The sequence below is a fragment of the Atheta coriaria genome, unplaced genomic scaffold, assembly GCF_025399875.1.
Source record: "Atheta coriaria isolate IRGN ID8LTWV9N9 unplaced genomic scaffold, Caltech_Dcor_3.1 hic_scaffold_8_pilon, whole genome shotgun sequence".
Taxonomy (NCBI): Eukaryota; Metazoa; Arthropoda; class Insecta; order Coleoptera; family Staphylinidae; genus Dalotia; species Dalotia coriaria.
This window is the reverse complement of record NW_027045450.1, coordinates 5,057,941-5,130,029: the sequence shown is the minus strand read 5'-3', so window position 1 is coordinate 5,130,029 and position 72,089 is coordinate 5,057,941. Positions and strand designations below refer to the sequence as shown.

Below are 72,089 nucleotides of genomic sequence, written 5' to 3'. Positions count from 1 at the left end.
ACGTTTTTACACATAAATTTGCCAATAACCATGCCTGGCAAACATAATTGTTAATAGAAATGAATTATTTACTCATTTTAGCAAGTAATTACACTTTGTTATGAATAATTTTTATTGAAATTTGTGTAAAAACGTCCGTTTTTACAACTTAATGAAATATTTTACATTTTTATCAATTATTATTAAAAGAAACAAAGATTTACGAACAATTATTGTTCAAGTTCATACAGAATTCATTATTAAAGTAGTTTTTAACAGAATTTTTAATAAAAGTTGTGTAATTTTGAAGATATTAACGAATTTCTTCATTATAGGTGAAGTCAGCCCACTTGGACTGTGCAGCAATCAGCTGTTTCCACATCGCCGCAGGCCTGCACAAAAAAATAATCAACGCTGCAGACCTGGTGACCATCTCGCAGGTGAAGTGCACCGTCAGCGACCTGGAGCGCATGAGTGACATCGTGCGCAACAAGCTAGGCCTCACCGATGGTGAAAAGCCCGTCACCGCCGTCCATTACGTCGAACATTTCGTGAAGATCCTCGAATGTGAAGCGAGGCAGCAGAGTTTCAAGGCCAACATTCTACAGGTAAATATCAAACAAACACAATAAACTTAAAAAAAGGGGAAAGTGACAATGCCTCACAAAAAAAGGGTGGATCCTTTTAATCGAGTCAGTATTTTAAGCCGTACCCCAAGTTTTTAAACGCTGTGGGAATAAAAACAGGTAGAATCACATAATGGGGTCAATAGGGTGAGATTAACTTGTAAAAAAGTATACCTCGACTGGTTCAGATTATATTATGTATGTTTATACGGTTTGTTTGTTTCACATTGGGATAGAAACCGTTGCGATTTCTTATCAAACAAAGTGCGCACTTTTAAAACGTCCAAGCCATCGAACAAACAATGATAACATATTATATTTGTGTACACATATTGATATGGCGATACTTAATTACAGTATGTAATCATTTCTCTTTGTTTGTGTTTACAGAGAAAGAGTTTGCTTACTCGTCTAGAGGTGGTCATGTTAGATTCGCGCTGTGTTGCGATTCGACCAAGTGCAGTGGCGTTGGCCCTTGTTCAAGCCGAAATGGGGCGACTTCTGCAACCTGACGGACCTAAATCACCGTACTATTCTGTTGAATTCGTCAAACAACTATGGCTGTATACCTGCAAACTTCAAAACATATGCATGGTATGTATTTAAACATAAACTATGTTTAATAACAGAATATTATGCTGAGTGTTCGATTATTTTGCTTATTTTGCGCGATACTGGGAATGAAATCTAATTGTTGTTTTATCTTGTGTTACAGATAACACCAAATCAAATGCTGACATGCCACGCGACGTTGAAGAGCATTCTGCAGAATTACGACAATAATGCACGTAACATGCAACGTAAACGTATGAAGATGCGCTGCTCGATCCGGTGGAACAGCCTCAAGCCTTCGGAGAACTTCAGTACGCACCTGTGCGTCATCCGCGAGTGAAAACACTCCCTTCGAGTTGAGTATATCTCAGAAAAAACGTGATAAAAATACAAAAAAAATTCAAAACACGCTAGTGAAGCAGAGACAAAAGAAAATATCTCAAAAAAAGTATTTTATTTTTTGATGTTTATTATTTATTGAAAACGAAAAAAAAAATGAAGCCGTGTGTGATACGCACGGACGTATAAATGCGAGAGTTTAGATTTAGTGAGAGTAAGAGTATAAATTATGCGAATGTCCTACGAATACATTTCTGTAGTAAATATATTGATTAACGTCGTGTCGGGCCAGCGAACGAACACGGGCGACGCTCTAACGAAAAAAAATAATTAATGCGCTTCATATTGTATAGCATAAACTGTCATTTTTATTTAGAGATTTATATATATTTATATTATTGTAAAACCAGAGCGCGTCCCCAAACGAGGTGTTCGTCGCTCGCGCCAGTTGATTTAATGTTAAGTACAAAAACGACAACAAATGAAGAACGGAATAAAAACACTTACGACTTACGACTGTTTAACGGTCCATTAGTATATATTTTTGATGATGATGAACGGATGGTGAGAACAAATGAAGGAAAACACCAAACAATATCAATTAGTATGTAGTTTTGACGAGAATAGAATGAGAGGGACGAGGATTGACTTCACAAATGGCATTTTTTGTTTTTTGATCTTCTTGTTTCTACTAGTCAGGCAGTTACCATGTACCATGTTTGCGAATGAACCGCTGGTTGCAACCGGTGGTATTGTAACTTAAACATTAGTGTCACACTCTCATTTCCAAGGCGTTTTCTTTGATGAAACCATTTCCATTCAGAGTTGGTGAAAGATGATGAAATGAAATGATAATAAACACATTTTTCACAAATTTCGCCTTTGATTCTTCTTTTTGTTTGTTTATGAAGTGTGGAACTTAAAATTTGCTAAATTTGCGCTTAAATAATGTTAAGATCGATATTTTACTCTATTCTGTATGTAAAACGCAAATTTTCATAGTTTTGGACAATGTATGAGCAACAGAACTATTTGACAGTATTTTATGTACATTGTGCGCATTCGTCTTGCGCTGATATTACCGCGTGCAGTCGCTGCGCAGACTGCGCACGGCGCAAGTACCTTCGGCGCACTCTGCTTGATTCGAGTCGAGTAGGTAGTAAGTTCGTAGTCATCGGGGGCTACGCACGCGTTCTTCGCGGCCGGCCCGTCGCCATTATTGTTGTACATAATCGCGTTACTGTATACCTTGATTATTTTATTATTTATATTCGTCATCAATGGAAATATTTATTAAGTAATTTCGTTGTGCTTTCGCATGTTTATTTTCCGGGTTTACGAAAGAAATTTAACTTTTTTAATCCGCGTTTAATGTTTAGTATATGTTTTCCAACTAGAATTATTTTAACGGGTTTATTGATGTTTGTACCATAAACGCGCGACGCGCTACATCTCCGGGAGTCTATCCAGCATGGAGGGCTTATTGTTGGTAAGTTTATATTTGAATTAATGTTCTTTTGTCATTTTTGCACTATTAAATTTAATAATTATAACGCTCTCGCTATTGTATCGGGAAGAAAATAAAAAGTATGTTTCTTAATATGGTGATTTTAAGCCGGTTCACATTGGAATTGCCATCGATATCTTCTCTCCGCGCTTATCAGTGTCAGTTTGTAAACAACTTTTTTCATGTCATACAACTCTTACACTATTTACGGCACGCGTCCGAACACGAGTTTAATTTTAAATTTTGTTTTTAACTTTAAAGTCAATCTTCACTTTTGCATTGTGTCCAGCAATGTGTTTAAATTAAATTAAGTTTTTAATAATTTTTCTTCACATTTCAACAGCCAGTTATTTTTTAAATAGCGCGGGGGTCTATTTTAACACGCGAACGCGGTGTCACAGTAAATTCGAAATCATTTTCCCTAATGCGGAATTTGATTCTGTATCTCCCTGTAATGAAATTTATTTCCAGAATACTCCGTAACGCGAGTTATATTGAAAGTTGTGTGGGTGCGCCGTAGTACTCATTGCGCTAGGAATTGTAATTTTTTTATAATAACACGCGAACGCGGTGTCACAGTAAAGTCAAAATTAAGTTCCGCGATGCAGAATTTATTTCTGCATCTCCCTGTATAAAACTTTTTTGCCAGAAAATTCCGTAACGCGAGTTATATTGAAAGCTGCGTGGGTGCGCCGTAGTACTCATTGCGCTAGGAATTGTAGTTTTTTTGTTATAGCCCGCGAACGCGGTACCACAATAAGTTCGGATTAATTTTTCCAGATGCAGAAATTAATTCTGCATCTCTCTGTATATAAATTTTTTGCCAAAAAATTCCGTAACGCGAGTTATATTGAAAGTTGTGTGTGTGCGCCGTGATTCTCGTTGCGCTAGGAATTGTAGTTTTTTTGTTATAACACGCGAACGCGGTGTCACAATTAGTTCGGATTAATTTTCCCAGATGCAGAATTTAATTCTGCATCTTCCTGTATATATATTTTTTGCCAGAAAATTCCGTTACGCGGGTTTTAATGAAAGTTGTATTTGCTCCGTAGTACTCCTTGCGCTAGGAATTGTAGTTTTTTTGTTATAACACGCGAACGCGGTGTCACAATTAGTTCGGATTAATTTTTCCAGATGCAGAATTTAATTCTGCATCTTCCTGTATATATATTTTTTGCCACAAAATTCCGTATCGCGAATTATATTGAAAGTTGTGTGTGCGCCGTGATTCTCGTTGCGCTAGGAATTGTAGTTTTTGTTATAACACGCGTTATAATGCGAACGCGCTGTCACAATAAGTTCGGATTAATTTTTCCAGATGCAGAATTTAATTCTACATCTCCTTGTATATAAATTTTTTGCCAGAAAATTCCGTAACGCGAGTTATATTGAAAGTTGTGTTTGCTCCGTAGTACTTGTTGCGCTAGGAATTGTAGTTTTTTTGTTATAACACGCGAACGCGGTGTCACAATTAGTTTGGATTCATTTTCCCAGATGCAGAATTTAATTCTACATCTCCCTGTATATAAACTTTTTGCCAGAAAATTCCGTAACGCGAGTTATATTAAAAGTTGTCTGTTTGCGCCGTAGTACTCGTTGCGCTAGGAATTGTAGTTTTTTAGTTATAACACGCGAACGCGGTGTCACAATTAGTTTGGATTCATTTTCCCAGATGCAGAATTTAATTCTACATCTCACTGTATATAATTTTTTTGCCCGAAAATTCCGTAACGCGGGTTATAGTGAAAGTTGTGTTTGCGCCGTAGTACTCGTTGCGCTAGGAATTGTAGTTTTTTAGTTATAACACGCGAACGCGGTGTCACAATTAGTTTGGATTCATTTTCCCAGATGCAGAATTTAATTCTACATCTCCCTGTATATAAATTTTTTGCCAGAAAATTCCGTAACGCGGCTTATAGTGAAAGTTGTGTTTGCGCCGTAGTACTCGTTGCGCTAGGAATAGTAGTTTTTTTGTTATAACACGCGAACGCGGTACCACAATAAGTTCGGATTAATTTTCCCAGATGCAGAAATTAGTTCTGCATCTGCGTGTGTAAAAATTTTTGCCAGAAAATTCCGTAACGCGAGTTATAATGAAAGTTGTGTTGAATTGTAGTTTTTTTGTTATAACACGCGAACGCGGTGTCACAATTAGTTCGGATTAAGTTTTCCAGATGCAGAATTTATTTCTGCATCTTCCTGTATATAATTTTTTTGCCAGAAAATTCCGTAACGCGAGTTATATTAAAAGTTGTGTGTGTGTGCGCCGTGGTACTCGTTGCGCAAGGAATTGTAGCTTTTTTGTTATAACACGCGAACGCGGTGTCACAAAGAGTTTGGATTGATTTTCCCAGATGCAGAATTTAATTCTACATCTTCCTGTATATAAATTTTTTGCCAGAAAATTCCGTAACGCGGGTTATAGTGAAAGTTGTGTTTGCGCCGTAGTACTCGTTGCGCTAGGAATTGTAGTTTTTTTGTTATAACACGCGAACGCGGTACCACAATTAGTTCGGATTGATGCACCTGAGTCTGACACTGTAGAACCATTCTGGTATCAGATTGTAAGTAATTAATTTCTTTATCATTTTCCTATATAACTTTTGTGATTATCGTACAAATTGACCCCCAAAATTGCATTTTTCTGTTCGAAGGACTAATTTTTGCTTGTTTTAGGGATTTTGCACCTGAGTCTGTCATCGTAGAAGGACCATTTTTGCATCAGATTGTAAGTAATTAATTTCTTTATCATTTTCCTATATAACTTTTGTGATTATCGTACAAATTGACCCCCAAAATTGCATTTTTCTGTTCGAAGGACTAATTTTTGCTTGTTTTAGGGATTTTGCACCTGAGTCTGACATCGTAGAAGGACCATTCTTGCATCAGATTGTAAGTAATTAATTTCTTTATCATTTTCATAAATAACTTTTGTGATAATCTCACAAATTGACCCTTAAAATTGCCTTTTTCTGACCGAAAGACTAATTTTTGATGGTTTTAGGGATTTTGCACCTGAGTCTGACATCGTAGAAGGACCATTCTTGCATCAGATTGTAAGTAATTAATTTCTTTATCATTTTCCTAAATAATTTTTGTGATGAGCTCACAAATTGACCCATAAAATTGTGTTTTTCTGACCGAAAGACTAATTTTTGATGGTTTTAGGGATTTTGCAGCTGAGTCTGACATCGTAGAAGGACCATTCTTGCATCAGATTGTAAGTAATTAATTTCTTTATCATTTTCCTGTATAACTTTTGTGATTATCTTACAAATTGACCCCCAAAATTGCATTTTTCTGTTCGAAGGACTAATTTTTGCTTGTTTTAGGGATTTTGCAGCTGAGTCTAACATCGTAGAAGGACCATTCTTGCATCAGATTGTAAGTAATTAATTTCTTTATCATTTTCCTATATAACTTTTGTGATTATCGTACAAATTGACCCCCAAAATTGCATTTTTCTGTTCGAAGGACTAATTTTTGCTTGTTTTAGGGATTTTGCAGGTGAGTCTAACATCGTAGAAGGACCATTCTTGCATCAGATTGTAAGTAATTAATTTCTTTATCATTTTCCTGTATAACTTTTGTGATTATCTTACAAATTGACCCCCAAAATTGTATTTTTCTGTTCGAAGGACTAATTTTTGATGGTTTTAGGGATTCTGCACCTGAGCCTGACATCGTAGGAGGACCATTCTTGCATCAGATTGTAAGTAATTAATTTCTTTATCATTTTCCTGTATAACTTTTGTGATTATCTTACAAATTGACCCCCAAAATTGCATTTTTCTGTTCGAAGGACTAATTTTTGCTTGTTTTAGGGATTTTGCAGGTGAGTCTAACATCGTAGAAGGACCATTCTTGCATCAGATTGTAAGTAATTAATTTCTTTATCATTTTCCTGTATAACTTTTGTGATTATCTTACAAATTGACCCCCAAAATTGCATTTTTCTGTTCGAAGGACTAATTTTTGCTTGTTTTAGGGATTTTGCAGCTGAGTCTAACATCGTAGAAGGACCATTCTTGCATCAGATTGTAAGTAATTAATTTCTTTATCATTTTCCTAAATAATTTTTGTGAATATCTTACAAATTGACCCTTAAAATTGCATTTTTATGCTTCGAAGGACTAATTTTTACTTGTTTTAGGGATTTCGCACCTGAGTCCGACATCGTAGAAGGACCATTCTTGCATCAGATTGTAAGTAATTAATTTCTTTATCATTTTCCTAAATAATTTTTATGAATATCTTACAAATTGACCCCTAAAATTACATTTTTACGCTTCGAAGGACTAATTTTTACTTGTTTTAGGGATTTTGCACCTGAGTCCGACATTGTAGAAGGACCATTTTTGTATCAGATTGTAAGTATTAAATTTCTTTATCATTTTCCTTAATAACATTTATGAATATCTTACAAATTCACCCCTAAAATTACATTTTTATGTTTCGAATGACTAATTTTTGCTTGTTTTAGGGATTTTGCACCTGAGTCCGACATCGTAGAAGGACCATTTTTGCATCAGATTGTAAGTATTAAATTTCTTTATCATTTTCCTAAATAACATTTATGAATATCTTACAAATTGACCCTTAAAATTGCATTTTTATGCTTCGAAGGACTAATTTTTCCTTGTTTTAGGGATTTTGCACCTGAGTCCGACATCGTAGAAGGACCATTTTTGCATCAGATTGTAAGTATTAAATTTCTTTATCATTTTCCTAAATAACATTTATGAATATCTTACAAATTGACCCTTAAAATTGCATTTTTATGCTTCGAAGGACTAATTTTTCCTTGTTTTAGGGATTTTGCACCTGAGTCCGACATCGTAGAAGGACCATTTTTGCATCAGATTGTAAGTATTAAATTTCTTTATCATTTTCCTAAATAACATTTATGAATATCTTACAAATTGACCCTTAAAATTGCATTTTTATGCTTCGAAGGACTAATTTTTACTTGTTTTAGGGATTTTGCACCTGAGTCCGACATCGTAGAAGGACCATTTTTGCATCAGATTGTAAGTATTAAATTTCTTTATCATTTTCCTAAATAACATTTATGAATATCTTACAAATTGACCCTTAAAATTGCATTTTTATGCTTCGAAGGACTAATTTTTCCTTGTTTTAGGGATTTTGCACCTGAGTCCGACATCGTAGAAGGACCATTTTTGCATCAGATTGTAAGTATTAAATTTCTTTATCATTTTCCTAAATAACATTTATGAATATCTTACAAATTGACCCTTAAAATTGCATTTTTATGCTTCGAAGGACTAATTTTTACTTGTTTTAGGGATTTTGCACCTGAGTCCGACATCGTAGAAGGACCATTTTTGCATCAGATTGTAAGTATTAAATTTCTTTATCATTTTCCTAAATAACATTTATGAATATCTTACAAATTGACCCTTAAAATTGCATTTTTATGCTTCGAAGGACTAATTTTTACTTGTTTTAGGGATTTTGCACCTGAGTCCGACATCGTAGAAGGACCATTTTTGCATCAGATTGTAAGTATTAAATTTCTTTATCATTTTCCTAAATAACATTTATGAATATCTTACAAATTGACCCTTAAAATTGCATTTTTATGCTTCGAAGGACTAATTTTTACTTGTTTTAGGGATTTTGCACCTGAGTCCGACATCGTAGAAGGACCATTTTTGCATCAGATTGTAAGTATTAAATTTCTTTATCATTTTCCTAAATAACATTTATGAATATCTTACAAATTGACCCTTAAAATTGCATTTTTATGCTTCGAAGGACTAATTTTTACTTGTTTTAGGGATTTTGCACCTGAGTCCGACATCGTAGAAGGACCATTTTTGCATCAGATTGTAAGTATTAAATTTCTTTATCATTTTCCTAAATAACATTTATGAATATCTTACAAATTGACCCTTAAAATTGCATTTTTATGCTTCGAAGGACTAATTTTTACTTGTTTTAGGGATTTTGCACCTGAGTCCGACATCGTAGAAGGACCATTTTGCATCAGATTGTAAGTATTAAATTTCTTTATCATTTTCCTAAATAACATTTATGAATATCTTACAAATTGACCCTTAAAATTGCATTTTTATGCTTCGAAGGACTAATTTTTACTTGTTTTAGGGATTTTGCACCTGAGTCCGACATCGTAGAAGGACCATTTTTGCATCAGATTGTAAGTATTAAATTTCTTTATCATTTTCCTAAATAACATTTATGAATATCTTACAAATTGACCCTTAAAATTGCATTTTTATGCTTCGAAGGACTAATTTTTACTTGTTTTAGGGATTTTGCACCTGAGTCCGACATCGTAGAAGGACCATTTTGCATCAGATTGTAAGTATTAAATTTCTTTATCATTTTCCTAAATAACATTTATGAATATCTTACAAATTGACCCTTAAAATTGCATTTTATGCTTCGAAGGACTAATTTTTACTTGTTTTAGGATTTTGCACCTGAGTCCGACATCGTAGAAGGACCATTTTTACGTCAGATTGTAAGTATTAAATTTCTTTATCATTTTCCTAAATAACATTTATGAATATCTTACAAATTGACCCTTAAAATTGCATTTTTATGCTTCGAAGGACTAATTTTTACTTGTTTTAGGGATTTTGCACCTGAGTCCGACATCGTAGAAGGACCATTTTCGCATCAGATTGTAAGTATTAAATTTCTTTATCATTTTCCTAAATAACATTTATGAATATCTTACAAATTGACCCTTAAAATTGCATTTTTATGCTTCGAAGGACTAATTTTTCCTTGTTTTAGGGATTTTGCACCTGAGTCCGACATCGTAGAAGGACCATTTTTACATCAGATTGTAAGTATTAAATTTCTTTATCATTTTCCTAAATAACATTTATGAATATCTTACAAATTCACCCCTAAAATTACATTTTTATGCTTCGAAGGACTAATTTTTACTTGTTTTAGGGATTTTGCACCTGAGTCCGACATCGTAGAAGGACCATTTTGACGTCAGATTGTAAGTATTAAATTTCTTTATCATTTTCCTAAATAACATTTATGAATATCTTACAAATTGACCCTTAAAATTGCATTTTTATGCTTCGAAGGACTAATTTTTCCTTGTTTTAGGGATTTTGCACCTGAGTCCGACATCGTAGAAGGACCATTTTGCATCAGATTGTAAGTATTAAATTTCTTTATCATTTTCCTAAATAACATTTATGAATATCTTACAAATTGACCCTTAAAATTGCATTTTTATGCTTCGAAGGACTAATTTTTACTTGTTTTAGGATTTTGCACCTGAGTCCGACATCGTAGAAGGACCATTTTGCATCAGATTGTAAGTATTAAATTTCTTTATCATTTTCCTAAATAACTTTTGTGAATATCTTACAAATTGACCCTTAAAATTTTAGGGATTTTGCACCTTAGTCTGGCATTGCAGAAGGACCATTCTTACATCAGATTGTAAGTATTAAATTTCTTTATCATTTTCCTAATTAACTCTTGTGATTATGTCACAACTTGACCCTCAAAATTACATTTTTTGGTTCGAAGGACTAATTTTTGCTTGTTTTAGGGATTTTGCACCTGAGTCTGACATTGTTGAAGGACCATTCTTGCATCAGATTGTAAGTATTTAATTTCTTTATCATTTTCCTAGATAACTTTTGTGATTATCTCACAAATAGAGAAAATTTCCTATAATTTATGTAAGTACCTTTTTCTTGTAAAATTAATAGTTTTAGCGTACGGGCGCCGCAAAATCTACTTCAAGATTAATTTTTCCAAAAACTCATTTCCACACCACCATGAGGTAGAGTACGTGGCGCGTTTGTTTTTTTATCGTGGTATCCCAAGTAGGCCTAATCCACACGCACTATTCCAAAATTTATTGGATTGTCTTCGCGATAGACCAAGTGTTCTGCGTTAATTGTCTTCAAGACCGATCGAAATATCACAAGTAAAAATTTCTTCCATACTATCCGTGATGGGATTATCGTTTTCAATGCAATCTTGGTTCCTGAGTTCATCGTACGTGTGCTCAAAAACGGTAATCGTTTCTTCCTCTTCATCGCTATCTTGTGATGGAACTTGCGAATTATCACAGGTACCACTGCAATTTGTTCAGATAACGGAACACTTCATTCCAGTCTTTCTGCAGCCGCAGGCTTTCTGACATCTCTTCTTGCATTTGCAAGATATTAGTTTTAACAATGTTTCGGGAGCTGGGGGCTCAAGTGTGGTGACAGGAATTAGCCCATTCTTGTTTCTTTTCCATCCCCATTGTTCTGCATTTAGTTCATTCCCATACTACTACTTAACCTGGTGATAAGTTCTGAACGAATGTTGTCGGACTGCGGCTTCAGTTGATGGTAGCGATGCAATATTAAATTTATTTTTGTATGCTGATTTTGTGAAGCTGGCATATCTATAGATATTTGAAGACATATTTTGCATAGTTTTCACATCACTGTAACTGTATAATTTAAGAAGGAAGAATTCGGCAGCTGTAGCAATGATCTCTGTATCAGCCTTTGGGTTTTTGAATACCTTGATAACTTCGTTTAAATCTGGATTTTTGCGGAGTACATTAATACATTTTAATTTTCCTTGATGAAAGGATGCAGATGTTGTATCACAGCCACAAAAAGCATGTAAGAATAATATGTGATCTGCCGCTGTTTGATCGCTCATGCTTTTGGTTGAATAGATTTGTTGCAAAATTTTTCCTTTTTCTGGTTTTAGCAAATATATGTTTCAACACATTGATAGTGAATAAGAAGATCTACATCTTCGCCGATAACATGCGCGAATTGTGATACTGTGCATTGGCTGCGACCAAATCATAAACATGCTCGAGGCATTCAACAATCGCTTTACCCCAATCATCATTACGTGTGTACGCTATACACAATATTTCGATCACTCAAATGCGTCCGTTTTTATTTCGCTATAAATTCTGCTGTTATTTCAGCAGCGTACAAAAAACAATGATCTTTAAATGAGAATGTTGGGCACGTGGATCGCAGTTGTGATTGAAAAGTCGTGACAACACTTCCTTTTTTAAACGCAATGATTAGTTTCTCATTATTATATCGTTTCCGACATATCTCGTGAACAACTACCGATCTCAATCCCTCTAAAAGTTTACCCTTATTATCCTTTCTTTTAATGCTTGACTTACTATTGACTCCCAAAATGTATGCTTGTGTGTTTTCTTTAATAAAGAATATTTTTAAGTTTTTTAAATTATAATTATTTCTGTTATTTCTACCTGATCACGTATTTAACGATCCCTTAAACCATTTATTTTGAAAAGTGCATGCTAGTGCCATCTATCAATTAGAAACTACAACAACCGAAAGTTTTGAGCTTCGGTCCGTCGCCACTAGAGGCAGCACCTTACTAGTTACCGCGAAAACTTTATCAGCCTTCTCAACTTTCTGCGATCCTAATATTCAATCTTTATTTTGTCGACTCTGGGAGGCAAAATGACACAAAATTTGGACTCGAAACAGTCGAAACTCAGGTTTTGATATTCGGATCGCAGAAAGGGTGAGGAGGTAATAAATGAAAGAGGCGGTAACTAGTAATGGCGGGTAAAATGAATGTTTAAAAATTTTTATTCAGCAAATTCGGTTTACGAATTCTGAAGGATCTCGACAACTAAGAAGGCTAGAAAATTAAGAACTACATAATCTTGATCCTTGAAAAATTCTCTACAAGGTGGCATCATTATTGAAAAATCATCAAAATGGCACAAAAATTTTTAAAAGAAAAGATTTTATTAAAAAATGGCAAAAGATTTCTCTTTTTATGGTCGAAATTAAAAGCTGGAATTTTTAAATTCTGTTTTCGAATTCTGATAGACAATTTAAATCTATATCAATTATTTTGGTATTTTTTTTGCTAGCATTAAATGCTTAGGCCCTATTTGCAATTTTATAGAAAAAATTGAAAATGTACCGAAACAATATATATAATAATCTAGCGGGAACTATCTATGTCTACTTTCTGCGTTCCTAATACTACAGACTGATGAGCAGCAACATTTCAGCAATTTCCTCGACAAATTTTGTCGAGAAATCCATTGAAATCGGTCACAAAATTCTTTTGAATATTAGGATCGCAGAAAGTGCAGTAGGCTAAATCTCTTGAATAGCGGCGTAGTTTTGTTACTCGTGGATAGATGACACTAGTGATACCGTTTTTAAATTAATATTGATACAATATAAAATTGATTTTGAACTATTTCTCATATCTAGCAGTGGCATTTCCATTAATGTTTAAGGGATTTATGGATTAATTAAAGGAGTAACGATGTTGTGAGCTATGTTCTCCGCTTGGAACAAATAAAACAATAAAAATTTATAGTTAAAAATATAAAACAACAATTTTATTCAAACATGTAGAATCACAAATTCAATTTCTTAATATTTACAGCATTTTTAACAATACAAGCAAGAAAACAGGATAATAATATGCAATTAGATAATGCTCTTTTCATACTTTTTAACAAAATACATAAAAATGATATCAATATCATCTTCAAAATGTTGTAAATTCATTCAAACGTATTTGGAATCATCATCAACACCGGCAATCCAATCTTCAATTTCTTGGACACTATAAACTAGAATGAATAACAGAATAGTAAAACATAAAATATTATAAATTGCCAAAATATAACATACGTTCTTGGCATTTTATTCCAGTTGACACATCCATCTTCAGTAATCAGGACGCCATCCTCAATACGCAGTCCACCAGTACCACGGAACCTCTCCACTTGCTCCTTATTGATAAACTTGGGCACCTCAGGAATGCTTCATCCAACTGGAAAATATTTATGTAAATGAAATATGAATATACACCAAGACTCCCATTTAGAGCACCGTGCGAAGGTAGCGGTAGGAGTGACTCTCATTCAAGGCACCGTAGTGCAAGTACGGCGGCCCCACGACATTGCGTTCGCCGGCTAAAACAAAAAAACCACAAAATTAGCCGACCAACAAACACAAAAAAACATTTTTATAGGTTTCCCGAGGGATAAACCCACTAATTATATATGAAAATCATAAAGAATTTAAATATCTATAATTTGGTGAAAGAACGGTTGTCCTACGACATGGCGTTCGCCCGCTAAACACTAAAAACTACAAAATTCGACGACCAAAAAACATAAAAAAGGCATTTTTGTAGGTTTCCCGAGGGATAAACCCACAAATTATACATGAAAATTAAAAAGAATTTAAATATCTATAATTTGGTGAAAGAACGGTTATCCTACGACAAGGCGTTCGCCCGCTAAACACTAAAAACCACAAAATTAGCCGACCAAAAAAACATAAAAAGGGCATTTTTGTAGGTTTCCCGAGGGATAAACCCACAAATTATATATGAAAATTAAAAAGAATTTAAATATCTATAATTTGGTGAAAGAACGGTTATCCTACGACATGGCGTTCGCCCGCTAAACACTAAAAACCACAAAATTAGCCGACCAAAAACATAAAATGGCATTTTTGTAGGTTTCCCGAGGGATAAACCCACAAATTATACATGAAAATTAAAAAGAATTTAAATATCTATAATTTGGTGAAAAAACGGTTATCCTACGACAAGGCGTTCGCCCGCTAAACACTAAAAACCACAAAATTAGCCTACAAAAAACATAAAAATGGCATTTTTGTAGGTTTCCCGAGGGATAAACCAACTAATTATATATGAAAATTATAAAGAATTTAAATATCTATAATTTGGTGAAAGAACGGTTATCCTACGACATGGCGTTCGCCCGCTAAACACAAAAAACCAAAAAATTCGACGACCAAAAAACACAAAAAGGCATTTTTGTAGGTTTCCCGAGGGATAAACCCACAAATTATACATGAAAATTAAAAAGAATTTAAATATCTATAATTTGGTGAAAGAACGGTTATCCTACGACAAGGCGTTCGCCCGCTAAACACTAAAAACCAAAAAATTCGACGACCAAAAACACAAAAGGGCATTTTGTAGGTTTCCCGAGGGATAAACCCACAAATTATACATGAAAATTAAAAAGAATTAAAATATCTATACTTTGGTGAAAGAACGGTTATCCTACGACAAGGCGTTCGCCCGCTAAACACTAAAAACCACAAAATTAGCCTACAAAAAACATAAAAGTGGCATTTTTGTAGGTTTCCCGGGGATAAACCCACAAATTATACATGAAAATTAAAAAGAATTTAAATATCTATAATTTGGTGAAAGAACGGTTATCCTACGACAAGGCGTTCGCCCGCTAAACACTAAAAACCACAAAATTAGCCGACCAAAAAAACATAAAAGGGCATTTTTGTAGGTTTCCCGAGGGATAAACCCACAAATTATACATGAAAATTAAAAAGAATTTAAATATCTATAATTTGGTGAAAGAACGGTTATCCTACGACAAGGCGTTCGCCCGCTAAACACTAAAAACCACAAAATTCGACGACCAAAAAACACAAAACGGGCATTTTTGTAGGTTTCCCGGGGGATAAACCCACAAATTATACATGTAAATTATAAAGAATTTAAATATCTATAATTTGGTGAAAGAACGGTTATCCTACGACAAGGCGTTCGCCCGCTAAACACTAAAAACCAAAAAATTCGACGACCAAAAAACACAAAAAGGGCATTTTTGTAGGTTTCCCGGGGGATAAACCCACAAATTATACATGAAAATTAAAAAGAATTTAAATATCTATAATTTGGTGAAAGAACGGTTATCCTACGACAAGGCGTTCGCCCGCTAAACACTAAAAACCACAAAATTAGCCGACCAAAAACATAAAAGGGCATTTTTGTAGGTTTCCCGGGGGATAAACCCACAAATTATACATGAAAATTAAAAAGAATTTAAATATCTATAATTTGGTGAAAGAACGGTTATCCTACGACAAGGCGTTCGCCCGCTAAACACTAAAAACCACAAAATTCGACGACCAAAAAACACAAAAAGGGCATTTTTGTAGGTTTCCCGAGGATAAACCCACAAATTATACATGAAAATTAAAAAGAATTTAAATATCTATAATTTGGTGAAAGAACGGTTATCCTACGACAAGGCGTTCGCCCGCTAAACACTAAAACCAAAAATTCGACGACCAAAAACACAAAAAGGCATTTTTGTAGGTTTCCCGAGGATAAACCCACAAATTATACATGAAAATTAAAAAGAATTTAAATATCTATAATTTGGTGAAAGAACGGTTATCCTACGACAAGGCGTTCGCCCGCTAAACACTAAAAACCACAAAATTAGCCGACCAAAAACATAAAAAGGGCATTTTTGTAGGTTTCCCGGGGATAAACCCACAAATTATACATGAAAATTAAAAAGAATTTAAATATCTATAATTTGGTGAAAGAACGGTTATCCTACGACAAGGCGTTCGCCCGCTAAACACTAAAACCAAAAATTCGACGACCAAAAACACAAAAGGGCATTTTTGTAGGTTTCCCGAGGGATAAACCCACAAAGTATACATGAAAATTAAAAAGAATTTAAATATCTATAATTTGGTGAAAGAACGGTTGTCCTGCGACATAACGTTCGCCCGCTAAACACTAAAATCCACAAAATTCGACGACCAAAAAACACAAAAAGGGCATTTTTGTAGGTTTCCCGGGGGATAAACCCACAAATTATACATGAAAATTAAAAAGAATTTAAATATCTATAATTTGGTGAAAGAACGGTTATCCTACGACAAGGCGTTCGCCCGCTAAACACTAAAAACCAAAAAATTCGACGACCAAAAAACACAAAAAGGGCATTTTTGTAGGTTTCCCGAGGGATAAACCCACAAATTATACATGAAAATTAAAAAGAATTTAAATATCTATAATTTGGTGAAAGAACGGTTATCCTACGACAAGGCGTTCGCCCGCTAAACACTAAAAACCACAAAATTAGCCGACCAAAAAACATAAAAAGGGCATTTTTGTAGGTTTCCCGAGGGATAAACCCACAAATTATACATGAAAATTAAAAAGAATTTAAATATCTATAATTTGGTGAAAGAACGGTTATCCTACGACAAGGCGTTCGCCCGCTAAACACTAAAACCAAAAATTCGACGACCAAAAACACAAAAGGGCATTTTTGTAGGTTTCCCGGGGGATAAACCCACAAATTATACATGTAAATTAAAAAGAATTTAAATATCTATAATTTGGTGAAAGAACGGTTATCCTACGACAAGGCGTTCGCCCGCTAAACACTAAAAACCACAAAATTAGCCGACCAAAAAACATAAAAAGGGCATTTTTGTAGGTTTCCCGGGGGATAAACCCACAAATTATACATGTAAATTATAAAGAATTTAAATATCTATAATTTGGTGAAAGAACGGTTATCCTACGACAAGGCGTTCGCCCGCTAAACACTAAAAACCACAAAATTAGCCGACCAAAAAACATAAAAGGGCATTTTTGTAGGTTTCCCGAGGGATAAACCCACAAATTATACATCAAAATTAAAAAGAATTTAAATATCTATAATTTGGTGAAAGAACGGTTATCCTACGACATGGCGTTCGCCCGCTAAACAATAAAAACCAAAAAATTCGACGACCAAAAAACACAAAAAGGGCATTTTTTGTAGGTTTCCCGGGGGATAAACCCACAAATTATACATGAAAATTAAAAAGAATTTAAATATCTATAATTTGGTGAAAGAACGGTTATCCTACGACAAGGCGTTCGCCCGCTAAACACAAAAAAAAAATTCGACGACCAAAAAACCCAAAAGACATTTTTTGTAGGTTTCCCGAGGGATAAACCCACAAATTATACATGAGAATTAAAAAGAATTTAAATATCTATAATGTGGTGAAAGAACGGTTATCCTACGACAAGGCGTGCGCCCGTTAAACACTAAAAACCACAATATTAGCCGACCGAAAAACATAAAAAGGGCATTTTTGTAGGTTTCCCGGGGGATAAACCCACAAATTATGTATGAGAATTATAAATAATTTAAAAATCTATTATTTGATGAAACAACGGTTGTCCTACGACATGGCGTTCGCCCGCTAAACACTAAAAACCAAAAAATTCAACAACCAAAAAACACAAAAAGGGCATTTTTGAAGGTTTCCCAAGGGATAAACCCACAAATTATACATGAGGATTAAAAAGAATTTAAATATCTATAATTTGGTGAAAGAACGGTTATCCTACGACATGGCGTTCGCCCGCTAAACACTAAAACCACACAAAAACATAAAAGGGCAATTTTGTAGGTTTCCCAAGGGATAAACCCACAAATTATACATGAGGATTAAAAAGAATTTAAATATCTATAATTTGGTGAAAGAACGGTTATCCTACGACATGGCGTTCGTCTGCTAAAGAAAACGCGGACGAATGAGTCAGCTATAGATGCATCCACGTAAGGTGACCGAACACGAGTCACTTCTACCACTGACCTCGTACGGTGCCCTGAATGTGAGTCGTTTTCACCGGCACCCTTATACTGTGCCCTAAACACGAGTCACATATATCGCCACCCTTCTACGGTACACCGAATGTAACTCAACTAAATCAACAAAAAAAGTTTAAAAAATACCTTTAGTGTTATCCTATGAAAAATTTGAACATTTCCCGCAATATGATCAGTGTTCTATATTACCATTAAGTTAAATATATACGGCCCCCCGCGGGCTATTGCAACACGCAGGTGAAATGTAATAAAAATTAAACCGAATAATATAACTTAATTATAAACTTACCAATGCAGCGCTCATCGGATTGCAAGGGTACGGCAAGTACTGCAATGAAAAGAAAACATAAACGTTAAATTCTTTTATTTTACGATAATTATAGAGTTTCATCCGGTAAGTGCCTCAACAATGCCACACATAATTTAAAACAAAACCATTTTATACAACGGAAAACAAACTTTCTGTGCTGAGTATCGCAATGGTCAGATAAAATTTACTTACCCAAGCACGAATATGTTTCCGGTTGATCTAGCGATCGACCACGTCACACAATAACCGACAATAAAACCGTAGCGTTGTAATTTAAAATATGAACATTAAACGCACAATTAATCAAAATACAATACACTGCAGAAGCATATTACAAGTAAGTCCATTGAGGACCGAATATAATGCAAACTAATAAAATAGAAATCCGATAAAACGATACGCGTTGCACGGAATACGTCTGGATACGCCAGGGACCGGCACGAAACTGGCTGCAATCTATCGATAGCGCTTACCGAAACTGCACAAGCAATGATGCGACAATTGAATGCACTGCACCTGCTGCATGAACCCGGCAGGTAAAAGCAATAGATGCGCAAAGCCGGCGCGTCGAAACCACGCGATCTTCTGCACGAATTGCAATGGGCACGATACTTGCGGTCTAAACAAAACAAGAATATGCTGCATGCGGTATGCAAAGATTGCAAAAACGACACTCGGAAATTTCATTCCGCGCGGCGAATGCGATAAGAAAGTGTAAGTTGTGTTCAAAACAAACACAATTCTCGTGCCGAATCCACACATTTGTTGATAAATATAGAAATAAACAATACAACGCATTTTTATGACTTCATGCAAGTGTCATCTCTAAATGAAACAGGTACCAGTCCTAGAATTTATATTACTAAAAGTAATAAAACAATAAAATCTACGAAAACCAATCTCTATCAGATTTTCTTCAATCGCGAATATCTCGTAAACTAAAAGAGAAAAATAAGATCTGATCGCAGCGTCTTAATCTACGAACCAATCTCCATCAGATAGGATAGTTAAAAGGGAAATCTGAGAGATAAAATTTTAAGTCTTAAGAAAAAAATCGCCAAGGGGGGTGCTTGATACTTTTTTTCGACGATTTTCAAAAATTCATATCTCTTAAATTAAAAGAGATTGCTACCAACGAATTGTTGATTATGAAAGATGGGAAAATTCTCTATCAGATAAAAATATAAAATAATTATATTTCCTACAGTAAAAGGTCGAAAAACGCGACTAAAAGTGCTAAAAAGTGACATTTTGCAATTTTTGCCCATTTTATTCAATCGCGAATATCTCGTAAACTAAAAGAGATAAATAAGATCTGATCGCAGCGTCTTAATCTACGAACCAATCTCTATCAGATAGGATAGTTAAAAGGGAAATCTGAGAGATAAAATTTTAAGTCTTAAGAAAAAAATCGCCAAGGGGGGGTGCTTGATACTTTTTTTCGACGATTTTCAAAAATTCATATCTCTTAAATTAAAAGAGATTGCTACCAACGAATTGTTGATTATGAAAGATGGGAAAATTCTCTATCAGATAAAAATATAAAATAATTATATTTCCTACAGTAAAAGGTCGAAAAACGCGACTAAAAGTGCTAAAAAGTGACATTTTGCAATTTTTGCCCATTTTATTCAATCGCGAATATCTCGTAAACTAAAAGAGATAAATAAGATCTGATCGCAGCGTCTTAATCTACGAACCAATCTCTATCAGATAGGATAGTTAAAAGGAAATCTGAGAGATAAAATTTTAAGTCTTAAGAAAAAATCTGAGAGATAAAATTTTAAGTCTTAAGAAAAAATCGCCAAGGGGGGGTGCTTGATACGAATTGTTGATTATGAAAGATGGGAAAATTCTCTATCAGATAAAAATATAAAATTTTTCGACGATTTTCTAAAAGAGATAAATAAAATTCATATCTCTTAAAGTCTTAAGAAAAAATCGCCAAGGGGGTGCTTGAAACGATTTTCAAAAATTCATATCTCTTAAATTAAAAGATAAAATTTTAAGATAGCTACCAACGAATTGTTGATTATGAAAGATGGGAAAATTCTCTAACAGATTAAAATATAAAATACTTATATTTCCTACAGTAAAAGGTCGAAAAACGCGACTAAAAGTGCTAAAAGTGACATTTTGCAATTTTTGCCCATTTTATTCAATCGCGAATATCTCGTAAACTAAAAGAGATAAATAAGATCTGATCGCAGCGTCTTAATCTACGAACCAATCTCCATCAGATAGGATAGTTAAAAGGGAAATCTGAGAGATAAAATTTTAAGTCTTAAGAAAAAAATCGCCAAGGGGGGGTGCTTGATACTTTTTTTCGACGATTTTCAAAAATTAATAGCTCTTAAACTAAAAGAGATAGCTACCAACGAATTGTTGATTATGAAAGATGGGAAAATTCTCTATCAGATAAAAATATAAAATAATTATATTTCCTACAGTAAAAGGTCGAAAAACGCGACTAAAAGTGCTAAAAGTGACATTTTGCAATTTTTTTTGCCCATTTTATTCAATCGCGAATATCTCGTAAACTAAAAGAGATAATAAAGATCTGATCGCAGCGTCTTAATCTACGAACCAATCTCTATCAGATAGGATAGTTAAAAGGGAAATCTGAGAGATAAAATTTTAAGTCTTAAGAAAAAAATCGCCAAGGGGGGGTGCTTGATACTTTTTTTCGACGATTTTCAAAAATTCATATCTCTTAAATTAAAAGAGATAGCTACCAACGAATTGTTGATTATGAAAGATGGGAAAATTCTCTAACAGATTAAAATATAAAATACTTATATTTCCTACAGTAAAAGGTCGAAAAACGCGACTAAAAGTGCTAAAAAGTGACATTTTGCAATTTTTGCCCATTTTATTCAATCGCGAATATCTCGTAAACTAAAAGAGATAAATAAGATCTGATCGCAGCGTCTTAATCTACGAACCAATCTCTATCAGATAGGATAGTAAAAGGGAAATCTGAGAGATAAAATTTTAAGTCTTAAGAAAAAAATCGCCAAGGGGGGGTGCTTGATACTTTTTTTCGACGATTTTCAAAAATTCATATCTCTTAAATTAAAAGAGATTGCTACCAACGAATTGTTGATTATGAAAGATGGGAAAATTCTCTATCAGATAAAAATATAAAATAATTATATTTCCTACAGTAAAAGGTCGAAAAACGCGACTAAAAGTGCTAAAAGTGACATTTTGCAATTTTTGCCCATTTTATTCAATACTTTGTGAGACGCTTATCAGTGTCACCCGTATAGAAGAATACAATATCATTTCCAGCGTGCAAAATATACGCAAATAGATTTATAATAACTACAATACAATATATAATTGGAAACTCACCATAATATTGCATTTCACATCAATGAATAGAAGGAATCCGGTGAAAAGTCACAATTTCTTCAATTGCGATGTACTCCAATCAGTTGATAACAGGTAGTCACCGGCACTAATATCAAAAAAATGTTAATTTTCGTGTAACGATCATTCAACGAGCGCGTTATATGCAAAACAAAATATTCAACTTATAGCAAAACACAAGTGAAACATGTGAAACATGATCCGATTATCCGGCGTAAAAATGTGAGAAACACGCGAGCCGCGAGAAACGCGGTTGAGCACGCTGGCGGACCGAATCAAACTGGCAAGAGACGCGAACGCAGCAGGCTAAATTCACGCGGTGCATCGCGAAAAAACTGGTTTAGACACAAACACTGATAAGCGCGCCGAGAACAAAACGAAAGTATTTACACTACGAGTAAACATGTACAAGCTGAATTTAGTAATGCTTTAAGACGGCACAAATAAATAATTTGAAAGAACTGAAAATTAAAATTAAAATCAAAAATATACAGGATATACACTAAACATTTATATTTTCAAAAATCACACCGGTTTGCTTGCAGGGATTGAATTTATTCTGAATATTCAATATATCATTAGGTATAATGTGTGTTTTAGTGTGTAGGTACATACAAATATTTTATTTACATGAATATAAAACAATATTTTATATATTTTATATACGTTCTCTATATCTCATTTATGTAATCATTGTCATCAAGTCTCACAATAAAATTACTGATCATTCTTCATCGTCTAATTGATATTCAACTTTTTATCTCCGCTTCATTAGCACGAGATCCCCCATACACATAACTGCATCATGTCATCTCATTAAAATCACGACATAACCAACATTTGAGATATATATTGTCGACATCACAGAAAAATTCAAGATCAAATAGATTTGTGTGTTGCATATTATTTCATAACCAAAATTATCGAAATTCATCGTCGTTTGTCATTGAATATTTGCCCACAAGGTCATCATCGCTTAGCGTAAGAATATTTTGTCAGCGTTTATTGTCAACTGTCACACTTACGACACTACACATTACATTTTTTATTTTTTTTTTTTGTCTGCAGCTATCCGCCGGCAGATGGCGCTCGCGTCGAGCACACGCATTGGCCCTGTAATGACGTGCGTTCGACGCGCGCCGCCATCCCATCCAACACCGCGCATGTAAATATTACTCATAAAATTGGCGTCTAGAATTTTATTTCTCATTAGTGTATTGACTGCGTTTATATTTTGTTGTTTTTGCAATTGACTACAATATTATTGTCATTTACTTCCTACACATTTATATTTATCTATCGAATTATTTAGTTTTATTATCTTGACACAGAACAAAATCGTTTGAAACGAATGCAATTCAAGTGTTTTTATTGATATGTACAACAAGTTGCATATGATAAATGTTGACAGCTGTCAGAAACGAATAAATGTGCAAAAGCGACCCTGTTATATATTTTATATGCACAGTAACAGTGAAACAAAGTGAATTGAGGTTAGAAACTTTTGTAGCTGTGTCACAATGATATTGTATATACAAACATTTCGAAAATATATACCTCTAACCATTTCTTGGTGTGCTACGAGTGTAAATACAATTTAGGTTAGGTTTTAGGTTAGAATATGTATATATATTTATGATAGGTTATGTTACGCGTATAGTTTTGTCATCTCTTTAGATAAAATATATTCGTACACATGTTTTGTGTGTGTGTTGGGCGCTGATATAGGAATATTGTCATTCGTGATATTGTCGCGTCAAGAATTAATGTTTTTTCATTTTTTGGAAGAATTCGATTTAAATACTCATACTTTGCCATTTTTTCGATCGATCTGATTGTACACGTCGCGAAATCGAAATGAGAATTATCACTTCATGTGTATTTGATTGTAACCTCAAAATTTTAATTTTTTTGTGACGTTTTATGGTTATGGTTATGGTTAAATTCTTTTGTAGTAAATCCTGAGCTAATCCTGATATTTCAACTTTTACATGTGTTTTCATTAATATTTGTGTGTCTATTGTCAATTTCAGTCAATTTCCCATCGATTTGTCCACGTTTCAGAATGTTAATTAATATTTTGCACGAAATATTCATATAATGGGCTCATAAATAATAGTTTTCTTCATCAATTGCTGAAATTGTATTTGTGCCAGCCGTACAAACACAATTCGTTATTAAATTTGTCAATGCAAACATTAATTTACATTCGAAATGTCAAATACGTATGACTTAACCTCAACTGTAACCCCTTCAGCATTAGCACTTATTAAATATCTTAATCCGCCATTTTGTGTCTACCACATCCGCCATTTTAACATTGTTAAGTCGTCATAAGCTTAGAATAACGTTTTGTTTCTCTAAAAGTTTGCTCTGATATGATTAAGTTTAACATCTATTTTATTCAATTTTAGTTAGAAAGCGCTGAAAGCCGGTACATTTTGGTTTCTGGTACCGTTGAGACGCAGATTATCAATTGTTTGTGTTTGTTTACTTGCTTTTGTTTGTTTTTCTTTGTTTGGAAACACATACGCTGTGAAGAAATCTCCGCACAGTCGAGGAGAAGGAGAAGATAACTTGGAGAAATGTTTCGACGCTTAAAGCATAAAACCGTCTAAAGCATCCACGTTATTCTAAAAACAAACACAAAACATATTTATAATACAATGTATGCAACCCAAACGCCTTGTCTGTCAAAATACATCATTTCTTTCTATAAAATATATGCAACCCAAATTACTTGTTTGTAATGCGGTAGCTTTGGGATGTGAATATTTTAACGAGAGAGATTTTATTAAATTCCGCATTGAAAGACTAAAAATTGACTTCCGGGAAGTTGACGCTTTTGCGAAATCCATTTCGAGTGGAAAGTTATTCAGTCGAGCGAAGTGAATGAGATGAAATTGCAATTTGGTTGCAGGCCGGAATGAATAAGGTCGCGTTATTAAAATGTGGAAGCTTACCTCAAAGGAACTCGGCTGAAAGTACGACCGCTGATTTCTGGGTCGATCTCGGAAGTAGCTGTAGTCCTCGATTAGACGCGCCTCGTTGGGCCCGGGGCCGAAGCGCGCCGCTGGCGCAAGCAAATCGGGAAATGCCAAAATCGCCTTATTTTCTTGCTGCGCCACCTCTGGTTCCTCTTGGTCACTTGCCAGTTCATAATTGTATGCGTCACGGTAGTTATTTCTTCAAAAAGAAGCAAAAAACATAAAAATTCATAATTTTCTTAAAATTGAGGTTATGTACATACAGCTGAGCACGATGTTGGTTCCTTGCAAGTTCCTTCAAAGCCTCGTTCCGCGCAGCTGCTTCTTCAGCGCGTCGTTGTTCACGCAGTTCACGAGCACGTTCCGTTTGAATTAATTCCTTCAGATGTTGAAAACTGCCCGCCTGTGGTGCCACGCCCATCGGGTGGTGCATAACTCTATCTCCGCCTGTGAACCGGAAGGCGGTTTGTTGCCGCCGTCGAGGTTCCTGATGCTTTTGTACTGAGCCGTACAAGCGTGCGACCTCTTCAAACGCGCGGTTGCGCTCAGCCACGTCCTGAATGCGGAGGAGGGGCGCTTTGTGTACGACACGGCCGTAGACTGGACGACCACGATACCCTATTCGCATTCTAATCCAATACAGAAAGTTAGGTTAAATGAGGTTAGGTTTGAATGCTATTCGTTTTGTTTTGATCGTACCCGCCTATGCTGCGTGACCGTGCCGCAGCGTATGGTTCCCAGACATTCAACGAGAATGGGTCGCGGTAAGTTGGTATCTCGTTGGTGATCTCGGCGGCGCGTGATTGTCGCTTGGAGAAGCGCCACATTTGTTTGAGCTCCTCGCAGCTCGGCTCGGGGTTGGCGGCCGCCTCCTTCGTGCTGGTGGTGATCACCTCGCCGGTGTTCGCCTGCCGGTAGTCATTTGTGCGCGGCACGTTGAATGACGTCGTCTGATGGTGGCAGAACAACCAGAAGAGGACGAAACTGCGCGTCAATGAGTTTATTTGCATCTAAAAATCAAAAATAGAAAAATAAATCTATAAATAAGTTATACAACACTTTATACAATGTTATTTTGGTTGCCTATACTTGAAATAAAGGAAAAAGTTTGTTTTTTATGTTTTAAACCAAAAAACAAAACATTTGTGTATTTTTAATTGATAAACAATTAAATTTTACGTTTATTTATATATTTTCTTTAATAAAATTGCTTATAAATAGTCGTTTATTAAATTAAAACTAAAAAACAAATTGATTATACACTGTATGCAACCAAAATAACTTGTTTCCTTTAAAAAAGTAATAAAAAAAGCATAATATTTCGCAATTCTGTTTTTATTTGTGATCATCCTGTTAAACAAAACATAAAACATAATATTGTGAAGAATGCAAAATGTGATTCGTTGAGATCCGTTCCGATACGCAGAAAAACTTCGCTGGAAAGTGAATTAAAGCGAATCTCCTCATTTTTTCCCTCTCTCGAGAGCTTTTTCTTCATAAAAAGCGTTCGAGCGAAGTTTGAAAGCCTCGCATACCTCGACTGCTCGGCAAATTAATGCATCGCACGCGGCATGCGGGGCGGTAAACAACGACGTCGGCGCAAAGCCCACGCGAATTATTGGGGATTAGGACGAGTCGAGCGCATGAAAAAAGTTTGACAGCTTTTAGCATAATTCACCAAAGCAGCTCAGCTACAAGTAGACGCTTTGTTAATTAAAGATGTATCAATGACAATGATTAGAAATATTTAATATTAACTGAAGAAATAAAAAACTTTTTTAATTTAAATTTTTATTATTTAATTTAACACCCTGTAAATAATTATTTTTGATATTTTATTATTTATTATTTTATTCCAGATAAAGATAAATCTAAAAACAAAAAATCATAAAAATCCATCCAGCGGTTCTTGAGTTATACAAGGTGTAACTAACAAAATGATGTTTTATGCATATAAAACTTATACTAATAACAAAATCGACAATTAAATAATATATTAAGTTATGTGCACACAATTCGCTTGGAATAATTAATGTGCGCACTGATTCGTTCAGCCTCCGCAGCGTAATTCGAAATGGGTTGCGGGTTAATGGCTGTGTCGATATTGATTGCGAAATTAAACAGATAGGTAGCGCGGTGTGCTCGCAAGCGCGAAACATTTACAAAGCGAACAGCCGCCCCCGCCTCCGACACATTTGCGCCTCCGCGCTCCAGGTTGGAATTTCGGAATGTTTTGAGGTTGGTGTAGGTGAGGTTGGGTTGTCGTGGCGGCGCAAAATGGAGCTGCACTAATGAGCGGCACAAATACGGGACACAGTTTGGGCTTTGATGTGGCTGCACAGCCCCCATACTCGATCGGTGCGCTAATTTTGCCCCTATGTTTAAGCGTAGGCATTACGCCCACGCAATCTGTGCATAGTTATTAATGGATTCGGTAAACTTTGGAGTTTGATTTCATAAAACACGGTTTCCCTATAATGGAAAGTAATGTATTTGGATAGTTTATAACTCGATTCGGGTTTTGATTTAATTATATGAAATATGGAATATTTATTTTTTCTAGGAAGTTTTTATTAGGTTTGTTATTAAAATTGTATTTATTTGGATGCAAATGTAGTTAATTAATTATTTTATTAAGGAAAATATTCAAACTTTGTTTTAGTAAATTATTCTGAAATTATTAATGAAATAAAATAGACTGTAATAAAATTGTGAGTAAGTCACGTGATGTGAAATGTGATGGGATAGGTTTGACGTCATTGTGCATAGTAGGTACTTGCCGGCACGTTTATTTGGGTTTTTGTGTGTATTTTTTTTAAATTTCACGTGAACTTTGAAATATAATATGCACGAGGATGTCACATGCACGAAGTGAAGCTGCGTGTTTGTTTGAAAAATGGCTTTTTCTTTTATAATGAATAATTTAAATATTATCGCCAAAAACCAAAACTTTTACAAAATATTAAAATAAAATGTATAAAATGTCAAAACTATGCAAAAATCCAATTTCATTATTGTTAGAGGAAATTACGATTGAAGTTAATACTCGTATATGTATTGTTGGTTGTTTGATTCAAAATTTCAACAAAATTGATGATAACACCAGCAATTTTACTTTAATCATAACAAAAATTACGAAAGTAATTGATTATTTAATTGCTTTAAAGTTTGGTTTTTAAATTTTTTCAGGTATCTTTACTAGAACTGGTATTTTCTTTACAAAATTTAATGTTTATGGCAAAATTTAATTTATTTAAATTAAATTAACTGTAACGAAATAATTTTGTGATTAAATTATGCGGAATTTAAACATTATTTTATTAAAAGTAATTTTATTATCTCATGTTCATATTATTTCAATATTTATATAATACCAGGAGATATTTTTATTTGAAGTTCCTGTTTTACATATTGATTGCTCACGGAATGTAGGCAAATAGAATTGGCAATAACTCAGCTATTTTTAATTTGCTTAAAATAAAATTTATCCTGGAAATACAAATAAAAATACACAAAATCTAGTATTTGCATTTCACAGTTGAAAAAAAAAATAGTTAAAGGCTTGAATGATTGTTAATTTGATCACAAAAAATCAAGACTTATTATTTTTTCTTTTACATAATAATATGTTTGCACTGCGAATATTATGCTATATACTCGTAACGTATTGTGATGAACATCAACGTTTTCAATTTTAAAGTTTAGTACTTTCAGGTATAACACGAAGCCTCATCAATAAGTTCTGACGTCCGTAAACTTCAGCAAGATTTTTTAAAGTACTCCTAACAAACTGACTACAAATAAAGTTTATTTTATCACAGGAAAATATTGAAGATAGGTAATAAGTTTTTTTTTGCTAAAGAAAGTAAACTACTTTACCTGTTTCACAAAAGGCACTTTTATGTTAAAATGAAGACAAAAAAAATTGTACAAAACATAAAATTCTAACAAAAAAAAAAAAAACAGAATAAATCTCAAAAATTATGTTAGAATTTATTTCGGCGAATTTTACTTGTCATTCAGCGATGGCAAAAATGAGTAAGAAAGTTTCGTGGTAACCGATACAATTCTTCAAATTTTGGAGCATCGTCATGCCATTCATCATCATTCATCATATTTTACACCCTGGAAGTTTGCAGGTTACGTATACAGGTTATGTTTGCAACAAAATGTCGCCTACATGATTTTCTTTGGCAAAAAGTATTTTTATTTCAAAATGTATTAAAATTGGTTTAATGTTGAATTTTAGTTAGATAATTTCTGATAAATTCGGAATAAAACTGAACGGACCTTGCATAACTCTATACAAAGTTTAATTTAATTAAATCTAAAATTACAATTAAAAAAAGAAAAAACTAGAAATTCATATTTTTAAACAAAAATTTTGATGCTTAAATCTGAATTTAAAGCAATTAAACACCCTTAAAACACACAATTTTAAATTCTTGTTAATACTATGTCAAAAATAAATTAATTCTGCATCTCACGAACATAGTAGCTATGAAATACATAACCTAAATTATAACCTAAGAATGCAAGCCAAAATAATTTATTCTCAACCAATGTGACTGTCACTCCAAATCGCGCTCTGAAATTTATTGCAAACATATTCAAAACTTCCAATTCAAACCATCCAGGATAATTTGTTAGCCTGTCAAAACAACACATGTCAACAAGTTGCTTTGTCTCCCCATTGCAATATCGCAATGTCAACATGTCCACTCTCGAAGTAAATGAAGACAATTGTTGCACGTTTCGGAACACACTTCGGCCGGAATGCACAATGCTCTGCATTGCAAACTACTACAATGAATGTGAATGAATGAATGAATGTGAATGAATGCGAACAATGCGAGCTATCGTGAGCTTTCATTAGGCGAGCGCATTCCGCACTGGCGCAACGTCGCCACTGTCACAGATCGCAAATTTCTACGCGCGCGTTTCGTGGATTCGTTGAAATTTCCGATAGTGTGCGCGAAACAATGGCGGCGCCCCCGCACCGGATTAAACGGATTACGGTGATGCTCTCGGGCGTGAACCCGTGAAGATACGCAATTAACTGTGTGCTAATTTATATTCGCGAATGGATTTGCACATGTATGCATTAAAAAGCAGATGAAATGATTAAAATGAAATTTTAATTGTAGGCAACTCATATTACATGTTATTACATGTCATTGTAGATAGGTTATAACGTTGTTAATTTAAATTTAAATTTTAAGGACTTCAAAAATGCTTTTGCGCCATCTGTATTTGAATTATATAACAATAATTATGATCAATAGTCTATATTAACTTCAATTCCTTATTTTTTACTTTTTAAGTTAATTTTTGGGTACAAAAAGTTGCCTATTTGCTTTTCCTTGATAAAAACTATGTTTATACAAAAATTTATCAAAATTGCTCCAATGGATTTTGTGTAAAAGCGTCACAAACAAACAATTTTAAATTTCTTAAATCTTTATGCTATGCAACTAAATATACATGTTGCTTGTGTTGCCTACATCATTAACTTTAACCTAATCTATCACTTGAACGGCAATTTGTTGACTAGCGATTAAACTGAACTTTTCTTCAAGTTTTCAACGCGAACAAAGCAGACAATGTCTTGAGACGATGAAAGTAACAATGAAAACCGCCCCAACCGACGAATTATTCAATTTTCCGCCCAACAGAGCATAATGAAGCATTCGCCTGCATATTAATGAAGTTAGAACTCATTAACTCTCATCTCCGCGCGCATCGATTTAAAACTTACGTTGTAATTTCGCCCTATCACCCTGATCCCGCGATAAACTTCGCCTTTACACGCGTCAAATTTGAACTCAATTAGTGACTTGTCAGTTAATTGCAAATAAAACCCGAACAAACTAAGCAGTGTTTTATTTTTTTAAATTAAACCAGTTGGCGAGTAATTGAGCAAAATGTGCCGTTTTTTCCGCCGCACGCAGCTGGAAATAAAAAGCGCGCCGTCGACCGGGATGATTTATACTAAATGAGACCCGAGGGCGGCTGTCACAAGCAAAACCGTAATGACGGCGATGTTAGGGGTTGCTGCGGGCTCATACTCATATTTTTGTATAATTGCGCGGCGCGGTTAAGTGCAGTCGCGCCGAAGGAAATAAAAAGTATGTTTGTTCTGGTAAAGAAGTAAACAGAATGATTTACGTCGCCTGTAGGCAACCCACCGTTCACATACACGCAACCCAATATACACAAAATGGTACAATGAACAAAACCAAGCATAAATTTTATGTTTAAAATAAAAAATATCCAAAATAAAATAAAATAAAATTTTTTGTTGTGAATTTATAACCCATGAAATTACGAAACGACGTAAGATGATAAGGGATATTTTTTATGACGGGGATTTTGGTTTTTTGGTTTTTTATTTTCTATGTAAACCCTGGATATTCCTGTTTTTTTTTTCTCTTCTCGTGGCGAACAAAAGCTGAAAAGGCACGTCTCGCGCGGCACAATGCCGAAGTCCTAAAAGGACTATTCCCAGGACTTTCGATAGTCCTTAGTTCTTGGGATTTCGCACACGTTTTTCATCTACTAGGGATTTACAAAATGTCAAAACTAATAAAATTTCAAGTATACAAAAATGATTTATGTGAAATTTTGTTTTTTTGTAAAAAAAATATGAAAAAATATTTGTTTACCTTTGAAAGTGCGTCGGTTGCCCGGGTGCGTTGAGGGTGCTCTCGCTTGCTGGTGGGGTGCAGCGGGGTGCGGTGCGTTCTTAAAATCGTGCAGAAAAAAGTGGTGCGGGTGCGACAGGTGCGTGCGTGCTCGTAATTAAATGGTGCTTAGATTGCTGACGAGACAACAAAACAACAGGGTTCGACTGCTGCGTTTGCTCATCGTGCTGCGCTTTATTCTCACAAAATTCGCAAAATCTCAAAAAACACGACTCAAAAACCAAAAAAACAACCCAATTTATTCTTCTGATATGAAAAGCTTTGATTTGAGTACAAAGTACAGGGTACTATAAGTGATATGTGCGGAGTTTGCTGATTGATTGCGATTTTCAGTTTTTAGGGGTAGTTTTCGATATTTTGATTGAATTTACGTACAAAACGATTCGTTCTGTCGCTGGGCGCGTGTTTGCTCGTCGCAGCGCTAAATGAGACTGACTGGCGGCGGTTGGCGCGAACTGGGACTGCGGCGCGCGAGTGGGGGCGGCACAGAGGGGATGCGCACCTCGTCTCACTCTTTCGTATTCGTATTCCCGGAGTGTGTGTGTGCGGCGCGCAGCTGCGAATCCAGCAGGTCGCTCGTGCCGGCGCGTTCTCACCCGGCCGCCGCCGCGCCACCAAACCGCCCCCGATTCCACACTCCACTTTGTTACTACGCTCTTGCGCCCCGGCCTGCCATTCAACGTCCAGTCGTGATCACTTGGTCGATTAAATATCCGCGCACGTTTTGTTTCGTTTCATAAAACACAACCCTTCAATATTAAATTTTATTAATTTTCTACAACACTCTGTATATTGTAATATTCAATATATATGTATATATATTATAGATTTGTTAAGAATTTTGAATTTATTGCATGTATGATACGCTGAGATAGAGAGGCTAAGCGGATTATAACTCAGGTAACTCGCGGGGGTGGAATTTAGGGGATGTTTTCGTGAGTGGTTTAGAACTTGGTCTTGGTATGCTCACTTCGCGGGGAGTAATTTTCTGCCTTGCGGCCGAATACCGACCTTTCTCATTCTACTCACCCCTTGACACCCTGCCGCCCCCCAGCCCCCCGCAACATTAAGCCGAAGGCGATGGAACGAACACCGAACGCAATTCACGCGCAGTGTATTTTCTCCGCATGGAATGAAACATCTGACGCTTCCTTTTTCGTTCTGTTTGTTTAGGACCCAAGGGGATGATGGGATGACGGGGGATGACGCATGTATCACATGTTGCACAACGACGAGTAACAAAGGATGAATTCAGAATGTTACAAAAAGAATTATGATATAATTTACTTTCTTCCAGAAAGAAAAAATTAAGATTTTATGTTTTATTAAGTATCAAGTGCGCTAAACGAGATTTTAGTCACGAGATTGATTAATAGCGAGTGTTTTATCAAATCGAGTGTTTAACACAGTTTAGTCACGTGTTACTTACGCATTTTTTTACTTCCACGCGTAAATGCGCAGGCGTCACTCCACCCCGTGACTAAAGCCCGTGACTAAAGTAAAAAAACGGTAAAAATGAAGATAAAAATTAAATTTATGTGAGGTTATGAATTTCTATTAGATTATATTCCTATCCCAACGTGTTGAATAGTAATAAATTGTATTGACCCGGTTTAAACTGATCGTGCCTTTCGGGGATGTTGTGGCTGGTGAAAGGTCAAATCGTTTAATGTCTAATCAGCACCCGCAGCCATGCCCCGAATCCTTGCAATCTGAAACAATTTATCAACACTCGAAATCAATTCGGATACTCGCCGCCGTTTGGCAGGCGGAAGGTTTGGGGGATGCGTGATATCTGGATGCTGGGCGTAATTAAAGTGGCTAGTCGCCAGGTTCGGTAATACACTATATCAGCTTTTCTGGAATAAGGGTGGATTTCGGGGGTGTAAGGCTGTGAGTGAGGTTGGTGGCGTATCGAGCGTATCCTGTGAAAGATGCGGGCTTGGGAACGTGTTGAGCCTCCTTAACAAGTTGCCCTCGATTTCAACCACATTCATCTGTTTCTCTACAGGGTATTTCTTTTTTAATTAAATTTGAGGAATTTTAAAAGATTTTAAAAATTGATTTTTTCTTTCGTTTGGATTGTTTCTGAGAATATTTTTTAAGTTTTTTAGAGTTAAACGTGTAATACATGTTTTTTTTACTTTCACTCAGACACAAGCTCCGCCCTGTGACTAAGATCCGTAATTAAAGTACTTTAATCATGGCCTTGGCCGTCCGAATTCAAAATATCAATTTTTGTGCCTAAAACCGTGCAAAACTGGCGTTTTAAAGCTGGAAGTAGAAATAATTATATATTTTTTATTTAATGTGAAATTTTAAAAGATTTTTGTTACATGGTTTAATTTTGTAATGTTTATTTAGATTTATTAAGTTTATAGGTTAAATTGTTTAATAATAACCCTTATTTTTGTTTCATATTGTTATTTTCTTTCGGAAGAAGAGAAAAAAATGTTTATTTTTAAATTTAGCATTAATATGATCTGAGAGCTGTTTGTATATTTGTAAATACATCTGCAGAAAAGGCGTGGGCGGCACAAAAACGCAGCCGACGATAAATTATTAACCTGTTGGCTTCTATAGCCCGGCTGTAACTGCGACTGTACGAGTATGCTAAGGCTAAGGGATGCCCCCAATGGAAAACAGGTTCAGCGGCTCATGAATGAAATTTTCCAAATTTTTGTTTTATTTATTTCCTAAGTATACAATGAGGAATAAGAGACTAAAGCCGACAAAGCCTAAAATTTTATTTAAAACATTATAAATATTCTTATTTAAAAATTTAAAATATTTTCATTTAAAAATAATATATATTAATATATTTTGATTTAGGTTTAGATTATTTATAAATATTATGTTTATATTATTTATGTCAATACGCAAGGAAGATATTTTTGTGATGTTCTGAGAATAATAAATAAGAATCGTACTCGTAGTGCACTCTATTGTCAAAATACTCGTAAATCAAGTCAAGCTGTTTAGATCTCGAATATGCTTCTTATCAAGAGAATAAAAACCAGATACGAACGAACGAAACATTACCTGAACCGGTCGTTGAATTTATTTCAATACTGTTCATACTCTGCTATCAAATATTATTCCAACCGTTATTTATCAGAGTTTGTTTATGTTTAGTTGCTTAGACGTGAAATATTTGTATTTATTTTTGTAGTCACAATATTTATTATGAATATTTAATACCCACAGAATTAATTATTGGCATATTTTGTTGTAGATATAATCTTTAAAATATAAAATAAACTAAAAAAAACTTCTGTGGCAATAATAAAACTTGAAGTAAAACAGTAAATCTTAATAAAATAAAACATAAAAGTTGTTTTATTACTTTCACTTGTTAATCCATTGTAATATTTTGAAATATTTATTTATAAAATTTTACGTGATTTTATTGGATTTTACAGTTTTAAATTTGCTCTCATGCCCTCAGGGCGAAACATGTTAACTCAAAATAAGGGTTAAAATCACGTAAAATTTTATAAATAAATATTTCAAAATAAAAGTTGTTATAGAGAATTAATCATAGTAATAGTAAAATAATTTAAACTGCAATGACTCTATAGTGCATTATTATTTGCAATTCTTATTTTTTATATAAAAATTGAGAATTTTATTGACAGATTCAGTTCGCAATTGATCAATCGAACAAGAAAAAAATTAATTGGACTATTTTTTATTTGAATCTACGAACAAACTCGAGAGGAATACTTAATATTAGATTATCCAAATAAAACAAGCAATGTCTATGGTTTTTATACAAACTAAGAATAAATTGTCATGCTATTTTTAAACACACAGTATTTTAATATAAATCGTTTTCTTAATGTGTATTGAATGTTTTTCATCACTTTTTCTGTTCACTTAGAGGCATAACGTTGCGATCTTGACAATAACAAGTTTTTATTGAGTTATTTTTGTATTCAATCGAAGATTCAGACAGTCACCATTATAAACAACATTTAATTCTAAAATTCTTCAAATTTTATTTCAATTTATTGCTTGTTAAATAATTATTTTGATTTTTTTTTATAAAATTTTTATTTTATTCTTTATATAAACATACATCAACTCTATAATAAAATAAATTTGATGCAAAATTTACTACAGAATAAAACCTCAAATAAAAAATACTAAACCCTTTATTTTCTAGTTTTAGATCGTTAATCTTAACATATATCTAATTTTATTGCCGCGCCTGGTAGAAGTAAAAATACGAGGCAGTAGGAGGTCAACCGAATGCCACGAGCTCACACGAGGCCTGCACGCCACGTTTACTCCTTCTTCCCTTCCTGCTGCTCCAGCTGCTCACCGAGCAGGAGGCCCAGGAGACGTCAAAGGGATGAGGGGCGGCATGAGCTGCGAGGGCGGTGAGGAATGAGGAATGTCCCGCGATGCTCGGGAAACGTGCCGAACGTTTTGCACGTTCCGTTCGTTTCGTTTACGTTTCTAGATCTTTCTTTCTTCTGCCGCTGTACGCTTTGCGTCATCGTCATCGTCATCGACGTCGACATATTTCTTCCAAAGGTAATCTATATTTATTCAAGTTGTGTATTCAAAAAACGCAAATCTAAATCGGGTAGAATTCATGTAATAAAAGTTTAAATTTAGTAAAATGGAAAATTTTCTGGAGTTTTTAAATTGTTGATAACTTATGTAATTATTGTTGGAGATTAATAGAATTTGGAACATCGATAGATTAATAAATTGGCTACAGAATGTCAAAATTTCAGTTAAAAATATTTATTAGAAACTGAGTTATTTAAGAACAAAATCAGAAAATTAACATTTTTGTTAATTTTATCTTTTAAATTTTTAAAATGTTTATAACTCAGTAAATTATTTATAAAAATTGATATAAATTTAGATTTTGATAGACTTAATCTTATGTTTTCATACTAAAAAATTTCATGTGAAAATATTTATTAGAACCAAAGTTATTGAAGATTCAACTAAACAAAAAGTATTTTTTCTTTAATTTTGTTTTAAAATTTAAAAATCGTTATAACTCAATAAATAACCAACAAAAATAGGCAAAAATTTAAACCCAGATAGATTTTATTCCATATTTTCATATTTTAAAAGATTCATGCAAAAATATTGATTTGTTTAGAATTTATTCAATTTTAAAGTCAAAACATTAATTTTCTGGACTCATTTATCCAAGCCTGAAAGCAATATCTTTTTTTCTGAGCTAAAGAAGCATTTAATCTTTTTTCATTCCACATTGAGCAGTCTGGGGGCGGCTAGTGACTGGCCGAATCGATAGAGAAAGGCAAGGGGAGCGCGCGCGGCATTCATAAATATAGTTTCAATGAAATTCCACCATGAATGGCGCTGGAATCTATTGAACTTGTTGCGACCGAGTGATGCAACCAACATCACACCGGACAAAAACCCAACCTAAAAAACTAACCTCTAAATCTATTATGCACTATCCCAGGAAAATTAATATACATAATAATAAATCTTCAGTTTTGAGGGCTTCTCAACTTGAAGGATACCTTTTTGTGACTTTGATGGGATTAAGGGTACATCCATGAAGCCCTTCAACGTCCCATGTGAGTTATGATCCTTTCTAATCCTTTTTGAATTAATTAAAGTAGTTCAAGTGGAGTTATATGAATGACAGCTTAGTATAACTATTTTAAACGTGGTAAAATATAAATTTTTATTTTTTTCATTAAAAATTTATGTTTTGTATTTTAAGGGTTGAAATAAGGGTTGAAATGTTGTAAAGGATGAAAATAAACATAATGTAAACTAATAAATTCCTTATCTTGGTAAATATTTACATTTTCATGTAGTAATAAAATATTACCAACCATTAAATTTTCAACCCCTAACATAACCCTAAAAATATTTCATACACTCAATGAAAATCAAATAGAAGAGAACAAAAGGGAAATTCATTCATAAATTTACGGCCTGCATGAATGAAAACTACCCTATGCGAGTGCCAAACCTCGTGGGGGTGGCATCGGTGGCGGCAGCAACGCGCACGAGGCCGTCGAGGTGGTTAAGGGAAACAGGGCCAGGAATCAATATGCACTGTCGGATTTGCAAACGAGAGCGCGTTCACAAACATCCCTTAATCATCCCCGCCGCCGCCGAGGGTGCGAAAAGGACGACAATCCTTTATTGTCAAATGTCTGCATTGAGCAGAAAGCCACCACGCCTCATTCATTACAAATTCATAACAATTTTTTATATGAAATTATACATTTTTTGCCGCCCCCGGTTTTATCTTACACATAATTATCGATAGGTATAAATATATTTAATGGTTAACTAAGTGGGTCGGATTGGTAGCGGGTTAACACTGCGGTTGTTGTGCTCGCCGCCTTCGGGAGACCGGGCAAACAATAAGGTAGATGCGGAGATGTGTGTGACTGCAGTCGGCCGCCCCCGCAGTTTGCTGCCGGCGCGCTGCCGACCGTTTCGCTTCGCTGCTTTCGGCGGCGGACAACGATTTTACGCCTACACCCCGCACAACGTCACGCTCTGACGCCGCCCCCTACGCCCCATTTCCACGAGAGCGCAAATACTAATACCTGCAATGGGTATTGCTGTGTTTGTACAATCCGGCAGCGGGATGTAGTATTCGGGAAAGCTCGAGAGCTTTTTCAACTCCATTTGGAGTACAAGGATTCGGGAATATACTCTGGTCGTGCTGTAAAAAATTTGCGGAACTTTGATTCACGATAACTTGGGTAGTTTTTGATGGATTTTGATGAAATTTTGTAGTATGACGTAGAAATATACGGAGTGTAATATTGTAAAATAAAAAATTAAAAATTAAGGTTATGTTGTGTGATATTTGAGGTTAAAGTTGATTACCGTACTTTTGACGGGTTTAATGTTTCTTTAACTTTAAAACAGTATATCTCAATCAATTTTAAACATATGATTATGAAATTTTGTAAACTAATAGCTAAATACTTGATTAACATAATATATCATTTTTGAATCAAAATATTAATAAATACCAAAAATATTAACGTTTAAATTTGGTATATAATTTATGGCAATACTAAATATTACTTATATTTTGACAGCGAATAACTCAATCACTTTTTTACCAATTTTGATAAAATTTGGTATGCAGTTATAAAATAATATTATTTATATATTGACAAAATTTTATAAAAAGATTTTTAATAATAGCTGAGATATTCACAAATAAACTTGATAATATTAATTTATACATTTTATTCCTTTTTAAACATTAACTACATTATTTTATAAAATATTTGACCAAAATTCTGCTTACTTATACAAAAAGACCCTTTCTACCCGCTGTCCAAATTTTATTAGAAAATATTAATTACTCTAGGAGTTATTCATGATTAAACTTGTCAGAGTTTTTGCATCAATTTTCTCGCATTGTGCTGCCAGCTACCCGATCAGATTATATACGTACGTCTAAATCGGAGTGTAACAAATGTTGCCAACAGTAAAGTTGCGAACTGCAAACACACATAAGCCCCGGCGGGTGCTTGGCGGCGGCTGGCTGGCATGGGGGGCGGGCGGCGAGAATGGAGTGCGCGCGAAGTTTTTCAGCTGCATTCAACACGGCCGTTTCTCATCCGAGCGATAACGACCGCCGGCGACCGGCGACCGACTACCGCCTCCGTCGTTCGCGGACGCGGGGCAAAAAGCGCACACGAGTGGCATGTCGGCGCGTTTCCACCGATTTAATTCGTCCGCCTCCGACACTCCGACCTGAATCCGGTGACATTTATATTTATGTTATGCGCGACGAATAACACGAAATGTGTCACGGGTTAAACTGCACTTAGTGCAAGATTTACTGGAATAATAGACTTTTTAGTGATTTGCAGCGATAACTCACGTGTTTTAGAGTAAATTTGATCAAATTTGGTAGATTTATAGCTAGGAATATTTTAAATATATTTACAACATTTTATTTTATTATCTTAAATAGATTTTGAGATATTCGGAATCAAAATTGAACAAAATAAAAATTTTGTATTTTTTGAAATGTTTCATTAAAATGTTAATAACTAATTCAATTTTTAACCAAATCTAATGAAATTTTAAACATAAACAGTCAAACACCTAAGAAAACCTCTACGCTACTTTATAATTAAAATTAAAATCATATTACATGTTTTATTTGAGGTTAAACTCAAAATTTTATGTTTTACATTCATAATTTTATCAAAACTTTAACGCAACATACTTTTCCTTGTAACTCCAGTAATTTTTGATTAAATTTATTCAAACTTTGCTTATAGAAAGTCAATATTATGATAATACTATGAACAAATTTTTAATAAAAACCGCCTCATAGAACCCAAGATATTCAAGGTTAAACTAACCTCTTTTTTCTTTTTACAGTAAACATTACAGTAAACTGTAATTTAAGTTTTATGTAAAATTTAGCATTAACGTTTATTCCCTCGCCGCCATGATGGTGTTATACATTTATAAGTGTAAATATGTATATTGTGGACAATGTAGCCGGGGTTAAACAGTCGAGGCCCGTGCGTTTCTTCGAAGCAGCGCGATTTAATTATAAAATGAATCTTCTTTACGAGCAGGATAAACACCAGCCAGCTCGGCAGGAATTTTAATGCTCCGCTCTTCATCGTCAAAGCAAGCAAGCACAGCCGCCCCCGCGCCTCGCTTTTTCCCTTCTGTGCTATTATTCGCGCCTCGCTGGGGTATTTACTCCGCGCTGCTTTTATCTTCGGTTTTAAGCTCGGCACAGCCGGTGCAAGATTTCGTATTTTCTTACGTAAGTTGCAAAAGTGTCGCAAACAAACCGTAACTTAAAAGTTGTAAACGTCTTCATTAAGTGTGGTTATGTTAGGAGTTATGTATAAATTTGTTGATATAGGTGCCACAGGGAGAGAAAATTAAAAGTTATGTGTTTTGGATTGTAAATTGGTTAGATTTTGATTAAATTTTGTGAAAATTATTGATTTAGGCATTTAATTAATTGATTTGTCATTTTTGGAGTAAAATATTGATAGAATTTGACTTATTTAAGGTTAAACGTGAAAATTACACAATATTTTACGAGAAATTTAACAAATTCATCGTTTATCATTAAAATAATGATTAAAATGTTATTACTGAACTAGTTCTTGTGAGTAAGTTGCCAATTCAATTAATTTCTTGTTTCTTTAGTCTATTAAGTGTCAAATTCGTTCAAAAGATTACCAATTTTAGTTTAAAGCAGTGAGAAATGCTAATAGTGCATTCTAGCGCCATCTACGTGTGATTTATATAACTAATACTATGATTTAATCTTTGTATCAATTTTCATCCTTAATTTGAGGCCTTTTCAGTTAAATATTTGCCACAAAAAGTAGCCTACGTTACTCTCCATAGTCTGAAATATCTCCACACCAAAATTTATCAAAATTGGCTGAGTAGTTTTGCGTAAAAACGTAAAAAACAAACAAAAACACTTTTTTTTCCTTTAACACATGAATTACGATTTTAATCAAACAATTATTAGTTTAAATAGAATATATTCAATCCCAAAAGTCTAAAAATACTTGAAATAATTCCCATTCTGTTCTAAATGTTTCTTTTTATAACAAAACTTTCATATTTAAGATTATATTTAATCAAGTGGAATGTGCGAAAGAATTAAACGCAAGTACGTCCTTAGATTTTACGCGGTGCGCTGTGTTCGCGGTCGCATTAAGCTAATCCCCGCTTTTGTTTTACTGGCATGTGCTTCTGTTTGGCGGGCTTTAAGCTTTAATGAAATTGCCACGTCGGAGCCGCAATACCGAACAACCTGCGCTGCTGCTGCGCTTATTCTATCCTGTATTACCAATAAAGCGTTCCGAGCATTTTTCACCGGAAGAGATCCTTGGACGCCCACGCGAATACATTTTCCACATTTCAACCCGCTAACGACTATCGAAAAAGTATGCAACCACTTAAACATTCATCTCGCGCTATAAATAACTCAAATTGTAGGTTATATTAGTTTTATGAAATGTTGCAATAAAATGTTAATAACTAATTCAATTTTCAACCAATCGTTATGAAATTTTAAACATAAACAGTCAAAAACCTAAGCAAACCTCTCTGCTACTTTATAATAAAAATAAAAATCATATTATATGTTTAATTTGAGGTTAAACACAAAATTTTATGTCTTACGTTCATAATTTTATCAAAACTTTAACCTAACATACTTTTCCTTATAACTCTGGTAATTTTTGATTAAATCTATTCAAACTTTCAATATAAAAAGTTAATATTATGATAATACTATGTACAAATTTTTAATAAGAACCGCCTTATAGAAGCCAAGATATTCTAACGACTATCGAAAAAGTATGCAACCACTTAAACATTCATCTAACGCTATAAATAACTCAAATTGTAGGTTATATTAGTTTAGAATGTTTTAAGTGTTCTTGTAAAAATAATTAAAACTTTGCAACTCGTTAATTCCGCGTTAAAGTCGCCTCATGTTTTTCCTAAATTATTTACGCAGTCGAGTGGCTGTCGCTTGAAACATAAATCCTCGTGCAGCTACAATTAATTAATATAACGTTAAATTAAACTCGAGCGTCGGCAGGCAGTGGCTGTAATAGATAGCGCGTCGTCTTGAGAGAGTCTTCGCTTGACACGTGACAACGGACAACGATGACAGTGTAACGATAGCGTTCACAGCTCGTTTTGGTCATGTTGGCGTAGGCGGCGGTGGCGGCGGCCTGATAAGACGTAATTACGCTGACGGAATTGTGTACAGCGCACAACGAGTCATCAACTGCAAACTAAATTTGCGATAAACATGTTTTTAAGTGTTTACAATGGTTTTTTAATTAGTAGTTTTGCGCCTTGATGTCAGCAACCAAATATTCATTAACGTATACTTAATTATATGCAGTAATTCTTAAATCCTCTTTATTTTAATGCTTTAAAAGCTGTTGGGAAGTTTTAATAAAGAATTTTACGCGTTTTTTACAGTTTTAATTAAAGCTTTGCGTTTAATTGTAATTTTTAGTTTTGTTGGGTTCCGCTTCATTCAGAAGTTTTCTTAATTCAGAAAAGTTTTATTCCAAATGCGCTTTTCAAGCTTTATTTGCTTTTAATGACGTCGTTAATAAAGTTTGTGAATTTTCCGCATTGGAAATATTTGCGCAAGGTTCTTTGAAGGGCGATTGTAGATTGTCAAAAGTCAACTGGGGTTCTGGAGGATGTCAAACGGTGTGAATTATGACAACAACGTGCCGCAACATCGATTTCTTCGCGTTACTTTATTAAATGTTTGAATTTATAACAGAAAGCGAACATGTTACGACTCACACAACGCCTCATTAGGAAAAGTCTCAGCCTGACGTTCGTTTCACAGCAACGTGTGCTTGTAAATCTCAAAGATCATCACACGGTTTTCAACTTTCCAAACCTAACCTCAGCGGCGTTTTATTCCAAAGGTAAAATATTAATTATTAACAAAATATTCATTATATACATTAAATTTTATAAATATTCGATAGTATAATAGTTTTTTGATAATTTTAAGATGTTAAAGTTGAATCACCACTTTCCAAACTGCTGTTACAAGACAAACCGAAGGAGGAACATATAGCAGAGCCAGTCGAAGAACAAGAAAAGAAAGAAACCAGGGAACAATCATGGCGACGCATGAAACTAACATTAATGGTGTTTGGTGTATCGTTTCTAGGTTTCGGTGGTTATCTGATAGTCACACTAGGACAACCCAAAGTGGATGAGGATGGTGTGGTTCTTGATGATCCATTTATTAACATGCCAGTTGTGAAACAATATGTTTTGAGGACACTTAGTGAACTCAATTATTACCAACAGGTAATTTATAACTCAAAAAGTTAATATTTTTAATGTTTTTGACATTTTTAAAATGTTTTGATATTTTGCAGTTAATTCGTGAACCATCAAGAGATAAACTCCTCCCAGACATGATGCAGCATCCTTACTATTCACCTCAATACACATTAGTCCTAGAATTCACCGATTTACTCGTGCATCCCGAATGGACATACCAAACCGGCTGGCGCTTCAAAAAACGCCCTGGCCTCGACCATTTCCTCGAATCACTCAGCGGAACCTTCGAAATCGTCGTCTACACTGCCGAGCAAGGAATGACAGTCTTCCCGATCATAGAACACCTTGATCCCAAGAATCACATCAATTACAAACTAGTCCGCGATGCCACGCTATTCATCGACGGTAAACACGTCAAAGATATCGGTAAACTCAACCGCGATTTAAAGCGCACAATAGTCGTCGACTGGGACGGCCAGTCAACCAAATATCATCCTGATAATGTTTTTGCGATACCACGTTGGCGTGGCAACGATGATGATTTGACACTGGTGCATTTATCATCGTTCCTCAGCGCCATCGCACAGAACCAAATCGAAGACGTGCGGGAAGTAGTCAGATATTACAACACATTCGATGATCCTCTGATGGTATTCAGGGAAAAACAGAAGAAATTGATTGATATGGCTGAGGAGGATGCGCTGGCAAAGAGTAAGCAGAAGGATCAAACGTCACCGGTGAAAAAATGGACGCCGAGCTTCTGGAAGCGTTGATTATATTGCGAAATGTTGTCTGAGAGTTTATTTTTTAACAATGCTGTGGATTGCTTTCTAGTCGAGGTGAATAGCTGGCTAGAAACTGAAACATTGTAAGGTAAGATTATTTTGTGGTTACAATTGCTTCATATCTTGATGATAATAAACATGTTATAACTTTTATTCAAGTATTTGCATCTTTTTCTTGGTGTAAATCAATTTTTAGGAATTTTGATTAAAATTTCTAGCATTTATCTTCTTTTCGACGTCTGTGTAACTCTCTTTCAGCTTTATCCATCTCCTTGTAGATGCAGTCCATCTCAGTGAGTGTGTCAAACTCTTCATTGAAGTGTAAAATCTTGCGGCAGTATGGATGTCGGAGTAAATCACGTTTATCCCATGAATGTTTACCGCGTATCCACAACACGTCTTTCTTAAATATACTCCAGAAGATGAAACTCGTCATCCCGCCCATGGCGATACCAACAACCGTGAACAACGGCCATAATTCATAATGTTTCTTGCAGAAGTACAACCATGACATTCCATGCGGTTTCATTTTAACAAAAATTTCACAATCCGAAAAAATATTTTTTTAAAAATTCAACACAAATTTATCTACGAACAAATTTAATCATTTAATTTAATAATTGACATGTAAAGTAATTTTGTTTATGCGATTAACCATGGCACGCTTAAAAATTTATGCGCAGTCATCGTTCTTTGACTTGCGTCTCTTATCGCGTTGCCGCTGTCGATTATCCATGTCCTTGTAGAGCTGGTCCAGCTCAGTGAGTTGATCATAGTCCTCATTGAACTGCCGCAGCTTCCTGCTGTATGGATGCGCGAGTAGGTCGAGATTATCCCATGGAAATCGTCCGCGTGTGATGATGAAATCTTTCTTCACACAGCTCCAGCCGATGAACCCGGCTAATCCGCCGAGAGCGACACCTACCACTGCGCTCAGCGGCCATAACTCAAAGTGCTTATTCATGAACGCCATTACGGTCTTCATGGTGCAAAGTGAAAAATTTATGCGACGTGTGTAGAAATTTGATAGAAACTGACAGAAACTGAATATTGATGAATGGTTGTCATGGGGATGTCATCAAGGATGTTGAGATTATTTTAATCGAGATCGCTTTAATGTTTCCGCAAAGCTTACAAACTAAATCTTAATCAGTAAGTTTTTCAATGGCTACCTCCTAAAAATAACAACAATTGCTTAGAAAAACTATATGTATATATGTTTATGTTGTTTTTTTTGTTTTCTTTTGGTAATAATATTCTTATATATTACATGAATGAGTTTTGGTTTGTCAAAAAATGTGTGTATGCGCGCGCACATCCGCCTTACGAGCAACATATAAAAAGCTTCTTATTTGGTTTTCATTTAAATCACGTGCTTTTAATGCGTTTTAATTGTTAATCGTAGTTTAATTATGTAATAATTATTCATATCGTAATAGTTCAACACACGCTAAACACAATCGTCGATAGATGGCGCTTGTATTGCAGCAGAGACACAACTAAAAATATTCCAACATAATCAAACAGTATTAGTAATAATTAATAATTATATCGCCACCAATTATTAATTATTTATTAATTATCAAAGCACCAATGTTTCCATATCGTCTAATTAGTTGCTAGAAATTATAGAGAAAAACATCACTAGTGCACAAAAACGTCTTACCGGTTAAGGTTAGGTTAGGTTAATGATTAATGTGTTTAGTCTTTAATTATTTTTAGAGCACTCAAGCACTTGAATTTAAAGAGACGTCACTTGATTTATAGTTTTAGGTTAGGTCGTTGGGTTATAGGTTATTCGAGTATATTTTGTGCGCGTTAAATGTGTTTTAAGTGTGAATGTGAATGTCTGTGTGTGTGAAATGATGATATCTTCGTATGTATAATATATTTTATTAATGTATAATAATATTTATTTATTTATTAATCAAATCAATGAAATATGTCAAAATCGCTTTTTGTTTTGTAGCGTCTAAGCCTTATGTTGCGCATGCGCGCGCGCACGTGTCTAAAATATTGAGCGTGCGGCTGGTGCGTCTGGGAATAACGCTCCAGCCGCATGCGCATGCTCAGACGCTGTGCGCGTGCCACACGCGCATGAATCTCAATCATCACATCGTCCAGCGTATTATTTTTTTTGGTAATTTTTTGTTTGTTTTGGTGGCGATATACATAATTTCTACTAACACTTCTGGATTCCGCAACATTTATATAAAATTTAACAATAATATTTGTGTGTTGTTTTGTTCTGCTTTTTCATCTTGGTTGTTTTGTTTTGAGTATAACGAACGCAATGAATTTCATTGGATGGAAATGCGAGTCATTTGTAGTTTCTCGTATATTTTCTTGCTTTTTATTAGATATTAAGGTATGAGTGACATTTTTAGAGTCAAAAATTCATGCAGCAGCAGTGTGTATTTGTGTGAAAGTGTGTTTGCTTCGATATACTCGCAAATTCCAAATGTATTTCATCAGCGCAATGGTCCAGCCATGTCAATGTCAATTAAACATATAGCAACAAGTCGTGTTCAACTAATAAGTAACAATATATGATGATTACAACTATATAATAAAGTAGGCATTCTTTGTTAATAAAATATTCTCATTAAATTTTCATCCATCATCAATCATCATCATCATCATCACTCGATTATTCTACTCAACAAAAAAATTCACCATCTTTCCTAAATGTTGAATAATTTGGGTGTTTGTTGTTGCGAATTGTATTTCTCACACTAATGAAAAAAGCAAAACAAGCGCGTTTAGTTAATAATTAATTTTTTTTCTTTTGTTTTGTTTGTCTTTGCTAGAATAGAACCAGCGACGAAATCTATGTTTGCATCCGACAGTGTGTGCAAAATATTTTCGCCACGCGTTTATTGTTCGTTTTATTTCATTTTTCACCACCATGTTTCATCATCATTTATAATTAGTTTATGATTATTTGTTTGTTTAGATTCAACCGTACGTGCCGATAAAAAATGTCACACATACTAAACTTACTATAGATAATATTGTACGAGGCATACAAAAAATTGTGTACAATTTGCAAATTTGTTTTGTATTATTTTTTCTCTCTTTGTTTACCCTTTCGCCCCTCCCCTAAATGCAGTCCATACAGCATGTGAAGATAGCTTGAATATTAGCAATTGAAGAAAGCACCGATAATCTTGTTAGTTTTTTTTTTTGGTTTTAATACGTGATATTTTATGTATAGTCGAATTGTTGTATTTGTTGTTTGCGTTTTTCTTGTTGTTTGTTAAATGATTGTTCATTGATTTACCGCGGGGCCCGCTCTTGATATCATTTTTTGTTTGTTTGTTTTTTTTTGAGACGCAATTCCTGACCTGCAGTCTTTGTTAGTGTCGTAACTTAGGTTATTCAGCGATTACAGCTAATTGGAGGCACTTGGGAACTGTGCACTCCGCTCAGACAGACTACAGGCAGACTGAATGCGTTGTTGGCCGGTTGTTTGCTGTATTTTGTATTTTTTTGTTATCATCGTCAATGACAAGTCGAAGACTAAGTAATTATGTTTAGGAATTTTAACTGTTTTCATCATTTTTTTTTTCTCAAATTACATCAACCAGCTTCGAGTAGTGTCCCTAGATGTGACCCGCTTCCGGTTTTGGGAATCGCGATTGCATTCTGGGTAATGCGGCCGCGATTCGCGATTCGCGCAGTCGCAGTCGGATCTTCGGGCACAGTACGCACTGTTCATAAAACTATTATTATATAATTGATATATTACAGGTCTATACATATGTGCGATATTAATAGCAATATGAGCAGCAAAGCAGTTGATATTAGGATACCTTCTCCATCAAACTACTCAGCACAAACTTTTGCATTCGGCGCGCGGCGCGTTTGAGTGTGTGGGCGAGGCCGCGTGTGGACACGCCCGGTCCTGATTCGATGTACACGGCAGAGTGTGGACGACGGGCGTGTCGATGGCGTGGCCTCGCTGTGCGCCGGCGTGGCCCGGACTAGTCCGGCGGCTAGTCCGCGGCCGGGGAGGGGCGGGGCCGGTCTCAGACATCTGCGGAGCGCGAACTAAGGCTGGGCGTGCGGCTGTGTAGCACCACCTTGTGCCCGTTCTTGATGACGAAGCCGTCGCTCTCAACGAGCACGGCCGTTTGGCGGGCGGCGCTGCCCGTCTCGCTGTCGGCGTCGCCGTCTACATCGCCGTCCCCGCCGCCGCCACCACTACCATTACCACCACCAGCACCACCGTCGATATCCGGCTCGACGTCGTCGTCGGCACCTTCGTCGGTGTCGGTGGCGCCGCCACCACGCGTCCGCTTGTGCTTACGCCACGCGTTCTGTATCAGCCGCGCGCAGTATTCCTCGCGCTGCCGCCACAGCGTCGAGCTAACCGGCTCGTAGCCAACCTCGTTGGGCCGGCCCGACACCTCGGCCAGCTCGCCCGTCTCCTCGATCGCGTTGCCCTTGCGCGCGAAGAAGTCCTTCGTGAGCGCGTCGAGGATGTCGACACAAAACATTAGATCGCCCTTGCAGATCGGAATGTCCATCGACACGATCTTGTATTTGTTGGGCTTGTGGATCTGCAGCGGCGGCTCCAGCACGTCGAGGAAGTCCGACAGCTGGTCGTAGCGGATGTACTGCGTGCCGTCCGGGTCGAACTGCTGCCAGATCTCGTAGTACATGTCGTAGTCGTCGTCGGTGAGACCCTCCTGCACGTCCTCGGTCGCCTGCGAGTAGTTCTCGAGGATGACAGCGATGTACATGTTGATGACGATCAGGAAGGAGATCACCAGGTAGGCCAGCAGGAACGCGATGCCGATCGTCGCGTTGCCGCAGTTCCCCGTTTCGCCGATCTCGTTGTTCGGCTGCTTACAGTCGTCCTCGTTGATGATCCCATCAAGCACACCGTCCCAGCCTGCTGACGTGGACATCTAGACACAGAAAAACACCAGATCACACTCATTACCCCCACCACCTTCTAAATACATACTTGAAACAATAGGATCATCGACTGGCCGAACGTCTTGAAGTTGTAGACGTCGTCCAGCCCACTCTTGTCTTTGACGTGCATGAAGAACGACATGCCGAAGATGGCGAAGATGAACATAACCAAGAAGAGCAGCAGGCAGATATTGAACAGTGCAGGCAGTGACATGGCGAGGGCGAACAACAGTGTTCGGATGCCCTTCGCGCCCTTGACGAGCCGAAGCACTCGACCCACTTTCGCCACGCGCACGACTCGCAGCAATGTGGGCGAGACAAAGTACTTTTCAATAAGGTCACTCAGGACCAAACTGCAAATGGATAATATAACGACCACCACGTCGAAGAGGTTCCACGGCTCCGTGAAGTAATGGTATCGCAACGCAAATATCTTCATCAGGCACTCCGAGCTGAATATTACAATGAAAATACTATTGAGGTAGTCTAAAACCATTGTGAACGTCTCCTTCTGCTGATAGTGGTCCATGGTCATCGTCAGCATGTTCAGACCGATGAACAACATGATGAACATGTCAAACTTTTTATTCGTCACGATTTCGAACACGATCGCCTGTGGTCTCCACTGCAACCCAACACACACAAACATTAGAAGACATTTTGAAGCAAAAAGATTTTAATGTACCTTTGGTCTTGGTGTTGCTTTCATCGGCTTTTTGGAACCCATCTTTTTCATGGCATTGTAGTACTTCTTCTGATCTTCTGTCATGAACATCTCTAGGGACCCACCCGCTTGCAATCAGAATAAAATTATAAGCAACTATTGATCTCTCAAAATAGGTTAGGAATACTCATCTTTTTCTTTTGTTCGTTAAAGTTGTCGATGATGACACCGATGAACAAATTCAGCGTGAAGAACGATCCGAAGATGATGAAGAACACAAAGTACAGGTACATGTAGATGTTGGTTTCTCGAATGGGTTGTTTCAAAGCCTACAACAACATAACCTCAATTAGAAACTATTTTTTTTAAATTTTATTGGTTATGTACCTCTCTGGAGTCAATTGCGTCATTCATGATTTGAATCCACCCTTTGAAGGTGGCGACCTGAAAGAGGCACAGATACGCCTTGCCCACATGGTCAAAGTTCATCGGAGAGTTCTCCCACGTGTAGTTCTCCGCAACACAGGCGTTGTAATCGGGTATAATCTCGAAGCTGAGAGTAGTCTTGTTCTTATCCACACATTTGAAGTACTTGCCGGCGAAGAGCTGTACTCCCATGATAGCGAAAATCAGCCAGAAGATCAAGCACACAAGCAACACGTTGAAGATAGACGGAATGGCCTGTACCAATGCATTTACAACAACCTAAACCAAAAAAAATTAGTATTCTAATTGAGGTTATGTATGAGATAACATAACATACCCTCATGCCCTGCATTCTGGACATGGCACGCAAAGGCCTCAACGCTCTCAGGGTCCTCATGGTTTTGAACGCTTGAATACCACCCGCCCCACACAGTGACGCGATGAAGTTAATCAAAGACACCATGACAATAACGAAATCCAACCAGCACCACGCGTTGGTAAAGTACTTCTGGAACCCAAGCGCCAACCACTTGATCAACATCTCAAAGAAGAAGATCACCGTAAAGATCCGATCCATGTAGTATAAGATATCTTGCAGTATAGGCCGATGTTGAAGATGGACGTCTTCCAACGCCAGCGCCATACTACTCAACAGGATCATCGTGATGACAGCCGTTTCGAAATATTTATTCTCTATCAGCTCAAAGGTCTTGAACCTTAGATTACCCCAGCCTTGCCAGAATGGCGAATCGTCATCACCAGCAAGAAACGGGAATGTCTTATAGAAACCCTCTGGGAAGCAGTCTGCTGATTGTTCAATCAACTCTTCATCCGCAGCTACCACAATCAACTGCTCCCCAAGTGGGCCTTGACAATCGCACTCCTCCTCCTCAACATCCTCCTCAATTCCTAATTCTTCCTTACTCGCGTCTCGCTTCTCTTCGTGTTCGTCCTGATCGATGGTATCCGCCGAACAGCGATGGCTGTCGTCCTTGAAGCGATGCTTGTGACTGCCGTAGGACTTGTTACTGATCTGGTCATCGTCGAGATGACCTATATAAGTTCCATGATCAAGAATAGAGTTGCCGATTTTGTTCTTGTTGATGTTGTTCTTGCCTCGCTTCAGATTCGTATTGGAGTCGCCGTGTATGGTGAACTCCATGCCGTCCCCAATGGTCACCTCCAGGCGGTCTTTGGGACTCTTCTTGTCGCGGAACATGATGCCATCGGCGAGGATCTCATCGCCGGATAACTCAAGTCCGCCATCTCGCGCATCTAAAACCATCACCGATTCTAACATTAACAATCTTTTTCATTTTCGTATAAACCCACTGCTTTAAAGATACAAGATTACGTTTTACAGAATACTTGAACTCGCAATGGAAAAAAATCTCTATCCGTTTAGTAACAGTTGGAATTATCTAGCCTGATAGTAACCAGTTTTACATGAGCTCACAATATATATATGGATAATATGTTCCGCAAGCATTAGAGAGATTCATAAAGCTAGGTCATGTCTCAATTCATCTCCACAGCAATCCACTACCAAAAATAATACGCAGAGATACCTATATATATATTATTTATATATATGTACAGATCACACCTTTGGCACTATATATGCTCTAGTACTAGGTCAATGTCAGTACGCTATTTGCTGTATAGTAGGTCAAAAGAACGGTAAATTACGATCAATATACAGTACGCATGCTTCACATCAAAGTCTGATATATATACTGGGTCCCATTATTTGATTCGCTACACCCTGAACTCTCTCAAGGACCTAGTCATTCATTGAACTGATCAGAAATTATGGTTTCACTCACGTTTGTTGATTGTAAACAAGAGTACAGTTGATGTGGCTAAATACGAATATGTGTAAGTAAACTAATCTAATAGTACTGGGTGTGTTTGGTAATTCTGCGTCTGCGTAAGCAAAGCGTTTGAGTCATAATGAAATACGGTGCGGTTGAAACCATAGTTTTCGATCGCGCGAGCAATGATCAAAAATATACAGTGATGCGAGGTTAGTTATAGTTCAAGTCGTCAAGTCAACATTATATCCAACAGAACTACGATGACAGTAGTATGTGACTTACGATGGTGGCACGCGTCGCTAAATTTTGACCATGACGAGACCCACGCATCTGATGAAGATATAATCGGTATCATACATATTGTTTCATTACGAGTTTATTAGTGATTGCCTACGTTGAGTGTAATATAAAAGAGTTAGAATAAGAGAGAGAAGAGAGGTAGTTGTGGTTCACGTTTATTCTGAATCTGAGCAGCAAGCAAAACCAGCAAGCTATCAGATTGTGGTGATTTTGGATAAAAACCTTTGTTCCAACTGTCGGACGGTCCCTCACCTGACGGCTGGTCGGATATCTGATTGGTGAGCTTGAACCGCAGCATTTTGAACAGGTTACGTATGCTGGACTTGATCCATGCGCTAAAGCGTCCGATGCGGTCGAAGGCTTCGGCGATCTTGTTGGTGTCGTTGTCCGCAGCTGGTGCGGACAGGTTGGATGAACCGAAGTTGCTCAAAAGCAGGGCCAAGAAAAGGTTAAGAACCTACAAGGTACATCAAATCATTCAATCTCTTGTTTCTTTAATTACAGAATTTCTTCGAGGTTATACGCACCACAAGATTACCAATGACGACCGTCGCGAGAAAAAATGGAATGCACGACACGTCGCCCACCAGCATGCAGTCCCACATTGATTCAATCCATTCTCCGCACAGGACTCGAAAGACGATCATAAACGAGTGCATGAAATCGGTAAAGTTCCAACGAGGAAGGTCCTGGTCCAGAAACCGGTCCATATTGTCTAAAACAGGTATCAGTTAGTGTTAGAATATTTAGTCTTAGAAACTAGTTGGTTTTTGGGTAGTACCTATGTAGTTTTTGCCAAACAATTGCATCCCCATCACGGCGAAGATGAAGATGATAATACACAACACGAACGTCAAGTTACCCAACGCGCCCATAGTCCTGCCCATGATCGATATAAGCAAATTCAACGTGGGCCACGATTTCGCCAGTTTGAACACTCTGAGCAACCGGAAGGAACGCAACACTGACAGACCTTGCACACCCTCGAGGCCGAGCTCCAACAAGGAGAGCGCGACGATGATAAAGTCGAAGATGTTCCATCCCTCCTGGAAGTAGTACTTGGGACTCATCGCGATCAGCTTCATGGTCGCCTCAATCATGAACGTCGCTGTAAAGAACTGCACACCAACATAGAAATAACAAATTCATACAAAACAACTTCAAAAATACTGTAAATATTAATTTTAGGTGTTTATGAATGGTAAGGTGATGGGTCCTTACGTAATTGCCACTCTTCAAAGCCTTCTCTAGATCTTTATCCATATCGTGATGGTCCAGCGCCATGAAGAGTGTGTTCACGACAATGCACAGCGTGATGAAGAGTTCGACGAACGGATCGAACACAATCAACGCGACGTATTTCTGCAGTTGCAGCCACAACCAGCAACAGTCCCACACGCAGAGAATGTCGATGACCTTCAACAACCATTCGAGGAACTTCTCCTTGAGCGTGGGCTCGTCTTCTTCGTCCTCGTTGTTCGCTGAGAAATAATAAGTGGAAACTGTACGAGGAATTAGTAACGGTGAAGTTGACACACTCTTTTTTGGGGAAAGAGGTTTGTTTTGCTTGATGCGGCTTGTTGCTACTGACTAATTGATTGTTTGCGTGGCGGGCACGTGAGTTATCTCGGCCGCCTGGTGGTGCAGGTGCTGATTGATCCTTAACCAAAAGTTGGTTAAGTCTGAGTGCGTGTGTATCACTAGACACACCATTTACACGTAGTCAATAATGCCATCAAGCAAGGGGGTTGATTAGTTCAAAATTGAATAAAGCAGTTTAGAAGCTACAAAGGATTTCGACTACTCTCCGAGGGGTTCTAAGAGGGTTTTGAGAGGGTTCTGAGGTGGGTGTGGATACTTAAATTAGCACTACTCGACACACCATCGTACTATTTCAAAAATTCTGTGTGTGTAAACAAAAACAACGAATATTTAAGAACGAAAATTGTTGTAAAAGTGTTTTGTGGTTTTGATTGATCTACTTTGCATTGCTTGAGTGTAATATCCGTGAAGTGGAAGGAGGATATCAGAGATGGTTTCGGGTTGAGACTTTGAGTGTGTCTTGCAATATATATTCCGATGATGGTGTCGAGGAGGACAGAAAGATGAAAGAGGAGACCGGAAGTGGGCTGAGAGTTTTGACAATGGTCCGGTGACACATGAGAGCACGAATCTTACCTCCGTGTTCGCCGTCGCCGCTCTGTCGCCCGGCAGCTTGCTCGATGATGTCGTTAAGGACCATCACATCTGTACACACACACAAAGTAGAATCTTTATCTGAAGTAAACAATTGTGTTTACAATTACCTTTCATATCGACCATGGTTTGCTTTTGTCCGTTGTCGATGAATGGATTGTCTAAGTGCTTGAATTTCTCCTCGACCATCGCCCCGGTGGGTCCGTCCTAATCAATAGATCAATATTAATGTGTGATTGTGTTGATGTGGTTAGTATACTAACGTAGTCTCCTCGGTGCGCTTTGTGCGAGTATTCGACGATGTTGTTCGGCGGGTTCGGGCCGTTGCGCATGGACCTCACACGGAGTTGGCTCTCCTTTGTCATGGGCATCTTACCGTTGCCGCCTAGACCTCCGAGGAGGTCTCCGTGTGATGTGTAGGACATTCGGGACGCGTGCGACGTGTACGACGAATGTCGCGAGCCTAAATAGATACAAATCTGAGATTAGATTATATTCTACAACTGGTAGAAGGAAATAACTTGGGATTATAAACATTTTTGAAGATTCTACAACTCCCAAAACCTTCAAAATAGGTTTTACTTGTCTTAGAATATTCTACAACTAGATTTAGAATGTTTCTTTGAGGAAAATTCTACAACTGTTTGAAGAATCTAAGTTAGGACTATTTGGAGATTGTACAACTAGTAAAACGTCCCAAAATAGTTGGAACTTGTTTTAGAATATTCTACAATTAGACTTAGAATGTTTCTTTGATCAAATTTCTACAACTGGTCTAATTTGGGACCATTGGAGATTCTATAACTCCCAAAACCTCCAAAATTGGTTCAACTTGTCTCAGAATATTCTACAACTAGTCTTAGAATGTCCCCTTTGAAGAATTTAGTATACCTAAGTTTGTGTAGTACATGGGCACTACCATAGCACCATTTTCCTCGCTCATCGGCGTCACGGCGTTGGAGTCGTCCGCGTAAGGCAGGTGTTCCTGGGCATCCAGATACGTGGAGAGCACCAGCGGTTTGCGGTCACCGCCGGGCGGCACCACCATGCGCCGATTGTTCCGCGTGAACTGATGGCTGCCTCGGGAGCCGCGCCGCAGGTTGAACGGCGAGCCGGGTAGACTGAGGCTGGTCTGGACACGGGACATGGCATACGTTATGCAAGACGGCAACAAGATACCGATAGGAGCCATCTAAATCTAGCTCTAGATTTAGGGTGCTAGTCCTACTTCTAGGAACTTAATACTGATTGATAGCCATGTCACGTGTGGTAAATGGGGCTTACATAATACATACACAAAAATTACGCTATTCTATTGTGGTGGGGTGAGAGGTCATTCATCGTGCTATATACGAGGGTTACAAAGAGATAGAGAAAGAGGGGGGAGGATCAGCGTGAGAGTGGTGTGCAAGAAAATCGTACAAGAACCAAGGGCATAATGGCGGCAAAATAAAATTCAGTTGTTGTCCGGACACTGGAAGTGTCTTGATCTGAGTTTCATTTTTTTGTCTAAGATTTTTCTGTTTCGAGTGTTCGAGGCGATCAAACACTAAGAGACTGAGACTGAGACTGGGAACACATTGTTCTAAACACAACGTGGGGTTTTGATTCTTTGACTCATTGCGGTTTGTTTGAATATATGATGTCTCGGAACGGTAACGCAAACGGTAACACGAACGAACGTCAAAACGAGCTGTCAGGACACTTACAGTGCTGACTTTCCGCGTGTTGTTGGAATTTGTAGGAACTCTTCTTTGCTCACTCACGGAATCAAGCCCCTCCGATCGGATGCTCATCTTCTCTTTGTTGTTGTCGTCGTGTCCCTTTTCCTGACCTACAAATAGTTCGTAGCTATGACAGGAGAATTCCGAGGGCGACTTTACGATTTCTGTCCCACCTCCTCCGTCTGGCGGCAGATGCGGTGACTCGGCGGCGGCAGCGCGGGCGGCCGCGTGCGCCTCCGCCCGAGCCAGCTTCGCCTGTGCCGCTTCTTCCGCTTCCTGTCGGGGCAAACAAATCAAACATCGCGCACACATTCATTGAATATCAAAGCACTTGAGACTTAGATTCTACATCTGACTTACCCTGATGGCTTCTTCTTCGGCGGCTTCCTCCTCCTCGGCCTTCTTCTGCAGCTCATCGTAGGACATCGCTACAATGGCGAGGATCAAGTTGACCAGATAGAAGGAGCCGAGGAAAATGATGACGATGAAGAAGAGCATGTGCCAGGGTCCAGCGGAGCGTAGCACCAGTTGGTAGAGGTTCTCCCAGTAGTCCTGGGTCATCAGCCGGAAGGCGGAGAGGAACGCCCAGCCAAACGTGTCGAAGCTGGTGTAGCCGTAGTTGGGATTAGGACCGAAACCCTGCAGGCACGTGTAACCCGGTTTGCATTGTCTGAAAAAATCAATTCAATCAAAAAACCACTCAAAAGGACCAATTTAGACACCTACCCAGCACCAGAGGAGTTTCCGCATAGAGGTATCCCCAGATCATCTGTATACCAGTTAGCTAACAAAAAACACATCACTAGTACCCCCACTCTTAATTTAAGGTTAAAAAATAAGACATACTTTCATTACTCATGTGTCTAAACCAATTGTCATCCGTGAGGTTGCCCCAGGAGCCGTCCTTTGGAAAATTCTTTATACACTTCTGGGTGAGAACACCCATGTAAATTTGTAAACCCATCAGCGCGAAAACGGAAAGCGAAAACATCGTTAAAATTATCACATCTCGGAGATTTTTTACAGATTCTATTACGGCCCCCACGATTGTTTTCAAACCTATCAAACACAAAATCATGTGATTTCTTTCTTCAAAAAAAATTTTCTAAATATTTACCTGGCACAATGGCAACTGTTTTGAGTGCACGAAGTACCCTAAAGGTTCTCAAGGCAGCGAGGTTTCCGAGGTCTATTCCCATTGTTACATAACTGAAACGTTCAATCAGCAATCAGCATCCGGCGGCCATTTTGTCTCAACGTGATTCGCTCAGCAGAAATACAACAAGAACAATCAAACAATCTGAACTGTTACTATTCTCAACTAAACAAAGCTCTCGTCTGTAAGATTTAAGATTATTAGACAAAAATTACGGCATCCAATTAGTATTTCGATCATATTACTCGTATTGTTAACCACACTTAACTATCAATGTCTAGAACTGACGTTATATTTGTATGTTGTCTTCGTTTTCTATTCTAAATCAAAGGGGTTCTACTACTGGGAGGTTCGGGGGATTACTTTTATACTCTGTTTACGTTACGGTACGGCTGACTATTAATTAATTCAAAATCTAGAACGAATCGATTTGGTCACATGTGTTCCACTCACTTGAGATTCTGTCATTTTAGCACAATGGTTTAAATTTTTTAGACTTTTCTCTGTAGCTTATACTTAATAATTCATTTGTGAGCGTATTGATGATGACAATAGAAGTTAGGTTAGGTGTGATTGAATATGTGGTTGAAGAGCTAGCCGCTAGATGTCGTCTACGCTACTCACGCTAAAGCTATGACTACGAAGTCGAGCCAGTTCCATGCATCTCTAAGGTAGGTGAATGGTTGAAGAATAAAACCTCTCGCCATCACTTTCACGGCGGATTCGAACGTGTAGATGCCGGTGAAAATAACCCTGCAACATTGTGGTTAGATTTTCATATGACGCACGCCTAGTGGCGGCCATTTGCATTGTGTGGACACTCACTCTGTCGACTCTACGGTGGGCGTTGTGGGCATAATCATAAGAATGCAGTTGGTAAGGATCGTGGTGATGATGAAGAGAGAGAACAGCGGATGTACAAGAATATAAATAGCTACCCGGCGAATAGGATTGAATGGATCGAGTATCCAAAGAGCATTTGTCGCGCTAAATCTGAATATGTCTTTGCCTTTACTGATAACTACAAAAGTCTGCAACACACAACACACATAATTCAATTAATATTATGCAGGCGCAGTAAGTTGAGATTTAATAAGTACCCTCTGGTTACTACTATAAAAAGGGTCGATGTCCTCGAGTGGTGTGCTCGCGAGTTCCGGGGGGAAGCTGCCGTGTAGCCGAACCGGTAGTGGCACCCCCTGCTCCAACTGCTGGTCTGGCTGGGGGCCTTCATCTTCGTCGTCGTCGTCATACCGAATCTGAGCACACACACGCACATTGTATAGCATAACTTTCTCCACGCACTCACAACAGGACAAAAAGGTCGCATAAATTCATTAAAACAATTAAACTCGCTACCGGAAGCAGCAATTCAGTTCAAAACCTTTTTAATTGATCGACTTTTTCATAATCTTTTTATTTTCATGTAAAAATTATATTTTTACACACTAGTGCGTAAAATATTCCATTTTTGAGTGATTAAAGTGTTAATTTTGGATAAAAATGTGAAAAATTGTTTTTTTTACACACTAGAGCGTAAAATATTGAAGTTTCAAGTGTGTAAAGTGTTACTTTTGAGCACTAGTGTGAAAAATTGATTTTTAAACACTTAAAAATTAAAAATTTCGTTTTTTGAGTGAAAACTTCTTATTTTTTGCAAAATAAAAAGTTGATCAATTAAATTTGGTTTAATAACAATGCCATCACATAAAAATGTTATCCTAAAGAATTTCGTACCTTTGTAATCAACAATTTCATCATTAATCAACGCACATGATAAAAAATATTCATTTCCTCCGGTGTGAAATATTTACAATATGATGTACGTTGATTGGTATTAGTAAAATTAGTAAAAAACGAAATTAAAGTCGAGTTTTGAAATAGCGTGTGGGCGGATAAGTAGTTTTTGTACACTCTGGTCTCGCATGCAAAATAGCGGACGATTAGAGATGGGTACAAACAATCATGCAGACGTCAAGCGCTACTGGTACACGAATATGTGCAGCGCTAACAACAATTAAAGCGGGCCGGACAAGCAATTGTTATGTACAGTATACATATATTATTATTATTAGAGTATTAGTTTATGTGTGTGTGGGTTTAAGTGGCTTGCTGGTTGTTTGCTGGTGTGTGGGAAGAAAAAATCGATTTTCGACCGCACACGAAGTGAAAATACAACATGTTTGGTTAACGTCTAACGTGGCTTATCGATTTAATAATAACAAAAAATATCGTATGAAATATTGTGAAATACATAATATATAACAATTTAAGTACATTAAGTTGTTATGGACAATATTTATAAAAAAGATATGAAAGAAAAAAAGCGTAAAAAATGATAATTTGTTTGTTTTCTACTTAAATTCATTTATTTTTTGGATAAAATTTTATGGAGGTTGAGAGATAATTTGATTTTGTAGTGGTTGTTGACGTTTTATCAAAAATAAATTAAAACTGGACAAGATAAAAGCATTTCGAAAGAAAATTTATTATTAAAAGTTTATTTTTGGATTTGCATTAAAAAATTATTTTGTTTTAATGGAAAAACTAATTTTATAGTCTAAATAATGTGTATAAATTATATACTTTATAATTATTGAAAGTTATTCACTAATAGGAACCAAAATAGATTTCTATTTTCAGTGAAAATTCGGAAAGTTTAGTTAGTGCAACTTTAACCTCAAATATCTCAGCGGGTATCAAATAGATTTTATTCGTATAAATTTTGAAATAAAGTAAATTTATTCTGTTATCTTTTCTCAAAATTTGGTAATTTTGGGATAATAATTTATTGAGTTATGATTTTTTAAAGAAATTGATACATATTTTTGAGAAGAAAAAACTAAAAAGTTTTAATTATAAATATCTTAGCAATTAATCAACATATTTTTAATAGCTAAATTTTGGAGGATTGAGAATATAATTCTTTATACATAACCAAATTTTCATATTGATAAGATTATTATTTTAAAAGTTATTAAACAAAATCAAAAATAAAATCACTAAAAAAATATTTTTATGTTTTTATATTGTTTGCTCTGTGAAAAGTCTACAAAAACAGCATATACTCAACTTTGCATTCAACTAAACCAAAATCTACTATTTTATTTATATTTTCAATAAAATAATAATAATTAAAAAGTTTAGTGAAAAGTGAATATCATATAAAATTCATTAAAACTCATGCTGATAAACTTGATCTATATAAATCAACTAGAAGCAAGTGTTTCATCTGACGTCGATAGACTAGAATTAGTTGAGTTATAGTTAGAGATTAGAGAGTGAGAAGAGAGAAAGCTTACTTCTTTTTTCTTTTTCTTCCGTCCAAAACCGGTCTGCAATAAAGGTAGTACATATTTAACATCGATAAGCACAACGAACAGCAGTAATGCGTAGGCATCACAAGATAAGAGATAAATCACAAGATAATTAATTCGTACGAGTATTGATTACGTAACTAGAACTAAATCCCAAACAAAAAATCAAAAAATAAAAAATAAAATTTAAAAAAAATTCTGGCGACTTACACATTCATATCAATAATTTAATTGTATACTACATATTATTATTGTTATTAATATTAATATTAATATGAATGTGTGTATGTTCAATGTAAATGGGGGTGAGTATCGTATGGGCGCCATTGATACGTGAATTCCATCATTATACAAAGAGAGAGAAATAGAAGAGAGAGAGAAATGAATGGTAACAGAAAAATGTCCAACACACGACACGAATTACTACACTCATCAAGTACGATACATAAGTACGAGTAGAATCATCACATGCAGATATTTATATATATGTATAGATGTCGCAAGCACGGCTTTACAATTATTTATATAGAGATACAGATGTATATGTATATAAGAGATGAGAGAGATCCTGAAAGGATAATAGGTTTACACAAGATAGGTTTAAATCAAATTATTAAATATGCGTGATGATTATTTACATTTTTATGTAAATATTTTCAGCGTTTTTTGTTTTTTTGAAATTTTTGCATTTTGTGATGGTGAAGGCGCCGGGCGTAACGTAAGCGCGCCAAGGCCGTGTCTCGGTTGCGTCGGCGGATGCTTCAAGGATAAAGCAGCTATCCGATACCGTGCAAGGAGCTCAAGGAGCACACCGAACACAAAAAGGCACTGATTTCTTTTCGAACGCACAAGCACGCGGAAAACGCAATTAAATTACGCTCAAAGCTTTGTGTTGAGGTTATGTTGCTGAAATATATTTTTTTAGAGGTTAAAATATGCATAAATAGTTATTTTTATTTCATTCTATAACTGGATAAGTAACTTTTTATTAAATTTTGGTTTTTTATTTAATTTTTGCTTAAAAACTTTGAAATTTAAAAGAAAAATACTTTTAGCAATAAATTATTGGTTTTTGCAAATGGCAAATACAACCATTTTGGTTTATTATTTGTTGGTTTTATCAAAAATAGCAATTTTATTTACAAAATATGTAAATATTGCAATTAATTTTATTTTTGGTTAATATTTTATTTAACCTTAAAATAAAAAAGCAATTTTTGGAGTTTTCTGATAAAAGTTTTTGGTAAAAACTTTGTTTTTCAATATTTTCATCATTTTTTGCTATTTTCGTAAGAAAAAATCTCTTAAAATTACTATTTTTCAATAATTTTACAAATAATATGTATATTTCTATTCGCCAACCTCAAAATATTTCAAAATCTACATTTATTTTGATTTTAACCAAATTTTCCAAAAGAAAATCATAAAAATCTATAAAACTTAAATTTTCCACTAATACTAAACATATCCCTGCAACCCCCACGTGTGTAGTAATATAATAAGACGCATAAAATCACCCTCCTTCCCTCGATCCCCGTTAGCACCTTGCCCGCCCATCAGTGCAACCTTGCTCTCCTTGTACTCCTCGCTGCGGCATCGAGGTCTCCCGTTCACGCAGCGCTTCACCTTCGCCTTTACACCTCGCCACGCGCCAGCACCCCCCGAAACTGGGGAGCACAACACGCCGAGCGGGCCGCGGCGCTTCCTTACGCGCGCCGCCCTCGATCCGAACCGAACCGAACCAGTCGTTTGATATTGCGTCCCGTGTCCTGCCGATGGCTATACACGTCTGTGTACATCAACGCCATCCGAAAATAGTACCGTTATTCTATTCTTCGGGGCAGTGGCGGCGGGTGATTTCGAATTCCTCAACCGGGATTATCGATCCCACACTACCACCGGGCCTACATTATTCAGGCGCGTTCATACGATTTGATAATTTTCTGTCATGCCATTCGATGGGTATCTACAGGGTTAGGCAAAAACAATTTTTTAATTTTTAAATTTTGGATGTGGATATATGTCCAGAACAACGGTCCAAACTTTATTTTTTGAACCATAAGAGATAAATTAATAATTCTTTCAAAAATTCAATCTATATTCATTACCAAAACAGAATAAATTAAAAATTTGGTTAAATTTTATTTTTATACAGAGTAATTCAATAAAAACCTATTTTTTATTTTTTTCTTTTAAAATTCAATTTTTGGATAAAAAGTTTGCCACACCCTGTATAAATCATACCTATTATTAGTTTTAGTATTCGGATGAGTGACAAGTTGATGAGCTTGATGATGTTGACGATAATGACGATGATAAATGTTAAACTTTTCATTTTTCTTTTTTCGGAAGATTGCTTATGTTTTTGCGTTATTGGGTATGTGAATGTTGTTGGAACATACCTCTCCTTCAGCTCTCTTCTTTTCGAGCTCCTTAAGTTTGGCATCTTCGTCGGCGATTCGCGTTTCGATGGCCGCAAGCGACTCGCGCGTAAATGGACGGAATAGACTGCGTTCCTCCTCGGACAATGAATCAGAGATGTCGGACATATCTCCTCGCGCCTAGGCCCCCACGATACCCTGCAATACAAACCGACCATTATATAAAATACAAAATATTACATGACATAAATATAGATGAACTTGGAATAAGAAAAGTAAAGGTTGAAAGTTTATTGCAAGGAGAAAAAATGGAAATAACCGGATAGGGAATGGAAATACCGGTTATTTTTATTTTTTTATATCGGTTGAATAAGTTTGAAAATATAAAATTTTAATTTTTAATTTTTTATGAAAACCGGTTTTTCAAAATATAAAATACCGGTTTTTGAAAACATAAAAAACCGGTATTTTTCAAAATTTTGAATTATATTGTCATTTTTCTTGAAATTAATTTATTTTTGTATTTTAGAAATAACCGGTTTTTCCAAAAAATGTGTACAAAAAATACCGATATTTTTGAAACATTATTGCTTGTATAAATTCCCCGAAATCATATACATTAAAATAGTGGTATATCCGGTGTAAGAACGTGGATAACATGCAATATAACGTGTTTCATGAATAGACTTAAAGAAAACAAGAAGGTAAAACCCGCAGGAACTTGGAGGAAACTCGAGGCTCAATCAAAAATGTCTAATTTATGCCGTGCGTTGACGCCGCGTCGCGCTCGTGTTTGCCTGCAATGCGCAATAAATAATTCACCACAGCAAAATAACGAAAATCCAATTTTAAGCCACAAAAACAGCAAAAGAAAAACCCAGCTTCACACTAAAATACCAACACAATTAATGTAATTATTGTTGGTTAAAGATATCGATCTGTTTATGGCTTTCTCACACTGTTTTTAATTAGTGCGGCTTCTATTAAACCCATCGTTAATATGATTAAAACGGCTTAAAAACACAACAAGATATCAACTGCTCATTTTCTTAGTTTATCACTTTCGGTATCAAACCAAACAACATTGGGATACACACAGAGACAGCTATTCAAAAGCGACGCAACCCAATATACACACTCGGAGTGCGTATATGCATAATAGGTTGCATATGTGTGCGTCGACGTCACATGCCGATATAGGAAAATACGAGTCTCCGAATGCGGGTTTGCGGGTGCGCGTTGAGGGAGGGTAGGAGTGTGGCAAACGGAACGAGCACACGGCCTCAATGTACGTGTAAGTAAGTGTGAGTGAGTGGCGCTGCCGCCGCCACCGCCGCCGCCACGGGCGGGCGGGTGCCCTCGCGGAAGGATCGATATGTATGCCACGGCACGGCGCGCTCCTCCGGCACGCGGACGTAAAAATAGGACAAGAATTTCGTGTTAGTCAAATGAATTGACTCCATACTTTATATTTAACCTATTTGACGACGAATATCGATACCGCACCAACACCAATCCACGCGCAATATTATAAAACTACGTCATAATCACCCCCTGCAACGGTCAACCAACACATTATAAGGATTAATTTAATCCTTTATTATAAAGATTTACATCGGCGCCTCCACCAAAATTTAAAAATAATTTTTTTTGTTAAAATTGTTTATTATTAATTTTATTAGTTGTCATTTGTCGTCTAGAGAAGCGAAAAGTCGAAAAAACGACGCGCAACGCCGCCACGAATCAATAATGTTAGTACGAGTAGTTTGTGCGGTTTGTTGCAGTCGTTCAGCGCCCAAGTCGGCACGAAAATCATGCATTGAACATGTGCACACTCACACATCGACACCCATCGGGTCGAAATAATCGCCACATCAGCAAACAATGCAAAGCATGCCATAAATGTTGTGTTTTTCGATATCCGCCAGGCGCCTCCACCAAAAAGTCAGAATAATCAAATTTTAAGCTAATAACGCGTGAATTTTGATTGGTTGTTTGATTATAGTTGAATTATAAACCGGAAATCTTAAATATTGAGTCAGAAAATGTTTGTAATCTAGGTGCAAGTTATTTGCCCGGCGCCTCCACCATTTTTGTATTGTATTGCTGTTTAGATTTGGATTCTTTTCTGGTTGTTGGTAGTCAACTCTCGATTTTGTCTCGTCTCGACTTTCTTAAATATTATTTTCCGCTTTCTGTTTTGTTTGGCGTTCGCCGCGACTATTGTAACTTTTCCGGCTCGAGTTTCGAGCCGCGTTCGACGTCTCTCGAGCCACGAGCGCGAAAATCCTAGTTTCGGGAAGACCGCGGCGCTCGGATCGATTTTCCGCATGCCGCGACGCTCCTTCAAACCGTCGTCCAAACCCTCCAAGGTGTTTGCCCATTCATATTACTTGACGTCGCGCGCTGCGCAACGCAATTCTAAGTCGGGCGTTGACTGTCAAAGAACTTTTTCTTTTATATAAAAAAAAACAAATTTAATAAAAATTATTTTATGTGTATGTGAGAATATTTAATTTCCTTTTCCGGTTTTCCGGTTTTCCGGTTTGTGTTATTTTGTGCGAAATGTTTTGTAAATATCGCGTTACAGTGTCCGGCAGTGGCCGATGATGATGATGATGGCGGTGGAATTGAAATTGGCTCGCTTCCGCGGCAGCTTAATTAAATTGCGCGGGAAAGAACTGTCCTTGCATTAGCATATCGGGTTCCGTGCGCGCAGAAAGCCACTAATGACGCCCGTGATGGCGATGGCGATGCCGATGGCGATGCGTGCCCGCGTTCACCGAGAGCGTATTATGTTTCCGGGCGAAATGTGCGCCACTTCGCCTCGCTTTCAATGCCGGCGTCGATGAGCCGCGTGTCACTTTGCGCGCCACACAACATTAATCAACTAAAAGTGCTTCGCAATTTAACTAGCTGAACTTAATCATGCTTCAATCTTCATGGTCGGCGGTGCGATATTTTTGTTCGAGTGCCCATTATGCAGTCGTTTTTCATCACTCATCGATATTTCAATCGTGACTTTATCGGAAATTAATTCGATGCGCAAATTTTCTAAAACCGGAAAACCGGAAAACAAAAATAAAAACCGGGAAACTACGTAAAAACATTTTTAATAACATAATTATCATCAACAACATTACCAAAATTAGTAATTATTTGTTATTAATGAATAATTTCATTAATTAAGAAAATTATTTGTTAATGAATGAAAAAAGAAATAAATGAAAAAAAAGTATGCGTCAGACGGGATAAACATTGCATACGTATCGGTTTATATCAAAATTCCAGGATTAGCGCTGAAGGAGCCGAAAATTCCGGGAAGCATGACGCCCCGCCTTGCTTCGCGGAGCGCGCCGCTGAGTCACACGATATGATGCGTCGCTCAACCCCTCGTTTTATGCTTCACTCGCCGAGAAAGCATTTGCGCATATTCTTCCTCGACAACCCGTTTTCATTTCGTAAGTACATACGAAAATGCCAAAAAGGAGAAGCTCAAGAAGTGGATGAAAAAACTTGAAATAAACAAATTTATGGCCGAAACACTTCTATTTAATTTCCACACAGTTTTCCACCTTTACCATCCGGTTTTCCGGTTTTCCGGTTTTAGAATTTTAGTGCTTTCTGATAGGTGCTAATCATATCCATGCATTTTAACAAGTTCTAACTTGAAAATCGATAGAAAAAACATTAGCGCAAACAAATTTGCCGTGGCGCAGAAAGCGGAAAGCACACACAAAAAACAGCGCAAGAAAGTACAGCTAGTTATGTTGCTGTAACGATCTTTATCGCCGGCGGTGAAGTGACATGAGACTCCAAGGGGTGGTAGGGGCAAGAGATCAGGTTCATTCAAGTTCAACTTATATTTACATGTGGAAGCATAGAGTGGAGGCGCCGGGCAAACAGTGCAGATACACACAAATGTGTTTAGCGGAAAAGTAAGATTTGTGCTCGGCCGGCTATGAATGGGTTCGGCGCGTATAAACGTTCCGCGTGATTTGCGATTGTGTAATTGCATTATTTAGGGAAGTGCTATAATTGGATTCGCTTTCCGGGTGTCACCGGAGAGTGCGGGGCGGGAAACGCTTTCACTGTCTGCATTAAACGCGCAATTCAGTTATCTGCCATAACCTATACAACCTATCAATCAATAGAATATTTATAAATACAAACACACCGGTAGGATTTGTGGATATTCAGTTGTTTCCGGTTTGAATTTGAAAAATGAAAAAAACAACAAAACGGACGGCACTGGTTGGAAAAAAAAAAACGTTTAGCGTTTCAACGCGCGCCTCAACTCGCCGCGGGGCATTACAAAATCGATATTTTCCGAAAGCAGGAAACTCCTGCCAGCACACACGACACACACGCAACACGCGAAAGGACACACGAGGCGCACTTTTGAGTGGCGTGTCATGATAGTTTAAAAACTAAAATATGCGGAAAACAACTAATTTGCATGCGTATATTGCCCGGTAATTTGCTTGAAAATATTATTTTATCTATTTAAATCAAATTTAATCAAAATCACACCAACTTCCGGTTTTCCGGTTTGAGTTAAACCTCATCAAAACAATAATAAAATTTATTTACATTTTTAGAAATAAATTCAAAGAAATAATATGTGAATATTTGTAGGTTTTCCGGTTTTCCGGTTTTTGGTTCAATATGAATACAAAAATATATTAAGTAGCGAAAAACTTCCATCGAGTAGTTTTTATCGATTGCGACTTTTACTTCGGGCCACTGGAAAGGGAAACGACGATTCTCCTGCCTGCTGGCATCGGTTTTCCGCATCGTGTGCGTGAAGGTTATCCCCTTTAGTTTTGCGCCAGCGTTTTTATTCACTAATAAAATTAATACGTTGGAGCAATCGAGCGGAAAAGTAAATTATAACCTCAACTTAAAGGGTGAAACATAACCGTTAATAAATTTAATTCGAATTTGAAACACGTTTCCACTTTGAGTAGTAGTGTATAGATAGTGGCAATGCATGAATATTATATTGGTGTTTGGGGGTGGTAATTGCACGCCATTAAAAGCCGATCGATTTTAGGAGTATTTCCGCATAATGCTGGTGATAAGAATTTTGTGCCTGCGGAAGTTTGACAGGCGATAAGTTGACGGAAGTAAATTTTTTTCAGGGGCTGGTGGAATAGAAATTGGATAGAAATAGAAACGCGAAAGGTGATCCAGGCCGGAATGATCGCCGCCGCCGCGAGCCGCACGACTCCGTCACCCCCTATGCGACAGAACAAATCGATAACAAGGAATGACCCACAAACCGGTGCTCTTCGCACACGGAATGCGGCTGCAGTGTGTCCAATAGAGGGGGTGGCGGCTACCGCGCGCGCTTTACTGCTTGCTGTACTTACATCAACTTTCTTTGTTATGAATGTATGTCCTTGAAAAATCATGTGGGATATTAGTCTTCATTTATTGCTAGTTGTCGTGCACAACGTCGTCGCAGAATACCAGGGCAGGCTGCGGCTGCGGCGGGGGCAGAGCACATGCCGTTCGGGAGAGTCACACTCGCGTTGCTGTCCTCGGTCGCGCTCCGGGGGCATGACGAGTGAGAGACGCGATGGGGAGAGTTAGTTCACGCGCGAGCCCGCACCCCCGGCCGGACGAGGAGGAGGCCGCGTACCTCGGATGGTGCGATCGCCATTTTCCCTCTCAGACTGCAACTTCCATCTTGTCGCAGCGCGTACGCCGGGCCGCACACGAGTCGTCGCGCGCGCGTCGCGACTACCGCCTGATGAGAGTGGGGGTGTGAGGTGGTAGTGGTAGTGGTGGTGGTGGCGCTCCGGCTGCGCGCCGCCGCCGCTCGCCCGCAGGATTTTATCAATTATGCAGACACATGCTACGCGACCGTCACACGTTTTCGACTCTCTCCCCCACCCAACGCTCAATCACTCAAATTTTTCGCTCTTCCAAAATTTACGAAAATATTCGCGAGAATTTTACCAACGCACACTGCACGCACTAATCACACTCACACATTACTACCCTATGCGCGCGAGTTACGGTATACTGGTTGCTTTTTTCGGCGCTCCGGTCGGCGCGCACCGTCACACCGCCACTTTTCAAGTTACACGCCAGCCGCGCACTGAACCGTCCTCGGCGGGGGGGCGCGTGCGCCAACCCCGGTTGGCGGAGCGCCGACGCATTGCCGCCCGCGGTCGACACCTGTGACGTCATCGGCGGCGTTCGTAATGTTGCGGAAAACGTCGCCATGGCTACGACGAGCCACCATCACACGTTACGACACGCGCTCACGTAACGCCAAATCAATACATGCCACAACCCCAAAATACAGAAATCTGTAATCTTCAACTTCAAAACTACAAATTTACTTTTTAAACCATCAAAAAATATTAACATTTACCGCTTTAATCGCGATTTAAAATATTTACATTTAAAAAGCATTGATATCCGCTTTTAAACTTCAGAAATTCAACACCAGATGGCGCTGCAAGTATCAAACGTAAGATATTCAAGGTTGTAGGCAGCACGTGCTATAGTCGTGCATGTATATTTGATGGATGCACGCCGGTTGGGTGGGTTGCTAACGATTTCCTTAAAAACCACCCCGCGATGTTCTCAATTTTACACGAGCGCCACTTAACGGTGAATAATAAATAATAGACAAATCAATATCTATTGAATGTATTGAACTTTATTTGACGCGTCACCGCGTCACACTTTTCATTCATCCTTTATTTTATTTTATTTTTTGATATGAAAAAAAAAAGTAATTAATTTTTAAAACACGTTCGTAATTTTTTTTGTTTTAAATTTCCCTGAGGATTTTCCAAGCCCCAAGGAGTGTAAGGAGCGTTTGATGTCAACAAGGAGTTGACTTGTCATCCTTTGACATTTCCGGCGTAATTGTACGTCACAGCAGATATTATTTATCACGAATGACATTTAACATTTTAATTTTTTCTTCTCTTGCTGTTTTTTTTATATTTCAACGATTGAGGGATGATTAAATGACGAAGGACGAAATTCACGCACGAGCGCATACAGGATATAACTTTACAAAGTTTTTCTGTGGAGTGATGAGCGTTTAAAATGAAGAAATGTTTTTTATTGTTGCGCTTGTTGCATGAGTAGAATTATCGATTTTTTTAATAGTCCTAAGAGGGTTGGTCGCGTCGCGACGGTTATTGATTAATTTAAACGTTAACATATCCAGTTATCGATGTTGTTGTCGGCGAACTGTAAAAAAAAGCCAGCAGCAGCTTCGTTTCGTGTCTTTCCGTTTCGCCACCCCCTCAACGCTAGGGCAGTCGTGACCTCGTTCCACATTCATATTTTTTATCGTGTTTTTCGTGTCTGCGCGTCTTCACCGCGGCGTATTAATTATTAAACGATTCATATCTAACAATATACTTCAATACTTGGGTGTTTCAAGTGTATGCAACCAAATTTACAAATGAATGTAATGAATTGTCAGGCTGGACACGAAAAAATTAATTTTTTATTTGTATAATTTAGTTTTCATCGACACATAAGTAGAAATTGTATTAGGGGTGGTTTTTTACGCCACTACCTTTGACATTTCTACGTCTCATGACACTTTACAAATGAACATGCACACAAATTATAATCTACAGGGTAGTTATATTTTTATTTGATACTAAAAAATATTTAAACAATAAGGGATGATATTTAGGGGTGTTTTAGACGGGGTAATATTTCATGTCGATGCGGTGTGGTATAATCGCGAGTGGAAATCTGCTATCGCAAAATTGACCGCCGGAACAATAAAAATTTATGTGGGGTGTCAACCACCGCCGCTGCATCATTTCTCAAAGCCTCAATAAAGTATTTTCTACGCACGTTACATAAATATCCACGCAGCGATAAATTTCATAACGGCGATAATATCTTAAATTACTCTCACACAAATTATGCAACCAAGTATACATCTAATCCCTCCAAAAAAAATATACGTTGAGGTTAGGATTATAAAGATTGAGTTTAAGCTCCCCAAACAAACAGAAAAAGTCAAAGAGTCTTAAAAGCTTTCGCTGGTCGTAGGTTGCGCCAATGAAAAAGTGTCGCAGCAGGAATTGTTTAACTGCTCTTTCATTCTCGACTATAAATTCAAAAGGCGCATTGAGCCGCAACCCCGAGAAAGACCAGCGTCCGCTCCACTCGAAACGATTCAATGCCTGCAACTTGAAAGCTCAACTGCTTGACATGTTGCCTACGTACATATAGACACACATAGGATGCAGTTATATTGTCTATGTGAGTCACTACTCAGTGGTTGAGTGTGTGTGCTTTGGGTTGCGGAGTACGGAGTGACAAATAGGTTTTGTTTTTACCCTTTGCGGTCCGCTTTCCGCCGATATAAACATTCCATTTACCTAATTAATTCGCCGCGAGCGCCCGGAGTCGATTCACCGCACGACCACACCGATGGAGAGAGGGCCATTTATTCGCTCGACCAAGACGGACGATTCAATTCGAATGGCCGCATTTATAATTAGAATGCTGAGTTTTACCAGCCGCGCGCGCAGTGCAATTAGCGAAGGGGGAATGACTTAATCTAAGTCTAAATGAAGAAAAAATGAAATTTATTTATTTTGATTTAATTGTTTTTTTCTTTTTCTTTTGTGTGTGGTGTTTTTATTTGTGGAGAGTCTTAGGATGTCCACGTCAGTCTTAATGGATTTGGTTTCCGTTTTCTGAGATTAAGTGCTGAA

At 36.9% G+C, this 72,089-nt stretch overlaps 4 protein-coding genes and 2 long non-coding RNA genes across 26 annotated transcripts in view; 4 read left to right on the top strand and 2 right to left on the bottom strand.

Annotated features, from left to right (window-relative positions):
* The window catches only part of LOC135797030 (cyclin G-like), a 5,886-nt gene extending 3,516 nt beyond the window's left edge, over positions 1 to 2,370 (top strand). Inside the window, exons 3-5 of the mRNA XM_065309195.1 lie at positions 315 to 587; positions 996 to 1,199; positions 1,321 to 2,370. Of these exons, the coding sequence (XP_065165267.1) occupies positions 315 to 587; positions 996 to 1,199; positions 1,321 to 1,497 (654 nt within the window). The 3' untranslated portion in view covers positions 1,498 to 2,370. The remainder of the gene's footprint in view (positions 1 to 314; positions 588 to 995; positions 1,200 to 1,320) is intronic.
* Positions 1 to 6,312, top strand: part of LOC135797505 (uncharacterized) — a 131,024-nt gene extending 124,712 nt beyond the window's left edge. The window contains exons 4-7 of the long non-coding RNA XR_010549561.1: positions 5,680 to 5,731; positions 5,844 to 5,895; positions 6,008 to 6,059; positions 6,172 to 6,312. This is a non-coding gene — a long non-coding RNA (uncharacterized lncRNA). The remainder of the gene's footprint in view (positions 1 to 5,679; positions 5,732 to 5,843; positions 5,896 to 6,007; positions 6,060 to 6,171) is intronic.
* A 1,840-nt stretch (positions 6,313 to 8,152) lies between these two features.
* LOC135797508 (uncharacterized) lies at positions 8,153 to 8,853 on the top strand. Its single transcript, XR_010549563.1, has 3 exons — positions 8,153 to 8,198; positions 8,312 to 8,528; positions 8,642 to 8,853. It is a non-coding gene; the product is annotated as an uncharacterized lncRNA (long non-coding RNA).
* Positions 8,854 to 22,700: 13,847 nt separating this feature from the next.
* LOC135797519 (uncharacterized) lies at positions 22,701 to 32,271 on the bottom strand. Of its 2 annotated transcripts, none has more exons than XM_065309919.1 (5): positions 31,819 to 32,271; positions 25,853 to 26,163; positions 25,417 to 25,782; positions 25,130 to 25,352; positions 22,701 to 24,799 (listed from the first exon to the last, which is right to left on the bottom strand). In XM_065309919.1, exons 2-5 carry the CDS (start codon positions 26,161 to 26,163, stop codon positions 24,764 to 24,766), a joined length of 936 nt encoding a protein of 311 aa, XP_065165991.1. In that variant the 5' UTR covers positions 31,819 to 32,271; the 3' UTR covers positions 22,701 to 24,763. The 2 variants fall into 2 exon arrangements, with proteins under 2 accessions (XP_065165991.1, XP_065165992.1); XM_065309920.1 differs by having other exon boundaries at positions 32,233 to 32,264.
* Positions 32,272 to 43,056: 10,785 nt separating this feature from the next.
* LOC135797584 (mitochondrial import inner membrane translocase subunit TIM50-C-like) lies at positions 43,057 to 44,615 on the top strand. The gene is made up of 3 exons (XM_065310028.1): positions 43,057 to 43,307; positions 43,397 to 43,701; positions 43,773 to 44,615. The coding sequence occupies exons 1-3, from the start codon at positions 43,166 to 43,168 to the stop codon at positions 44,448 to 44,450; spliced, it is 1,125 nt and encodes a 374-aa protein (XP_065166100.1). The 5' UTR covers positions 43,057 to 43,165; the 3' UTR covers positions 44,451 to 44,615.
* Positions 44,586 to 69,465, bottom strand: para (sodium voltage-gated channel paralytic). 20 transcript variants are annotated; one of them, XM_065310015.1, is made up of 27 exons: positions 68,745 to 69,465; positions 63,391 to 63,567; positions 60,974 to 61,006; positions 58,772 to 58,930; positions 58,497 to 58,702; positions 58,296 to 58,424; positions 57,633 to 57,724; positions 57,362 to 57,574; positions 57,242 to 57,299; positions 56,876 to 57,185; positions 56,501 to 56,791; positions 55,683 to 55,923; positions 55,055 to 55,254; positions 54,902 to 54,998; positions 54,774 to 54,842; positions 53,817 to 54,097; positions 53,377 to 53,713; positions 53,123 to 53,310; positions 52,848 to 53,052; positions 52,578 to 52,625; positions 51,595 to 51,753; positions 50,816 to 51,531; positions 50,440 to 50,757; positions 50,244 to 50,381; positions 50,074 to 50,181; positions 49,438 to 50,013; positions 44,586 to 49,378 (listed from the first exon to the last, which is right to left on the bottom strand). In XM_065310015.1, the coding sequence occupies exons 2-27, from the start codon at positions 63,535 to 63,537 to the stop codon at positions 48,494 to 48,496; spliced, it is 6,204 nt and encodes a 2,067-aa protein (XP_065166087.1). In that variant the 5' UTR covers positions 63,538 to 63,567; positions 68,745 to 69,465; the 3' UTR covers positions 44,586 to 48,493. The 20 variants fall into 20 exon arrangements, with proteins under 20 accessions (XP_065166087.1, XP_065166088.1, XP_065166093.1 ...); XM_065310016.1 differs by having other exon boundaries at positions 50,816 to 51,753; positions 56,501 to 56,625; positions 56,689 to 56,791; XM_065310021.1 differs by having other exon boundaries at positions 50,816 to 51,753; positions 56,558 to 56,625; positions 56,689 to 56,791.
* Positions 69,466 to 72,089: the final 2,624 nt, after the last annotated feature.

Bases quoted from the DNA above. Each gene is read 5' to 3' on its own strand.
- LOC135797519 (XM_065309919.1), bottom strand. From the start codon at position 26,163: ATGCAAATAAACTCATTGACGCGCAGTTTCGTCCTCTTCTGGTTGTTC. The intron at 25,353-25,416 runs GTATGTACATAA...TTCTTTTTGAAG, and splicing joins AACCAACATCGTGCTCAGCT to AAATAACTACCGTGACGCAT. The intron at 24,800-25,129 runs GTAAGCTTCCAC...GTTTGTTTTTAG, and splicing joins TTCAGCCGAGTTCCTTTGAG to AATAACGTGGATGCTTTAGA.
- LOC135797584 (XM_065310028.1), top strand. From the start codon at position 43,166: ATGTTACGACTCACACAACGCCTCATTAGGAAAAGTCTCAGCCTGACG. The intron at 43,308-43,396 runs GTAAAATATTAA...GATAATTTTAAG, and splicing joins AGCGGCGTTTTATTCCAAAG to ATGTTAAAGTTGAATCACCA. The intron at 43,702-43,772 runs GTAATTTATAAC...GATATTTTGCAG, and splicing joins AACTCAATTATTACCAACAG to TTAATTCGTGAACCATCAAG.
- para (XM_065310006.1), bottom strand. From the start codon at position 63,537: ATGTCCGACATCTCTGATTCATTGTCCGAGGAGGAACGCAGTCTATTC. The intron at 61,007-63,390 runs GTATGTTCCAAC...CCTTTATTGCAG, and splicing joins AGAAGAGAGCTGAAGGAGAG to ACCGGTTTTGGACGGAAGAA. The intron at 49,379-49,437 runs GTATGTATTTAG...TTCTGTGTCTAG, and splicing joins CGATGATCCTATTGTTTCAA to ATGTCCACGTCAGCAGGCTG.